Genomic DNA, 71,590 nt, shown 5'->3' on the forward strand with positions numbered 1-71,590 from the left:
ATTTGTCTGGAAAATAACATAACTGATTAAAATACATAATGTTTTAGGACAGAATGTTCCTGCTATGTCACCATTGTATCAATAACAGAAGCAAAGACTCCTGAGTGGAGTGGTCAACGAGACTAAACATGATAAAGGAACACTTGGAGGGAGAAGCAGCTGCTGGAATCCTTTTTCTCTGTCTTGCACATTTCTTGTTTTAGCCTACTGCCTTCTTGTCAGTTTTCAACAAAATGTGGCAAATTCTTGTTGTGTGTCCCACTCAGTGGGTCTTTTGATTCAATTCAGGGAACAATTTTATTTATATGGCGCCAATTCACAACAAACAGTCACCTCAAGGCGCTTTATTTTGTAAGGTAAAGAACCTTCATTAATTACAGAGAAAACCCAACAGTCAAAATGACCCCCTATGAGCAGGCACCTGGCGACAGTGGGAAGGAAAACCTCCCTTTTAATTGGAAGAAACCTCCAGCAGAACCAAACTAAAGGGAGCGGCAGCCATCTGCCGCAAACCGGTTGGGGCTGAGTTGAGAGATAGGACAAAAAACACGCTGTGGGAGAAAGCCAGAGATTAATAATAACTAATGATTAAAGGCAGAGTGGGGTATGAACAGAGTAAAAAGGGGTATTATTTGCAACAGTGTAAATTTAAAACTTGATTTAAAGTAGCTGCTGTGATAAATATACGCTGTAGCTATAGTAGCCCCAGTATCCTCCACCATAGCCTGACATGCAGACTGCAACACTTGTAGTTAAATTGTTAGTAGTGTATTACAGTTTATGGATTGGTACTAAGCTAATGACTTGTAAGATAAAATGTAATAAGCTGTGACTGTATTCATCTTTCTCAGACTGCTAATGCAATGCCTAATGTTCATCCACGCAGGTGCATGCTTCTTTCTCATTTTCATAGTTTGCCTGTCAACTCAGATGGTTTAGTAATGATTTTTCTTCCCACCACATTTCAGTAAAAATAACTTGTTCAAGATTAAATAGCTCCAAGTCCAATATGATTACCTCAGTTTTACTTGTGATGGCAGTACAACATAGACACACCAGGCACAAGTATCAGTACACACAATAATGTTGCCCTTTATGGTATGGGCTCTGCAGGGATTCAGTGCATGACTAAAAATCAAGCTTGAACTTCCAGAGGGAATGGAAGAGAAATTAATATTGCTCATCTCTTACTTCCAAGAGGTGTGCAAGTCTACTTTGCTGACTGTAGAGCTGATATTGCACATCAAAGGAGAAGCCATAAAATATAATTATCAGAATGAGCAACATTGTGTAAACAGTCTAATCAGACTGCATGACCTTTCTGAGGAATTCTACATATGATGTGTTTTGCAGAATAATAATATCTAAAAGCATTCACTGAGCACACATAATCCTGCTATCTGATTATAAGACTGATGACGTTTTGCCTTTTCCTGTGCAATTCTTTAAAAACATAGAGAAAATGATATATTTTTTTGCATTCAGTCGTGTGATTATTAGCAATACTGACATGGTAGTTTTGGGGAAAAATAATCAGTGTCAGAAATGTTCTTACATATTTTAACATGCCTTTGAGCTGGTCTTCATGTTAGGGGTCAGTGTACAAACATGTGGAAAGCTTTCAGCACTGTTTGTCTGTGTTCAGCCATCCTGAACAGCAGATAAACACACACAGACAGCAGCACTGATGACTTTTAAGGATCAGTGTCTCATTGTGATAGAAAGCTGGGCCTGTTGTTCCTTACAAAGCCTCTGACAATCATTTGTCAATAGCACTGAGACTACTTTTTGTATCCTCTCCCACCGTGTGTAGCCACTTGACAGGTATGAGTGCAGTTTAAACCTAAGAATGAATAAAAACACACAAGTGAACCAGCAGACAACTTCTCCTGTTATAATGGACATGAGAGATGCTGGAGGAGAAGAAACAGCTTTTCTTTTTTAGAACTGCAGTATATCCACTGTCCTGTTCACTTAAGGTGAAAGGACTGTCTTTGCATGTTCCTATTAGTTTTTATTACCCTCTAAATATTAGCTACTTGCTCAGCCTTGCTGTAGCCCAGGAGGCTTGACCAGCAGGATAAACACTAGGCTTTCATTTCCAGCTAAGGGCAGCTCTCTAATCTCACCCAGACCTCAGATTTACTGCTTCTCGTAACCAGTGAACATAGACAGAAAAGAGAACAATGTGAACCTGCTGTTCTCTCCTCACCCACGGATAGTATGCATAAGACCTTTAATCTGTGGCTTTTGCATGAGGGTGGACAGATGGGAAAATACTTTTACTGGTTACAGTGCTATCAGGGAATAGACAGCAATGAAGCAGAATCCATGCGTCTGTTGAAAATGCTGATTCTGTTGAGGACAACTGAACACAATTAGAAGTCCATTCCTTACTCTAACCCAGGTAGTTTTTTGTTTCCTTGTCAGCCATTCATTAACTGTATGTGTGGAGTTGTGTGCAAGCAAGTTATTAGATGTCCTATTGTCTGTCTTTGCTCATGTTGGACACAGGGTGTATCGATCTGCTTGTGGGAATCTTTCTTACAACACTGATAATGGAAAGAAACAAACTTTTTACATCAGGTCTAAATTAACTTTGTCTAACAGGCTTGTGTTGGGGGTGCCTCTCAATTAATGTCTCTGAACATTTCCTCCTGGCTGTAGCACTATAGATCAGTGTGTGGAAAAAGGATTTCAAACCAATTTCACAATCAAATCTCAGTGACATTTGTTTGAAAGAGAGAAAAAATACAATGATATGCATAATGACACGTTCTTCAAGGCTATTTATTCATGTCATACTTTGAACAAACATTTGAAATTTTTGAAACATTGCAGACAGATGAAGGTGGTGTGCATGCCAGGCAAAAGCGTTTGCTGTCCAAGAGGAAAATATGAACGAAACTAGTGCCTTCCAGGGAACATATGAGCAAAGGTCTTCAGTAAAAATGAATTCTGGACATTGGAACCATTGTATTGCTTGGTCATGGTAACAGTAGACATGCTTGACTAAAGACAGCTTTCCAAAAGAGTAAGCACACACCAAGTGTGAAATATTGTGGTTGAAGTTGTCACACTTTAGTCCATCTCCTTTGGTTGAGGTCACTCTGAGAACTTTGAGGAAAAAGCAAATTTATGTGGGCGCTTCCAGAGTGCTTCTTAACTATTACACGCTTGTCAACCTTATTTTTTACAATTTCAACTATTACAAGGGACTGGAAAATTTTGTGATTGACAATAATGTATATCAAAATTTTCAACAAGAGTTGTACCTTTCAGCAGGATGATGGCCCTAGTCCACCAAAAAATGGCTCTTGAGGAACAAATGCAGTGTTAGGAAAAGTCAAAGCCCGGATTTGAATTGCATTGAAATGTTGCCGGGACATTTGCTGATCCCAGCATACGCTAGAATGGTGTGCTATGGAACAAGTTTGACATAGCGAGGCTTTCTTTGTGTTAGCCAGCTCGACAGAACCTAAAAACAACCACTGGTGATAATAAGCATCATAACAGTAGTTATCAACTTTCTTTGCCAACCCAGACTTTCTGCTTCAGGCTAAAAGGGGAAATTTGCTGCTTCATTTGTCTCGTCTTCTGGTCAAAACTAATCAATAGTGTCACCTGCCTCTTTCAGAGACAATAAGAGGATCAGGTGTTAGAGACACATAAAGAATATTAAACAATATTAAACGCCAGAATTGTTGTTGCAGATAGGTCATGAGAACATTGCATTGCAAAGTCATCAATCTTTCATAAGTTAGAACTATTGATTTATGCACCCAGTGAGCTCTCAGTTCTGCTGTTTGTTTCGAACATGGCAGCTCAACATTACTTTAACGACATGTGGAAATCAATTTTTTTTTTTTGTCCAGATCAAAGTAAAGTCATTTTAACAATTTAAATTTTTAATTATTAATGGCCTACAAATGGACTGTTGACTACAGTTCTAGTGATTTAAAGCAGATCTGGCAGCAGATTTGTTTTACAAGCCAACATAAAATAATTTATACATTTTCAGGACAACTTATTGAATGCATTTGAATGCCAGTGACTCTGCACGTATTTTGTGTTGCCTTAACTTTACAGCAAGGCTTCCTCAACTCAAATGTGCTGGAGCAGCCTTTAACACTGGGAATATTACTGAATTGTGCATGGGAAATTAAAGTTCATAAAAACAACAAAAAATGATTGAATATGAATCCTGTAATATTAACCATAAATTACTACAAGAGAAAGGTATACATCTATTGATGAGTTAAACATTATAAACCCAACTTAAGTGTTTATTCAGTAGCTTAAATTTTCTACTGTAGCTCAGCTATCACATGTCTGCCCTTGAGCTGCTTTGGCTCTGCTGGTGTCAAAATATATGGAAGCACTGACATAAAGCCATTTGACATGTGTTTCATTCAGCTGTTCCACAGACAGCTTGCTAGATCTGTCTAGAGACGCAGTATGACTGACCTTGCAGCAGAGCTTAGAGCAAGCTGAAGAAAACTTTTGTCTTGTCTTCATTCTTCTATGTCAGAATAGGCATGGAGAGAAGAGTGGAAACCCACCAGAGACTAATAAAGGAGAGACTTTTTAATACAGGTAATATAGAAACTAACATAACAAAGCCTTTGCCAGTATATGATGGTATACTGTATGATTGTATATGACATTTACTTACAACTGAAATACTGACAAAGACAATCAGCTTAGATCATAGAAAAAAGCAAAAAGCAAATAAATGTTAAAGGTTGAGGGCTAAACCTTTAACATTTAGCCCTCAACCTTTAAACCCCCCCCCCCCCCCCCCCCCCCCCCCCCCCCGTGTAGAAAATTAAAACAAAATTTATGGAATCAAATATTACAAAGTTGTGCTCTGGTGCTTTCTGTAGCAACAGAAACAGGACTAAAAATGAGTGAAAATAAATGGCAGAAAACCCCTCCAAATATTCTTTAAGTTAAGTTAAGAAAGCTGCAACACCAAAAATGCAAACTCAACAACACTCGCTCAATGCACAGCACATTGCTGTACAGCAAGGAACACTTAGTCCTGGGGCTTGATATGCAGTTCCACTAATGACCACATGGGTATACTCCAAAGGAAGTAAAACAGCCAGGCTTTCTTTCTGTTAGATTTCTTTGTGTTAGCTGGATTTACAAAACCTAAAACCCCAGCTGGAGATAAGTGGTATCACATCAAGGTTAGCAGCCTTGGCTGTTAATTTCAGCTTACTGCCTCAGGCTCCATGTGCATTCACACATCATATGACTCTTTTTCAATACAAAGAGATTTGGGAATTTAGAGCACAGAAAGGTGAAATAAACATTTTAATTCAAGTTATTTATTCTATTGCTGAGTGGCTGCTCAGTGCTGCTGTTTATTTCTACCATGATAGCCCAACATTAGAGCTCTGAAAGTTTAATAATACTGTCTCATAGTGTAATAAAGGAGACAAGGAAATCAAAGTTCAATTAACTGTATTGATTGAACAGGTATTCTTGGTGTGTGCTCTAGTAACTACAATTCTAGTATTTTTTAAAACTGATGGTTTTACAGCTGGTGTTTATTTGCGATGTTAATAAGATAAAAATTGCACATGTAAAATGTATTCTCCCAACGAAAATCTATAAAAGAATCAGTAAATATGCGGTGCTTCCAGCCAATTTTAAGCCAGAACACTGAACATAACCAGGTTCAGTTTTAGCCATGTAAAAAGAGAGCCACCTTTGTGACACTCAGAACGCTGACTTTAAGCTCAACATAACTTGCTAACCCATTAATCTCGCTTTGTAGTATGCCCATCTGAGGAGGTGATCAGGCACTCTGGTGTGTGTCAGATCCAGAACACACTAGGAGTAAAGCACCCTTTCTCAGTCTTCCACCACTTTCACCACTTTCACCGTCTCTCATCTCTGTGTCAAGGTCCCCCTGTCCTCCTGGTCCCTGTCCTCTATCAGTGTGAGTGTTTACTTGTATGTTTTGAAGACACCTCCTATTGCGCACTTGTACGCTATATAAGAAGCTGGTTTTTCCTACTAGTTGACACCAGAGTGTGACACTGAATGTGATGCCCGCTGCTGCTGAGGAAGCTGTGGAATGTGAACAATTATGGGCGGAAAGGAGATTGAAGCTCGCTTGCCATTTTCAAGGACAATGCTCTGCATTTGTGTCCAGGTTTCCACAGCCAGCTTAACACTCTGCAAAATGTCCTAATAAGAGGAAGAGAGAGAATCTAATTACAAAGTGGAATGAGGCTTTCATTTTATTAGTAGCAAACTGTAATGTTTCTGCTTCTGAGCTACCTTTTCAGCAAAACAGAGAGATTTTCCTTTACTTTTGATTTGACTATACTCTGCTATTTGATTAAGTTAAAATGAACAACACCACATGTAAGCGCAAAATTAACAGAAAAGTTTTTATTTTGATCGAGACTTATTTCAGTTGTATTGTGATTGTTTTATATATTTTTCTGATGGAAATAAAATTAACAATTCATTATACCGGATATACCGGATCTCCTTGCAGGGCTTCTATAATAGCATGAATGTTAATGTATTTTTTGTGCAAAGCCTTTGAGGTTATAAACCAAAATCCAGTTAATAACCATTTATAAATATAAACAAAAGTATAGAGTGTCAACAAGTAGCCACTTTAGGCAAGAACAGTTCTCCACAGTTCCCACAAACTGTACTACATGAAATTTCCCCCTCTGTCCTGTGGTGTGCCAACATCTAGCCTGCCAGGGATCTAGAAAGCAGCTGACTAAGAACCAAAACAATGGTGTGTGACATCCCAGTGCTTTTGTGGGCCAGCCATTTGTGTTTTCTTTGTTGTTTTGCTTTGTCATCAACAGTATTGCTTTTCTAATTTCTGCCACAAAGGCAACAATAATCTCTGGAAAACCCCAGGCTCATAGCATGCATGGCAACAACCAGAGGGAGGTTTTGGGGGCTATTTCGCCACCAGCCAGTACTGTGCAGTGCTCAGTCTAGCATGAGACAGCCAAGGGTGAGCAACCAAGTTTTCACACATTAAAGGTGCTAAGGTGGACCAAGCACTCCGGGAATACCACCAGCCCAGGGGAGAGAAGCGTGCCATCATGTTTAAGACCAGCTACCTGCATGAGGTGCGCAAGGAAAAATATGAGCGCTCAGATTTCTTTGATGAAGATGCTGAAGAATCTGCAGGCATCTCAGCCATCCAGGGCTGGGAGAGCCTTCAGGAGCTCAACAGCCGTTTTGCCCGGTACATCAACAGGGCAAGAGTCTTAGAGCAGCGCAATGCTGTGTTCCGCAAGCAGCTGGAGACACTGCAGCGAATGGAAGAGGCAAGCGGCCTAGAGGAGGCCTTCACAGAGCAGATTGAAGTCAACAGGCAACGCATTCGAGAGCTGTTTTCCGACCATGCCAAGCTGGAGCGGGAGCTGAAGGATGCTTGCCGCATGCTGGATGAATATACCAGCAAGTAAGGGAATGGGCAGTGGCTAGTGTTGTAGTGTGTCAGCAGTCAAACTTCTTCCTCGGACAGGTAGTAATGAGAAAATCACAGAAATGTCATTAGAATTAAGGGAAAGTATCACAGAACCCAGCTCTAAAATATTGGTTCTAAAATGAACATTAACTGATGCTACTCAACAAATGCAGGAACCCATAAAAATTTGACAATCACTGTAAGAAGCATGGTATTTAAAAAAAAAAAGGCTTTGAAAAAGAATTGTATAATCAGGAAAACTGTTATAACATTAATTTGTTATAAATGGTGTACAACTTATATAGAATACTTTGTCACCAACAACTGTAACATAAAATGTGACATTAAATTGTAACAGTATGTGCTGCATATAGGAATTAGATTAAATACATTTTTATCCAAAGCTATTTCCTAATGCTTATCCACTCCAGGATCGTGAGGAAAAATCAGAGAAGTCTCAGATGTTTGTGCAGCAAATGTATATGCATGGCTCCAGTATACTATTAGGAAACATAGACAGAGAGAGAGAGAGAGAGCGCGTTGGGTGAGATTTTTGGTAATCAAGGAGAATCAATTCATTAATGGGAACCATCTAGAAAAGCCTTGTAATCAGCTATCTGCAGGCAGCCTTCCTGCATTATTGATTAGTTAAGAATAACATTGATCAACTTTGGCTGAATTAGCAGCTGAAGTGAGGAGGATTTCAGCATGTATAATTTGGATTTTTTACTCTGACACATCACAAACACAACAGTTTGTTAATCTGTCCCTTCTCACTGTGAGCTTACAATGCCAGCAAGGTATTATATATAAATAATGTGCTGGTATATAGTGTAATCACTGTAGCTTACTATGGCAATATGTTAATTGTACTGTCTGGGTTTGTAGGAACACATAATTGGGATCTTTTGTTTTTCAGATACAGAAATGAATGTGATTATCAGGAACAGCTAAGAGGCACACTGGAACAATTAAACAAGGTAATATATTTAAATATGATTAAAATTACATTTGTTTAAGCACACCCACAAAAGGACATTTATAACTGCATTTTAGTAAATCTGCATGGTTATTCTCGAACATTTAAGCATAGAACATGTGCATGTAAAGTTAGAGGCAGCTAAAATGATTTACGGCTGATGAAAAAATACATTTTTACTTTTTTTCCTCTATATTCCAATGTATTTTAGAAATCAAAGAAATGCAGTACCACAATGAGTATAAAAGATAAAAGAGGTACCGTGATGACAGTTAGTACGACACTAGAGAATTATCTTCATTGTTATTTGACTGCAGTCTCTCACTTCAGTGTTATTGTCAAAGAAAAAAAAAATCACATTGTGCCATTAACTTATTTTTTCTCTCTTGGGTCTCCTTACCTGCAGCAGGCTGATGGAGCTCTGCTGAGAAACCTGGAGTACCAGATCCAGTCACAGTTCCTGCAGGATGACATCAATTCCACCAGAGACAGACACAAGAAGGTCAGTACTTAATGGGAAATCCCTGACAGATTTTAAAGGAACATTATGATTGCTACTTGAAAAATGTGCATTTTTCTTGTGAGGCTAAATTAGAGGCTACAGAAGAACTTGGTTAATTTGTTACTAAAACAAACACATCTTGTTTGATTATTAGAATCACTTAGAACTTTTTTAAGTATTTAAATAAGACAATCTTTACCCAACTTATGTTTATGTCTATGTTCATAATCAGTAAAAGTCATTCTTCAGTTGCTATCATCTGATATACTGCAGAAAAAAAAGTCATTGTCATGCTTTGTGTATTACGGTTCCATCAAAGTCCATTTGTGGTAACAAATTATGCAAATTTATAGACACAAAGAGAGTGTTGTAGATTAGGTTGCAAATGCTTTAATTATATGGAATTAGTCTTTTCTCTAAACATGCTCTGCTTGTTTACATTATATGCCTTTAAAATGTTAATATAAATGGGGGAAATTCAATACAGCACATATTATTTTATCAACTATAAACAAATAGAGCCCCTATAATAGCCCTTTTCAGTGTTTAATTGCACTGTGACAGCTTGAAATTGTTTTTTGACAGTAAAAATGACCTCAGGGGAGGTTATGCTGCATAGATTTATTGCCTATTCACAGTCAGTCTAGAAACCTTTCTGCCACTTTTGACCAGGCAGCTGACCTCAGGCCACAACTCTTTCTTGTGACTCAAATCCTTGAAATTATTGCCAATGGAGATATCATGATGTTCCTGGGGATTTAAGAATTTACTGTCGGTGATGTGAGCACGGAAAGCATTGCTCATAATATTACTGGAAAGCGCAGAGAAAAAATATAGTCCTTTGAGGTGTGGTGATAGCTGCAAGGTCCAAAACAATGGCTGCAAAAATTCTGAGACAAAACAAGAAAATGCCACATAATGGATCAGGCATACTTTGCATAGACTTTCATACCTCCATATTTTCTTGCCTTTTTAGTGTTACCCAGTGGTGTTTTTGGTAATGAATTGATCCATGACTTTGCAATATTGAGATCACGAGCATATCAATTGGCGATGCTGTTACTGTATCATGTAGAGAAGAATAGAGAGTCCTCTCACATGCATATTGGGCTTGTGGTCCTGAGCTTTGAAGCATGCTTGTGGAAAGAGGAAATATAGCTTCTCCTTATTAGAGTCTGAGATCACCCTATTACAAAAGGATTTGAAAAGAAAGCCTCTTTGCTATAAGGAAATGTTGTGCCAATTTATAAATACATTTCAGCTAAATGAAAGCTTTTCATCCAAATCTTTATTTTCATGCAAAGAAAAGGAAGAGGTTTTCACCTATAATTTGTATCTAAAATGTTCCATATTGTCTTTCTCTCCATAGAACCTCGCAGAGATCCAAACCTATGTAAACATTTTGCAGCAAATCAACCAGACACTCCCCCTTGTTCCCAATGTGTCAGTTGGCATCTCCGAGGTGAGGTCACTAATGCTGTCATTGTGTGCGTGTCTGAGTGTGCACTGCCCTCCCTGGGGGGAAAAGATGATGTTTGCATGTGTGCCAGCCCGGCTACGTGTCTGGGGTTGATGAGGTTACTGGCTTTTCAGTCCAACTGGTCGCCTGTGCCCATGTTTGTGTTTTTGTATACGTGTGTGAGTGCATGTGCAGAAAGCACAACAGAGAGACGGTCAGACTGCCATCCAGACACATTGACAGGCCTGCAGTATGAGAGTGTCAGGGCAGATAATGAAGCAAATGCCGTGAAGAACGGCCGTGCATGCTAATTTTTTAGTAGCTGCACCATAGCGACAAGCATTTGTGTAGCAAATTGGAGACTTATTTATATAAACATTTCTCAGAGGCATGTCTGCTCTAAATGCAGAAATTGTTTAATTGCTTGAATTAAATCTCTGTGGGTGGTAACAAAGAGCCGCAGCGCTTCGTTGCTGTGCTGAACTGACATCCACTGGAAAAAAAAAAGTGTAGTGGTAGTTTTTATAGTCTCAGAAGGCCCGCTGTATATAAATACAGAGAGGGGTGACAAATTAAAAGAAAGATGGGAACTAATTCCTGGTGAAGTATGATAGTTCCAGATGTTCCCATAAAGGACACATGGAGACACTGAATGATGATCAATATGGAAATCACATGGCCTTTGTGTGCACTATTAAAAGTCCCTCCAAAATTAAGCTCTTTTCCACAAGAAAAGTTTGATAAAATGTATTGATAACACTAATTAGTTTAAATCTTTAAGTAGTTTTAAAATCTGCAACAGACCTTTGAACATGCAAAGTATTTTTTTGAGTACACTGAATGAAAAAAAACTAAACAAAAACAAATGAACTAATTTGTCTAGACTATTAAAGTCTTAATAATGAATGCCTTGTGAGGGGCAGAGAAGCACACAACCAGTGACTGATTTAGGATGGCCCACAATACAGCAGCCCTGTGTGTTAGAGCTTATCAGAGTATAGACTTTAAGTGCAGTAGCAGGGATGATGTGTTTCAAACCTGAATTAGAAAAAAATGTCCATAAGTTAATAATGTCACTTTAAATGACAACATCTAGGTTGCCAATAAATATTTGAAAATTACAAAATGTTAAGATCTACAAGGAATATGTGAATGTTACATGGCATTATTATGTATTTGAAATTAACACAAAAAGCTTCACAATTCTTAAACCTTTTAGATTAAAAAAACAAACATTTGTGAATCTTTGAATCCAGTCAAAGCTGGACCAACCTTACTGTTGGATAAGTGTGTGTGGTGTTACACACAACAATTCTCTGCATGTTTTCATTGATTTGTGTTCAATGTGTGAAGGAGCAGGAGAAGCTGCTGGCCCAAAGAAAAGTACCAGCGTTGCAGAGTCAGCTGGAGGAATATAAGAGTGCCCTCTGCCAGCTGCAGGCCCAGAAACAGCGACTACAGACTGAGGTGGGTCACCATGACAACTGGAGGTTTTGCCTTAAATACATCATTTTCTTTCTTTCTTTCTTTCTTTCTTTCTTTCTTTCTTTCTTTCTTTCTTTCTTTCTTTGTTTTTTTCTTTATTTATTTATTTATTTCTTTCTTTATTTCTTTCTTTCTTTCTTTCTTTCTTTCTTTCACCAAACTGATATTTATAGTAGATGCACACAAAAGGATTTCTCCATTAGAAGAAAGACAGATTCCATCAAGACCAGCCCGAACTCCCAGTGGCTGCTGTAAATACAGTTAATTGATGAATCATTTGGTCTAATTTTACAAATATTACTCGACTGCTTCTAATACACATGAAGACACACTTTCACATCTGAAAGACAAGAATATCCCACAGCTCATGATGTGATTTTGGTCAGACCAAAATTCCGATATCTGTATTTATTCTGACATCTTGGCACATTGGAGAAGTTGTAGTTTATGAACCTTTGTTAAAAATGATGCAAGCAGTGTATTTTTTTATTGGCAAAGCATATAATAGACTGTGCGGATGTCACCCTAACCCTGTCCAAGGCATGAAATGGACCCGCATGCAAGTTTCTTTTTTTTATGTTTTGTGTGATTTTAGGGCCAATGTGTTAAAGCAGCATGTCAAAATTAAAGAATAGTCACATATGTGAGGTTGTGCTGAAAAAAATTATACCAAACAAAGCGAAGTAAACAGTTTTTCAGGTGAACTTTAAATCAAAAGTAGTCAAAAATGGCCAATTATACCCCATACCCAAGAGGGCTAAACAATCATTTACTTCGTTTCAATCCATCTTGTCTTATTCAAGTAATAAGTCATGTTTCTTGGTTTAGGCTGTATAAAATTAGTTTTTTTTAAAGGTAATTTTTATTTTATTTATGTATTAAAACCGCTCAATAAATGGGACCTAATATATTTTTTCTTTTTTTCTGTCATAGATATTCTATAATAATTGTGGATGCTCATATTAAATGTGGTCAAATCGTCAAATAATCAAATAATCAGCAGATTTTCTAGTAATTCATATGAGACAAAAGAGTTCAGACTTACATGTATTCAGTTTTACAGTCTTTTTTTTCAGGTTTTGGATCTGTAAGGCATCAGTGTCAATGGATATCCTTAGATATAAATACAGCTCTCATGCTAAGCACAGAAGCCCCACCCCCCTGCTGTTAAAAACCTTCTTTTTGCTTGAGTGAACCAATCCCATGAAAACTGGCTTAAAGGTAGCGTGGGCTTACAGAAAGAGGTTTGTTTCAGAGAGTGGATGGACTAAGAAATAAGGTTCTTTTTGTACTACGAATCATGCAAAGCAAAATAAAACACAAAAATTAAAATATGGAGCTTGCAATGGACTTAACAGGGCCCCTTTAAACAGGTTTTCACCAAACTGCCTCCATCATGTCACACTAATAGATGCTGCAGAAATGCCACTAGGTGTCAGCAATGGTCATGCTATGAAAGAGTAATAAGCTAAAAGGTAGAGTTCAGCCAAGGTAGCGTTTCCTTTCATAGAAGGGAAACACAGAAGCGCTTTATTATAATGAAAAGATGATACGAGTAAATATACATTTCTTGATTTGGCTGCTTTGTTTTTGTCATAGTGTATATACGTGTGCTTTATACATAAATAATGATCTTCATTCAGCTTTTGTTATTATTAATAACAGGATTTTCTCTTCAAAAATTATGGGTCATTTATTTATATCATTATCTATTCATCCCTGCTTGCCTCTTCTGTCAGAATACAGTGTTGGAGCAAGCCATCAAAAACACCCAGGAGAGCTATGACGATGAGATCCAAATGTACAACGAGAAAATCGAATCTCTACGGAAGGAGATCGAGGAAGCTGAGAGGTCCTTGGAGAAGTACACCAGTGAATGTCGCCACCTGGCAATGTACCAGATATCCCTTGAGAATGAGCTGGAGAGGTACAAGAGGATCATTGAGAATGAAGATAATAGGTAGGCTAACACCACTTTGCTTCTAATACACATAAAGACACACTTACACAGACCTGAATGAAAAGATTAATTGCTCACTTCGGTTAGGGAGCATAAAGAAATGGCATGTGCTGTTGGCTGAAATAACTCCTGGCTCTCACTAAATCTGACACAAATGTAAAAGCAACAAATTTTAGCCCTGATCACAGGGCTAAAAGGTTTTAATGATACAATCAGCATGAACAAAGTCTAGCAGTAGCAAAAATAACAATTAAATTGAAAAAACCTTCAAAGTTTCTGAGATCAGTCTAGATTCAGACAGCGCAAGGAAACTGTAAAAAAAACCCCAACAGTCAGACACACCTCTATGACACTTGATGACAGTGAGACAGAGGAACTCCCTTTTAATAGGAAGAGACCTGTTGCACAACCAGGCTCAAAACGACAACTATCTGCTGTGACTGGTTGGGAGGTGATAGCAAAGAGAGAAAAAAAAATAGAGTGCATGTCCAAAATGAGACAATTTTGATGTACCGCTTTACAAAAGCCCTTTTAATTATGTGAAAAATTTTCGAGCATTAAAAATGTCATGGGTATTTTGTTATTGGAGAGGCATTTATATGACAGTGTCATGGTCTTTTTCACACTTTTTTCACACACTGCCACCATAACTCCTAGGATCACTGAAACACTCCACATTCTTGAAAGTCCCTTGATGACTTAGCCTAAGGCCGTGTCCACACCTTATGTCTAACAAAGTTAGATCTGCCTCTTGTGACATACAGTGGGTTAATGTATGGTGTGCACTCAGCCAGCAGATGGCACTGTGTGACAATAAGTGTGTTCTTCTGCGTTAGCACAAGGGTTTTTGCTTTAATGTAAGATTACCTTTATTTGTGTCATTTAACGTTATATGTTGTTTCATATTTTGAATAATGTAAATAATCAGTTTTCCCTGCACAGAAAAAGTGCCCAGAACATCACTGGGTGACATTTTACTGCTCTCTTTCTTGTAGGTTGAATTCAGCAATAATTGGCACTCCCATTACTCTGTTTACCACTAATTACCACTACACTCACACACCCACTGCATCAAGCAGAGGGAAAGGTAAGGCCACCAGAGGTTATGTCTTACAAAGCTAAGATGTTTCCTGATCATTCAAAGCAATGTCAAGTAGTTTTTTTTTAATTTACATTTGAATTCTTTTAGTTATTTCTAGTTGACCTGTAACCTCATTTGTGTCTAGATATCACCCAGGCTATTCAGGACATTACCAGTGTCAAGCCCCGACAGAAGATACTGGCTAAGAAGGTCCTGAAGAAGAAGGATCTGACCCCAAAAGATGTGATAGACAGTGGCCAGGAGGAAAAAAATAGAGCCAGTGGAGAAGCTCCAAATGAAGAAATGAAGGAGGTCCAGTCTGAGGAGGTGCAAGAGGAGGGGGTGAAGAGTGAAGAGTCGAGACCTGTTCTCAGTGGAGTGTCTCCACAGGATGTCCCAGATGGAGCTCAGATTAGCAAAGCCTTTGACACTCTCTGTAACATTGTCAGAGACAGAATGAGGAAGTACAAGAAGCCTGAGCCGATCGCTGATTTCTACACCAAGGGTCGTTATGTGCTTGTCACCGGTGACGGAAGCTACCTAGACCCCTGTTTCTACACCTCCACACCATCAGCTGGCCGCATTTTTGTTACTATCAGAGATGGCATGATGCCTCCTTATGAACCTTATGGACGTAGGACACCATCCCCTCCACCTCCTCAGCCCATGGTAGACCCTAGGCCTCTCAGTCCAACCCTGCCCTCCAATGCAGGAGAAGGAAAGAAGGATAATAAGGGCAGACTACCTAAGGATAACGGAGAAAAAGGTAAACACAGCAGTGGAGAGCCTCACCCTCACTCAAAGGATCCAAGCCCAGTCTCTCCACCCTCTGGGCCAAGTTCTGTCCCTAAAGATCCCACCCCTGCAAAACAACCCAAGCCAAAAAGAGATGACAGCAGCCCAAGTGGGCCCACTCCAAAGCCTGCACCTCGTGGTGCCAGCACCAGCTCCAGTTCAAGTTCCAGCACTAGCACCAGCACCAGCACCAGCTCGAGTAGCTTTACTCCAGATGCCATGACCTACGAGAAGCTGGAGGTTGTGGAGTCTGTGGAGAAGTTCTCCAATGGCCGCAAGATTAAAGGTTATGAGGAAACTTCCATGGTGGTGGAGACGATGATTGAGAAGTCCAGCAAGAAGAAACACTGAAACCATGTCACCTGACATGAAGGGTCAGGCAACCAGGATCCAACATGATGCAGGTCCTCTAACAGAAGATAATGCTGATAGATACGGACTTCATAAACACCAATGTTTCTTAAACTACTGTTTTAATGCTAATGTTCTTGTCTCTTAGGGAGACCACCCACACATAAAGAACAACTAGACATTCCTGCTTTGATATTCATTGCTCTTCCATTTGCTTGCAGTCTCTGGTCTTGCGTCCAGAATATGTTTTGCTGGTTCCATAAGTACTGCTGTTGTTGTTCAATATATACACCCAAACTCATGCTGAGTCCTTTACTGTCTGAAAACTTGGAACAATGGGAAACTAAGCTTTACACCACCTATAAAAAGACAAAGAAAAAAATAAACCTTGAAGACTAAGAAGCTGTGCCACCCTTTTTGAACTCTTTCTTAGAACTCCAACCCTCCCCTTTCAGCTCAATTGTTCAATTGGATGCCATTGCCTGCCCTCAGCACAATTTTGCTGTGTATTAATTTGCTTTGATATATTTAATAATAAAAAAAGACCCAAACATCAACTGATATATTGTTGTGTTTGCTTTCACATAACTGGTGTGTACCAAGCACCTTATATGTTGAATTAATATGTCATAAAAGACTTTTTTACTAGACACTGTGGGTGCATTTGACAATTTAGAGACTGGTTGTCACAGTGTCCTTCACACCCTCACTGTGGATCAGGAAGTTTTACTTTAAAGTCTGTAGTATCTGCAAAGAAAGAAAGAAAGAGAAAACAGATATCTGATATAAAATATGTAAAACACTTCAAAGAAGATTTCAAAGAAATATTTAAGCTGGTAAAAATCATTCTTTTAAAAAATGTATGTTGGATTACTGCTATTAATTGTGATAGCTTACTTTGACTAAAATTAAACAATGGCTAAGATAATTAGAAGTCCCCAGTAAGGCCAATAACGTTCTGTTTTCCTCTCTGCTCATAATTCAACACTGATTTTTAATTTCTGGCCATGGACGAAGTGGAAATAAGCTGTAAAAACTATTTACTGACATCAGAATTTAAGTGCACCAGTTGCTTACTGACACACCAAACCGCACACTGGAATTAGCACAAGCAATAGCATTCATTTGGATTGTGAAGGTGGTCTGATTAATTCAAATCCAGCATTCACACTACTTTTAGCTCAGCTTGTATCTGGCTAGCTAACTGCTAGGTTTCTTAAGCCAAATTGTTTAGCCAGTTGCTAACATTCTGCTGTTTGGTGCTACTCAGCAACAAAGCAAAAAATTAATTTTGAAAGAGTTCATTTTGTAGTAAAGTAACTGTTTTAGGTCTTCTATAAACAGTCCTTATCTACTTCAACATCTGTCCAGGACACATTTTATTTACAGAGTGATGCCTCTATATGTTTTGGAGATTTATAGCCTGCTAAATAATTAATCTGACAGTAATTCACTGGTGCTACCTTTTGCTTTTTTTTAATATATGAAATGTATCTGTAGTACCTAGGTAAGGAGCTTTTTCTTTTTTCTTTTTTTTTTGGGGGGGGGGGGGGGGGGGGGGGGGCCTTTATTGAACAGCACAGTACAAAATGAAAGAAGCCTGTGAAAGATTCAAACTTTTGCTTGTTTTACACTAGGTTAACCCCACATGTGCTCCAATTTTAGTGGAGCACGTGCGGGATGCAGGACTGGCTTGCTGCATGCATTCAGTTTCTTTGGCGGTTGTATTTCAAATCACTCAAGTGCTTTAATAAACAGCTGAATAGATTTATTATAGTCCATCAAAGATTATGAAATATGAACTGATGACCACAGGCTGCAAAATGAATTACACATTCTTTCCATGTTTATATAAACAGTGCATGTCACAAAAATATAAACAGAAAGAAATATCACTGCTCTGTTTGCAAGATTTTAAACTTTAAGTAGAATGGCACAGAAAATCATTTACAGTCACAAACTGTACAACATTTGGCAGAAGAGAGGTGTAGGGCAGTTAAAGCAAGAGCATGAAAGAGTGGCTTGCGTTTGCTTTATGTACAGTTCTGTAGAGTGTAAAAATCCAGGTGATATAATTTGCTTTCTCTTTATAGAATAGATTATTGAAGATTACACTTTCATCATAATTGGATTACTAGAAACATTCATTGAAGGGGCTAATTTTAACATGGATAACAAAAAGCAGAGACAGGAGAGGATGGAGGTAGACAAAAGGGAAGATAACAAGGGACTTAGAAGAACTTAAGAGATGCAGTGAAATTCTAGAGAAGGACAAAGCGAGACTGCAGAAGGAAGATACGTGAAAGAGTTGGCAACATGCAGATGGGATTTTAGTTATTTTTACTCAGCAAACTCTTCAGGCTTCTCTCTACAGCCTCATCCAGCTCCTCCTCAAGCTCCTCCTTTTTGGACATGGCAAGTTTGGACTGATAATCACGTACTATCTGGTCTATGTAAGGGGCACTTTGTGTTCCATGCAGCATGAGAGTCCACTCCTTCAGGACCCCCCGCTGTGGCTCATCACCTTGAAAGCCCACTTCGAGGACCCAGGTCCCACGGGGATCCTCTCCCCAGGTATGAGTGGTCATGAAGGGCCACTTGTCAAAGCCCACCTTGGAGTCATCATCACGGGGCCTTCGGCTCAACAGTATGGACTTTGTGCCCATTGGTGAGGTCATATTGATGTTGAGGTCACCGCGGCGGCTGGTGTTGACAGTGACTACTGCCTGAACATGCTCCAGGTAGCGGACAAAGTTGTCCTTTCCCTGACAGGCTTCAGTGGTTATGGCCAGCACCACCTTGTTACCAGACTGGATTTTACTGGAGAAAAAGAACCAGAACGGTGAAGTTAAAACTGCATATCAGGGATGCATAGAAAAGTCACATATCAGTTTTAAAAGAGAGCAAGATGAAATGAGACTTTGTCAGTATAATATGGTTAGAAGATGAAATTGGGGATCCCAGCACATAATGCTGAGAGAGTAGTTGAAAGTACCACTGCCTTCTCCCTGCTCTTCTTTCAAAGTCCCAGTAAATACAGCACCTGACCTATTTTTCAATAGAACCATCCAACCCTGACAAAGAATGAAGCACCTTTTTATGTTCCCTCATTGCACAAAAGCAGTCATGACTGTCATGTCTGCTTAATTTACTCAGTACGCTTTTGCTTGCGGAGAGAATAAAATGCTCTGGTCTTTGGTCAACATTAAAAGACCCCCTTCTGGGACACATATTTTAGCACTTAATATTCTAGAAATAACCAGTTTGCAATGAGTCTGCTTGTTGTTTAAATGTCTAGAGCTCAGATTTAAAAATTTCTTCTTACTCAATAATTATCACATAATTCCTGATGTGTTACTTGTTAAATGGATTGGGATTTATATAGCACCTTTTTTACTCATAGCACTTTCTAATACAAGTCTCATTCACTCAATCACCTGGATTCTTACTATGTTTTCATCTATACCTAAGCACTTTTATCTAACATTCACACATCCCCTCACAGTCCGATGGATACATTGGTTCAGTATTTTGTCTGAGGATACTTCAACACATGGACTGGAGGAGCCAGGTAAGTGATCCACCAACCTTCTGGATGGTAGATGAGCCACTCTAGAACCTGAGCCACAGCCCTTTAGTAAGTGAATTTTTGTTTTCCTTATTGTGTTGCCTTCAAATGATCTAATCTGAAGAACAGAAAATCTTCATATCGTATCATAAGTAAATCTTGGATTGGTAACAATGAAAAGTATTATAATCCAACATACTGTAGACAAGAAGTGCTCTGAAAGAAAAAAAAATCCATGACAACTAGTGAATGTAAATCTCCAAATTCAAACATAAAATGCATGATATTTCAATAAATATGTAAATATATGTTTATCATTACATATGATCTAATATTTTCTAATGATTTCCAGGTCTCTTTGTTTGCTATCATGAATTGTTTACAACAGAGTGCAAAAAGCAGGCTGGTTTCTGGAGTGCTGCTGTATTTTGCTTGGTAAGATATACTTTTAGATCTCCCTGGGGGATGGGGAGAAATTGGGGGAACACAGCAGGGCAGGGGTGGTGGCCAAAGGCTGTGAAGAGGCTTAATAACATTATTAGAGGCTAAGGGTGCATCACAGCAGTGGGAAATGGGCCTGGTTGAGGGGATGAGATGGGGAACACAGAGAAGACACAGAAACTGAGTGAGAGAGACGCGGAACAGCATTCATTTTGAAAAATGATTAATAGACCACTATGCAGAGCACAGCCAGTGCAGTGGTGAGCTGAGGAAGTAAATTACTATTCCCAGAAAAACAGAACAGTTCATAGTGTGGTATTGCACAATAAGTTACACCCTGTATTAAGAGGTTAGACATGGTTAAATACAAGACCTTCTTTCCCATTAACATCAGAAGTGTTATATGTAAAAAGCCTGTAAAAATAAAGAAGAAACACCTCTTGATAAACATGCAATTTATGTCTAGATGTTGGACAACAGCTTTTCTTGTCAGCATAATTTTTAAAGCATTATTATTTTTGGGTTTAACTCATGAGAATTTTTTTTAATACAACATGTGCATATAAACCTATAAAAGGGATCTTGTGTGCAGCAGCTGCACGGTGCCTATCAGTTAACATGCAAGAGTAATTACAGCAGTCAGCCGTAGAGCAGGGACACGGATGCCTCTGAAGGGCAGGACCAGTGGAGATTAAAAACAAACCTGCCACACAGCGTGCCACTGTGTGCCAGCACCACTGATAATGAGAAGTTCTCCTCCAGCAAAGTAAGCTGCAGCCAGCCCCGAGCAGCTATCAGATCAGTGCTGATAGTGTGTTTGCTAGCATGGCAACGTTAGTGTTTATTGCTTTTCTCTGCTGATACAATATCATCAGAGGTGGGCTTGTTGTAATTATAGCTCTACCACAATAGAGGCAGCAAAAGCCCTGCGGTGCTGCTTTGGAAACAGTGAACTGATGAAAAATGTGACACACCCAGCAATATAGCTTTACTCAAAAATAGTCCCCAAAAAGGAGACATTTCTTTTGGTGCTTTTCCCCTATGAGCACTACCTCCCTGCTCATTTACACCCCCAGATATTCAAACTTTCTTCATGTCTGTGCAAAGAACAGGTTGCATTGTTTTGTTTTTTTTTTGTTTTTTTTTTGTTTTTTTTGCAGTGGAACTCTGAATAACCAGATAATAATGACAACGTAAAATCACAACCACTCTGTAAGAAGGCAGGTCTTTCCACCATTTGCAAGGGGTCTCCCCAGGGATGCAATAAAAGCTGTGCGATGCTCCTTTTTCATCTGTCACAAAACTCAGGGGAGGGACACACGACACACAGAAGAACATTTTCACACCATGTTGTCGTGACTGCATCGTCTGTGGAGCTCTGATTACAGACCAAAATAAGGTGCTGTGGGTGTTGATGGTGGAAGAAAACACAAAGACGGACTCTATTCAGTCAGCTTTTTATCTTCACCCACACACTGGCACTTTCACAATACATGTTAAAGCATTACTTTAGGTCACACACATCTCCACAAACGTACACCTCCGCTGGGATAGATGGTATTTCCAGGGAACTCCAAGCCTATTTGTGCTGCTCTAATTAGAGGGAATAAGAGGGATAGCTACAGGAAACTACCAGGCTCACACACCCAAGCTCAAAGCCTCAGGATATAATAGATGAATGGATAGCAGAGCCCTTGTGACGGGTGCAGTGGTGGGGACAGGGGAATCAGAAGAGGAGATGTGAGTGGATACAAGAGGATGACAGGGGTGGAGACTGGAAGCACAGCAAAGATGCCTTAACTACAGCTGCATCTGTGCCACATTGCCTAGAACTCAGATAGATGTAGTCAACATTATTTCATGTGAGAAGTGTATTATTCTTACAATGATACAGTAATTGTAAGGGAATCACATCCAAACAGTGCTGTATATTACCTCTTTCCCACCAACTCCTGATGTACCCACAACTTGATTACACACTGAGACATATGACTCATAAAGGTCACTTGTAACAGACTTGCAGGTTTAAACATTACATATTCTTTGTGGTTTAGTAATTCTCTTGCTTAAGATGCCTGCCAGACATTTTTCAGTTGTGAGTTTGCTCTTTAATAACTCTGATAATGAGACCTGTGTACTTTAAGTGTATACTGAGCAACAACAGTTGGCTTCTGAAGCAGACAGATAACAAATTAAAGGAAAAGCAGCAAAATCCTGAAAGTTTCGTGCAATCTCCTTGAGACATGAGCCAAAAGGTGGTGGTGGCGAGCATTACCTTAGAGATCAGTCTAAAAATCTCACTTGAGTTGTGATCCAGCGCATATACAGTATAACTCACATTATTTTCACACTCAAACATTTAGTGACCACTTGTGTCCTATGACTGAGGTGTTGTTATCCTGGAAGAGCCCACTCCCAGAAGAATAGAGGTGTTTCATCACGGGCTAAATGCAATTATCACACATCGCAACTTTGTATTGATTTGTAGGAAAGTGTCCCACTTGGGACACAACTAAACTCAGATCATGCCAATAAAACCCCTACCCCCTTACCTCCACGGCTTCATAGAACCACCATTTCACCTCTCTGTATGAACAAGTGCATGCTTTTCCTTTAATTTGTCCCCTATCTGTAATCACACTCACACAACTCCTTCTACTAAGTGCACACTTTGTGATGTGCACACAGTCATCTCCCTTCGACAGAGTCTTCTGTCTTAGTCTTCTGATAAACTGTGTGCATACATCATTCTTCACAATGAAGGTCAAATATACAAGGGAAGGAAAATTAGCAGACCTGTCACTATCGATCAAAACAAGACAACGCTAGAAAATATGCTAAATTCTTAAGGACTCTTTTTCTTTTTTAGATGTTTGCTTTAATTTGCAATACAGAAATGTAATTTAGCCAATGCCTTGACTCATACTCTTCTGCTGGAGTATTCATTGTTGACCTTTTAAATTTTCAAGACCAGCAGAGAGACTGAGCGCCAAACCCAAACATGAAGTAGACACTCCCTTTCTGACGTTTTATTGAATTAGGCCACACTGGGATTACCCAGTAATTAGATGAGTGTGTCTTTTGCACTCAGCAGGGTTTCCCTTTCAAAATTTTGGAAAAGGCAGTTTAGGACTGTAAAATATGCAGTGCACATATGTAATATGCAGCATTTGTAGCACAAGAAACTACAAAATTAGTAGAAATGTGACTCACTGGGCCTCCTGAATGGATCCAGCTACACAGTGGAAACGCTCAGGCACAGTTTTCCATTCCTTTGCCATTTTCACCATGCCACCAGCATCCAGCACACCATAGCCAAAAAGGTGGTTGAACTCGAGTCCCACGCCATTCCTTCTCCACTGGTGAACTTCGTCATGGAGCTGGTTCCTCTTAGAAGTCAGGACTGACAGGTGCTGCATATCTCTCCATGTCAGGTTAGGGCTGCGATGTATAAACAGTCACGAATGCACACATGACAGGGACAAGGGGACAAAGACAAAGTGATGGAGAAGAGATAGCATTGTAGATTAACCGTGGTTGGGCCAACTGAAAAATTAAACAATTAAAGCTTAGTTACAAATAGTGAAAACAAAACCAAACAAAAAAATACAATTGTTAACATTTCTGATTTCTGGGTTTACTTAAATTAAAAGCTTTCAGTTATCTAAACATCATAGTGTCTGTACTTAGAGGCAGAGGGCTGCTTTTGTCTGTCTCCCTCCATTATATTGGCTATGTGTAGTGACAGCTTTGTTCTGGCTGACTCACTGACTCCTGCTGCTGCACGATTCAAGTGTGTTTGGGCAGTAAAAAGGCTTGTGAGTTATTTGCCACCGGACAGGGTGAGCATCCGCTCCTCCCAACAGCAACATCATTATTGTGTGTGCAAAGCAAACACTGTTTCTTTACTCAACTTCACTATCTGGTGTTAGTTAAAGGCAAGAGAATCTTGTCAGTCTTTAATGTGAGAAATGAAGCATCTGAGAAAAGGAACAGGCTCTCCTCAAGGATTATAGAAGCTGTAATTCTCCAGGTTTGATGATGATGTGTGGGTGGGTTTGCTTAAGTGGTACATGTTTTCAATTATTTTCTGGTCCGCACGGAACAATTTGAATTGATGAGACTTCTAAAGTAAACTCTATCTTGTAATGAAATGTAAATTACATCATTAGCAGGTTTTGTAAGACACATCACGGATGGAATCAGTAGATTCCAAAGATTAGGCAGTAATTTTTTCAGCAAGCTAGGAGCTAATAAGTGCTTTTTTGTATCATTTAGCACATATGGGTAAGTGCTAAGCCCTCTTAAAAGGAAATAAACTGAATTTCTTTCAGCCTTGTGCTAAGGTATAAAGAGCAGTGATCTAGTGTTATTTGTGTCCTTGGTGCAAACATACATTGAGTCTGTACTCTGTGGGCGTCAGAGTAAGTGCAGTTTTCCCTTTTCATTCGGCTCACAGTTGTGATAAATAAGCAGTTCTGTGAAAAGTGGGGACATTATTTGTGCTCTCAAGGAGTTTAGACGCACACAGAGAAAATGCGAATTAACGATCTAAGGCAAGATAATGACAGAGGAAGACATTATTGCAAAATTCTTCAAATCTCAAGCTTGTACTTAAAAATAAAGAGTAACTCAGAAATAAATAGCATAAAAACAATCTGAAGATTGTCCAGATCCAATGGTTAAAATTATACCTTGTGATTATCACTTTCTCCAGCAGTGAAGTTGAATGAGGAAACTTAATTATGTTTTTATACAGGCAGTCTGTCTAAATCAATAATCACAATTATTATAGGCCTTTGAAAAGGCCAGTAGAGTACATACTTAGCCTCAAGAGCCAGAGCAAAGACACCAGCTGCCTCCGGAGCTGCTGCTGAAGTTCCCGAGTGGCGCAGTGTGCAGTTCCCATACAGATCTGTAGTAGCCTAAAATAATCACAAAAAAAGGCAACTTTATATGCAGAAGCTATACATTTTTCATTTTTACTTTTGTTTTAAATTCAAATAAATTTTGTTTGCACAGAGAAAAAGGAAAAAGCTAGATTCAAATAACTTTGATCTTGTCTCAAATGGACACAGTTAGTGGAGTGGAGTGTGCAGTGGAAATCAATACATGCGCTTAGGAAGACTTCCAAAAGCCATAACTTCAGACCTGTTTCTCAGCTATTATGAAACAAAAAAATACAGCAAAGGTGGTGCAGAGCTCGACTGACACATCAAGCCAAAATAGATAAAATAGCTGGTATCCTAGGTTCCCAGCCACTTACAGAGTGATGCAAGCCAGTGGCAAGCATGTTGTTGTCATATATATATATATTATTTTCAATTAAATTATTTATTTAAAATGTTTGCATTATATTTGTATTTCCAGTTTTTTGGGGGGACAAAAGAGTATTTATTATTTTACTGTTATCATATTAGTGACATGTGCACAACACACAACATAACCAAGTGTCTGAACAAAGATAGAGAGACATAAATACGCCTGATTTTTTAATTCATGCTTAATTAGAAATGCTAGCAGATTGACAGTAATGAGAGAGGAAACCCTTGGGAAGATCCATGACTTTGTCAACAGCCAAAGGTGATTTGCATAATCACTTATGTTGCCTTTGCATGCTTCATTTATGAGCGTGTTATATAGGATGTCACTCGATATGTGTGGATACCAGGAGAGAAGAACAGTCATTATCCTGGGATTATCCTCCTAAAATAACCCATAAAGGTCAGGCGTTTGTCCTCAATTGATGACACAGTTCTTCATGTAAATATTCAAATAGCCTCGAGCCAGCTCTAGTTACACACATGTGCATACGCGCACGCATGCACACACACACACACACACACGCGCGCACACGCACACTCGCACAGTCTGTCATTGTGAAAAAATAGCATAAGAACTATAAAGGAAGAATGCAAAAAACCACATCCATTATGCTTTAAATGTTGGTATCTACAGCAGAATGGTGCATCTGGATGTCAAGAATGGTAATCAGGTAGGAGCGATTCTTCCATCAGAAACTCAGTTTTTCAGAGCCAACCCACAATTGCTAACAGCTTCCTAAGTTACATTTATGGTATCTTCCACACTGACTGCAGAGCAAATTGAAAAGCTATTTACAGTTCCATCTATGAATCAGAAAAGCCATCGTTTAAAGGCATGAAACATCATAAACAAGCCTTGAGTCATCTTTGAATGCTAAAAGATCAAGGACCATGGACTATCACAACATTTGATAGACATTACAGCAAACATTTGAGGTGGCTTCTGCTTTCACAATTGTGTAACACATTTGGTAAAATCAACCACAAGCACACTCACCACGCCAGCCTCCGGGTTCCTCTTGCGTCCATTGCTGAACGTAGATGCCAGGGTGGATGAGCAGCTCTCATCATACAGAGCAGTGCGCCCATCATTGATGGCAGAGTTGATGGAGATTGTCCACATACTTGAGGCATAACCATCGCAGTTACAGTCATCATAGCTACCACCGTCTCCTGATGCCCAGACATAGATGCTGCCTTTCCCTCCACGCCCCTAAAACAGCATTATCATCATGATCCCAGTGAAGTGAAAATATGTCACAGTTCTGCTTATTTCCTCTGGAATTCATATTGGCGAACTCAGAATTGGAAACATGAGAATTTATGGTACATGTCAGTGTGTGATACTTTACTTAGAACTTTAAATCATTCACTAACTGGACTCCTGTGTATATTTCTCAGATACTCACTGACAAAAAGCCAGTCACACCTCCTTTGACACAGGTGGTGGTTTTGTATTTGGAAAAATGTCTTTTTGTCACTTCGGGCGTGCTCTTCAGGAGAAACTGCTTAATCACACACTGGCCAGTGAAAGCTGTCAAAACTGTGATTCAAAAACAAGTTAAAAAAATAATACTCAGACTTGCAATGAGCTACTAGATCCATATGTGTCTTTTGAGTGAATACGGGCTCTGTTGTCTTTTGGCAGGTGGGAGGTTTTTTTTTTTTATTTAACTTCTTAACAATGTGGCAGGCAGTAAATGAACAATCTTACAGTATTACAGTAATGACACAAAGGATATCATTTAAGCAAAAGACAGCATAAACTTCACTGGCCCACGCTGTTCAGCCCACTGGTATTAAAATAAATTGCTTTCCAGAGCAAAATAGATGTTATTGTGCTATTCTGTATGTATTTTATGATGCAAAGCAGGCAAGTCTGATTAGAAAGGTATAATATTTAAAGAAGACATGATGCTATGATAATTTCTGTGATCATCCCAATGATAGCAAAAACCTTTAACCAGTGTACAGGAACACAGTAACACCCAAAAAATTCAGTGAAGTCTCTATTGTGTACTGGAACTGGCAACTCACACAGACACACAAGCCTGTTTTGTCCTGTCGCTTAGTTGTCCATTACAGCATGTAAATTGGCATTGCTACAGTCAAGGAAGGCAAAATAACAACATTTCATGCCTTTTTTCCCCTGCACCTCATTCTGCAAATTCAAACGCAGTGAAATGACATCTTTGTTACTGATAGAGTGCCTTGAAACATGAAACAACTGACAGTGGCTCCACGCAGAGAGCATCCTCCTCACCAAATGCTGCACCTGTTTTACAAAAGGCCGACCATTTCCCCACACAACAAAGGATCAAGTGGAGGAGGAGTGGTGTGTCCTACCTTTCATGATGCTTATTTATCTCTTTTCATTTGAAATGCAAAAAGAGGTTTGAGTATTGTTGAGCGCACCTATGTGCTTTAGTCCTTCTGCAATCTGTCTCCTGCACAATCCAAACAAAGTGCTTTCGTTTTGAACAGCACCCAGTGTATTAAATTCCATTTAAGCCACACTGCCTTACTCAGTTGTTAATATGAAATAATGTGCTTCTTAATTTTAAATGTTTCCCTTTGTGCGCAGTGCACCTCATGTTCAGCCTACACAATAGCTTATATAAGAGATCATTAGAATCTAAGTGGCAGATCTCAGTGTGGCTGCTTGATTAGTTGTGTTTACATGATCAGAGATTACAGTGAGCTTTGCTCCTGCTCACCTACCCTGCCTGAGACTGGGGAGTTTCAGACCAACCCACACCTGCCTGCATGATGATTAATCAGGCAAGTAACTGGCAGTGGCACTGTTAGCATGGTGACTGTGTGTGTGTTTAGTCCAGGCATCGCTCATGTTGTGTGGTCCTAAATCTGTTTACACACCTACAATGTAGTGATGTGTCCCCAAATCATTCATTTCTAAGGTCTGAGTAATGGTGAGGAATATGAAAGTAGCAGTTATGTTTTAGGTTAGCGTAAGTCTCTAGGAAAATAGTGGTGGAGTGGTTAGCAGAAACTCTTAGCATAAATTTCCAAACCTGCTGAAACATTTCTGTGTAGTGTTTTTTCATGTTCTCTCTGTGCTTGTGTGGATTTCCTCTGAGTGCGTTCGTGCATGTAAGAGTAATTGCTAATGCTAAATTGGCCGTGAATGTAAGGTAGATAAAGTGCTTGACATGTATAGAATAAACTGTAGCCTATAGGAACTTGTAGTCGTCTAAAGTGGTGAGTAAGACTAAGTAAGACATGAGTAAGACATGAATACATTACATTACATATAGTCCTCTGAAGTCATGAATGTGTGACTAGTGCATGCATAGGTGGTTGTGTAACTGTCCTTCAACCACAGATCTTGGATCAAACTCCGCCTTTGACAGGTTTTACAGAGTTTTCAGTGTGCTGAAGTGTCCTTGTGCAGGACATAGAACTGAATGCGTAATCAGCTTCAGAAACTCCCAAACTTCACTGTGACCTTCTTAGGGGCTTTGGTAATTAATAAGATAATATATTCTTGGAGTAGAGTGGAGTGAAAGAAAAGTCTCACATTAGGGATGCCATGATGGATTGACTGCCTAATTGCATTTTCTGCTTCTACACTGGCTGTATACTGTATCAACATCAACGTAGAGCACAGAGCACCCTGAGGGTGTCACCTTTTCATCTTTGTATTAGTATAGTACATGTGTTTCACTGTCCCCAAAGGGTAATTTGTTTATTAGCATCACTCAAACAAAAAGACTAAACAAGACAAAGAGTTCACAGCCATGCTAGAAACTCTGTGAGGGTGCATTTTAAGCCAAATGCTTTAAGCTATGCTAACATGCTCACAAGTACAATCCTGTCATATTAAAGTTGAGTGAATAACACACAATAAATTGTCCATATACCACATTTGCTTTGACTTTATCCAAGGTTGTGATAATTAAAACTAAATTAAAAACTGAAATTAAACATTTTAATCAATGGAAATAAAATAAACACTGGATAAAGATAACTGCATAAAATATATAAGTGCACACACAAATTTAGCTTTGGTTTATTTGTTTTGAGACTTTAGACAATGTGACAATGAGTCAACTCAGTTCAATTCATTGTGTTCGTATTTTAATGTCTGTTATGAACAACAAAACATGCACCTGACAAACATTTTCAAACAATAAAAACTAAGCTAGAATCAGAAAATCTACTCTAGAAACTAAACAAAACAATAAATCAAAATGAAATGAAAAGAAAAGAAAAGAAAATCTTGTTGTAGTCCCATCCCAATTACAGGTGGCTTTACATATTTCTCAACACCCTATAGCTCTTGGAATAAAAGACATTGTGTACCTTAAGAGTGAGTAAAAGCATCCCTTGGAGTGGCACTAAAAAAATTAACATTTCTTTCAAAAGATTTAAAGCTACATCAGTTATTTTTCAGTGCACATGGATGTTTTTATGAAACTCAGCAGGTGTGATGCACCTTTACCTTGTTTACGCCATCAGCCATAGCCTGCAATGTGAGCTCTCGGGGTCCATCCACTGTCTTGCCATCATCAGTTGGTCCCCAGCTGGCGCTGTAGATGTCAATAACCTGCGGCATGTGGCTGATGGATGATGCCTCAATGATGTCAGTCATAAAGGGCTGGTCCAACATCCTGATACCTGAAAGAGCCACAGTCTGACTCCAGCTGGTGTGATACAAATGGCTGCTGTCAAGTTGCTACCAAAAAAGTAAGTGGATAGGTTACTAATTTACCTGCATTCAACCCCTTAACAATCATTAAACCACAAATTTGTCAGCTTTGTAGCAGAATATGAATCAAGCTGTCAATACTGATTTTACTTAGTGAATCACCCTTACCAGCTTTTCATCACATCATGATACCATGATGCCCTGATATTTAACTCTGCTGTCTCCTCATTTTTATTCTTCTGTTTAATCTGCATGCCTATTATAACACACACCTGCCACCTTGGAGTTGTAGGCGACTCCCACACCACAGATGTTGTTATTGGCTGCTGCAGAAACCTCTCCGGCACATCTTGTGCCGTGACTGGTGACAGCAAAAAGCAAAGAAAACGCTTAAAATGATTTGCATGAATTTACATACATTTGCAAATGATATATTGTGGTTTAAGTCTGAGCTAAGATTCCACATATTAATTGAACCCCCCGTTTCATTGTGGACTTTGTGCCTGTCTCCAATGAGGATATTGATAATAGCATGGGTGATCTTAGCCCTAAATCTTGAATTTAACATGATCACACTAATTATGTGACATGAAGATCTTGAAGGGAAAGCGACATTTTCATCCATTTACAGAGCATTTATCTGAGTCTGAGTATGACTGCACATATCAGCTTTTTGTGTTCGCCATGTGATGTGTGTCTATCCCTCCATCCCTTTACTCCCCACAGGGACACTGCAGAGTCAACCCCTCTTTCCCAGCATGCTTTGCTACAGACAGGCAGCTATTTATAACAACCAGCTGATTAGCCAGCAAGTATTGCCCGGCAGTCAGCAGCTGCTACAGTACCATACCCAAATACCCGCTTCTCTATCTAACAGACACATACACATATGTAGATATATATGAACAGATGGAGATACAGAGGAGGAGAGGTAGAGAAAGAATATAGCTCCCTTTGCTCCTGTGCTCCACATGTGTTGTAGCGGTAGTGGATCCCCTGGTGTGATTGGGAGATGGGAGGCAGATAAGACATTATCAGACAGAAGGTCACCACTATGAACACTTGTCCCTGAGAGGAGACTAGGCTTGTGGTAGTCCTCCTTTATCTACCTTATCTCCTCCAAGCGAGAAGCTAAAAATAGCCATTGTGTTTTCTATTCTCTTGTGTTGGACAACAGCTCTGTTTATACCACACCATTATGTCTTAATGGAACTATGTGGAGAGAAAATCAATAGAGGAGAGCTGCCAGACTCTTGGGAGAGCACACACGTGCACACAAAAACAGACTGAGTGTGTGTATATAGAAACAGGGAATGTCTGGGCAAGCTTTACCTGTTAAACCAGTCATCTGTGTAGCGTGGAAATGGGAACGGGTCATTGCTGCTGAAGTCATAGCTGGCATCGGCATTCTGAAAGGACCAAATGGATGCATTTATGAAAACAACATCGAGACCGAAAAACAGCAGGAGAGACGACAGGGAGGAGCATTTCACAGTCAAATGCTGACCTTATCACAGTCTGTTCTGTTGTCTTGATGCACCCGTCAGAGGTGATTTTGAATTCTAAGGTTGCTAGTGTGGAAGTTAATTAGGTACATTCAGCTACCCACCCTTCAATTCATGGAAAAGTTAGACATTTTTGGAAATGTTTGTATTCACTTTTCTGGAAAAATTTTAATGTGAAGGAGCATTGAAGACAGGATACATCTAACCTGATATGTTAAAAAACAAAGCTGAATAAAGAGTACTGTGCAAAATCTTTGAGCTTCTCCTTATTCCTTTATATTTTGCTAAGAAAATGGGAAACAGGGGCAGCAATTTATTGAAGCATGTGCAATCATACATGAAAATAGAGGATATAAGACAAAAACTCAATTCTAACCAGCTTGATAGTCAATATTTGGTATGGCTATTTTTATTCTTCAACACAGTCTGAACTCTCTTAGGCAGCTTTTGTATAATTTCTTTAAGTCTTCAGGAATAGTTCCCCAGGCTTCTTGAAGGACATTCAAAGCTCTTCTTTGGCTGCCATCTGTTCCCTTCTCTGTTAAGAAGATCCCTCACTGCTTCAATAATGTTGAGGCTCTGGGCTCTGGGGAGGCCAATCCATGACTGATACTCGTCCATTGTGTGTTTTTCTATCCAGGTAATGATAGATTGATCAACATTGATCAGTGTGCTTTGGGATTATTGTCATGCTGAAAAATGAAGCAATCACCAATTAAATTAGACATTGTATGGTATGGTATGGTATGGTATGGTATGGTATGGTATGGTATGGTGAACTGATGGTTCTTTTCTGGTATTAATTACATCAATTATGACATGATCCCCAGCACCACTGGCTGAAATGAAGCCTGTAAAGCCTGAACCTAATTCTAATTTCTTGAAAATGGAATGTTTATTAAACCTTCTGAAAAACAAGAAATTATATGTTAATTTCCATACATCAAATATGATACACCTGGCATTAAAGGATTAAGACTGGCTCTTTGACAGTCACCCTTCCACTGAATCTATTTATGATGAGGTTTCAGTGAACAGTAGATGGATCAACTGAAGACCTGGATGCATCTCTCAGGTCCTGTGTCAGGTCTCCGCTGGATTTTTTTCCCCCTGTTTCTTAAGGACATGACTTCCAGATACTGTTTATTTGGTGGAGAAAGGCTTTTAGTTCCTCCACCTGTCTAGTTTCCAATTTTTTTTAACCTGGCCTATAACACCATGCTGAGATTTGCCAGGTTTTCAGCTAATAGTGCTTTGGGAATCACCTTGGAAAAAATACTGCTTTATTTTTAATGTGTTATCATTGGCATTTTTCATAGATTCAACTAAGGAAATGAGAACACATTGTGTGTCTTTGGAATAGGCTGTGTCTAAAGACACAATTTAAAATTGGTTCTTTGCTAAGTTGTCTGTTAGACAATGCTGGTTCATTCCCTTAGTTAGATACCTTTTTAATGCTTGAATGAATAATGGGTCTGTGTTAAGTAGCTTAACAAAAAAGCATTCCTCTGAAAATGGTCAGGTACGAGGACTGGAATCAAAGTGAGTGAAAAGGCAGCCAATGTCCAAAGAAAAACTTTGAAAGACCTTCAGAAAGCCTGGTGAATTGTTGCTCAAGATCACAAAAAAAAAAAAAGCAAGAACATCTGGCTCCTTGGAAGCAAAATTTCAAAAAATGAGGGTTGGCTATGAGGCTTTTGCACAGTACTTTAAGTTTTAAATCCATAGCCGCACCACTGGATACAGCATAAAATCAACTGACATTAGCACTGAACATTACAGCTTAAAACCTTCATGATGGCAGGATTTATTGCAGGTCAGCATTGTATGCAAAAACATTAGATTTAGCTAGCTGTTCCTAATGAACTTACAGCACAGCGCACACACGTATTAATACTCATCTTAACACCTTGATGCAATACTGAACTACCAATATTTAATCTGCGGCAATACTAAAGTAATGTGTGGTCACAGTGGGGATTTCAAACTGAGAAAATAATGGCCCACTGCCGACATTTAATTCCACATGGCCAAAAGTAATACGATCAGAGCAAACAGCAGCGGAAAAGCAAGAGAAAGAAAATGCAGGAGACACACGCCTGCTGGACAGACATTAACCCAATCAACATAATTATGACAATAACCATGTCTGGATGATATACACAGGCAGTAAGACATACATGGGTAAGCACCACACTTGTTCTTGCTGTAACACAATATGTAATATTCTTTGACCTATTGCAGCAGGAGTAGTCTCTCCTTCTCACTCTTGTCACTTGGAGTGCGTCCTGCTTTGCTCTGTGTATTCAGTTGCTGTAGAATGCGCTTTGTGTGGTCATGAGAATGAAGAATGTTCATTAGCTACAGACCCAAATACATCAGATCAGTTTTAGAGGATGTTTCCATGCTGCAGACTGTGAGCTGTGTAGGCTGGCATTTAGAGGAGATGACTCAGTCAGCAACAATGGAAGAAGAAAAAAATGACAATAGCTTACTGACCCAATGGAGAAACACTGCAATTATCACAATGTGGAGCAGGCAACTAGAGGAAAGTACAAATACTTAGAGCCACTAGGGTTACATGATGGAGATCGCTTCATAACTCTGTAATTGTTTAAAGAGAAGGGGAGATAAATAGAAAGGTGAAAGTCACCTAAACTATTTCTGACATTTGGGTGCCTTCGCTTCTTGTATTTTCTTTCTTTGTCCTTTTCTCTAAGGTATGATGCTGTACAAAAAATAAATAGAACAAATAAAAATGAAGGTTTTGTCTTTAAATATTTAAGTGCTGTCTTTAAATTCAGAGCAGAAACGTTTTAAACTAGGACATGTGGTTGCTCATGTTGAGTTCACATCAGATGTAGGAGTGTGTCCTTGTTCTCTTTTATTAAATGAAGTGAAAAGTCCTGAGCCCTAGTAATAAATGACACGAGGCCTGTCTATGAATCACTTTCTGTGCTTCTCAAGCTCTTCTTCTGTTATCAATCAGACTCTAGTCTTTCTCTGCAGTCCTGTGCAGAGCAACGGTCAGAATAATGAATTGTCCCAAGCATCAACCTCCTCACCTTTCCCCAGCAACCAGCAGCTGTTCACCATCACATGAGCCAGTGATACTTAAGTGAACAATGAAACAAACTTGCCAACCATCCATGCTTGCATGGTACTGAGGCAAGTGTTTTTTGTAGTGTCAGCGATAGTAACAATTAGACCACAAAGGTTAAAAGCTCATCAACTCCACTGAGAATGGCAAAGCAAAGCACATTTAAGATTTTTTTTTAGCAGTCCTGTCAAAGAGACAGTTCACCTTTCACAGGTGGTTTTATTTAAACTCATTTAAAATCAGATTTTTTTCTGGCTTAATTCGAGAGAAACTCAACCAGGTCACTACAATACTGTGTGTAAGTGAGAAGTCTGAAAAATTGCTCTCAATGGTTTAGATTTATTTCATTTCCTGAGATATTGCTGGTATGTTGCTGATGAAGCGGAAAAACAGACAAAACTTCCTTATGTATCTCTCCCAGTGCCATTCATCATGCTATCAGGACAGATTTCAACAGGCCACTATTGCTGATAAGCAAATTTATAATCTAGGAAAGTTAATGCATGATTTCTAATGTGACATTGCTTGGAAGTCCTTGTCAGAACGCTTTAACTATAGCATATTATCTTAAAATCTTTGTGAAGGCAGATTCTCTATTCAACCAAAAACAGTATGACATTCCTTTTCACTAACTTCTGTTTAAAAGAGAAAAGAAAAGTCATTTTCTGATCAGTTGTTGCTAAGAAATCCTCTAGCCAATAACACAATAACATTATTGATCAGGTTGCAGGGGCCTAGCACAGGACTCTGTATACTATATTATACTCTGTATAGGGATACATCAGCAGTCTCTGTGGGCCCCTTACTTTCTTGATCTATAGCTTTCATGCATCTTTTGATTATTTTAACAAATGACTGAGCTAACAACTGTACACAATAATCTGTGGTTGTCATTATGGTAGCCAGTAATGAACATTTCATATACCTAAAAACCTATGATATATTAGTAAATCTCCTCACATTTAGTTCACAACATACTGCAGTCTGTTTTCTACATTGCATCTTCTTGCTCACTCTCTGCTGCAGTATTGATATTAGCCTCTTAGCCTGCTTACAGTCTCATACTGTTTTCAACCTTTTTTGATGCACATCAGAAGTCAGAGATCAAGACATCAGTCACAGTTACACTATGAACTGTAAATAATATAACTATCTTAATAAGTGTGAAATGTTAAATAAATTAAATTATAACACTAAAATTACAGTACTTTGGTAGGAGTAGGCTGAACAACAGTATGTTAAAATGCATGACATTCAGTTAGGTTTATGATATGATATAACAGCCATTTTCGGTTAGCATTCTTTTAAAGTTAGAGATTCTATACACGACAGTCTGATGGTGCTGCAGATACTGGATGATTTAGTAATACACAAAAAAGTGTACATGGGTAAGTTGGTGCACTGCCTGAGGATGCTTGATTAGAAGTAGTGGTATTGTGTCATTGTGGCATTTTTTTAAATGCTATTTCATCAGCCCGAAACAAACGGATTCCTCAGAATTTCTTACTTATCTCATGGCACACTGAACCAGCGGTCCAACATATATAAAGCTCAACAGTGCAGCAGAAATTGTTCACAGGTGGATACAAGTACCCAAATTGGCACATATACTCTTCTGTGATTAGTTTCTTGAGAAAGCCCATTAGTAACCTAGATTGCCTTTTTGAATGGTCTTACTGTCGTACATGTTTGACCATTTAAAAGTTAATGTTAGAAGTCAGACTGTTTACATTATTACCCAGTTCTCACCTATGGCCCCCAGAAATCTTGTTTATGGTGACTCAGGATTTAGAGCAGCTTGTCTGCTATTCAAGAAGTTGGTGGTTCTACCCCCAGCTCTTGCATGTGTATGTTGAAGTGTCCTTGGGCAAGATACTGGATGCCTGAGGCATCCATGTAGTTTTGCATGTGTTCGTGAGTGTTGAAAATCTGTCTGTGGATGCAGCTTGAAGTGTATACATTGGTTTGAGTGCTAGATGAAAGTAAAAAAAGTCATAACATAAACTTCTGTCCATTTACCACGGACTACCATTGTGTAGTTAGATTAGTTACATCAATTAGTCTGCATAACAAACAGCACAGTAGTGATGGTCATCGTGGGACAGATAAGCTGAGGGTAAAGGAGTCTTCATGCATCAAATAGATGTATTTTACTGAATCACACGGGAATAAAATTGGCACCAGATAAATGTTAAATGTCTGAACCTAATTATATTCATCATAGTGTTAAAAAAGATAAAAGGGTAACCTGTTAACCGCACAGCACTGTGCAGCTGCAGTTGTCAACAGACCATTGGAGCAACATGTGTCATTGCAATTATTTGTTTTTATGTTATAAATTTAATTTACTTCTAGTCAAAAACATTTAAATCAAAAGTTAAACCAATGAATATGTATCCACTGGTTGAAAGTCTGCAGTAAAACAGTGTCTCCTAAGATGGAAATGATGGATGGCCCAGCTGGAATGAAATCTGGAAAATTCACATGGCTAATGGGATTTCTCAAACTAATGGCTGCAGAGGGACAAACATGCAAAGTCTTATGTTTGTATCCACTTTTGAAAGATTGTTTTTTGTTTTTTTTTTCATCTGCTTTACAATAATGCTGCCTCATGGTGTTTCATTAGAACTATGCTAAATAAATGTGTCCGTCACCATATAAATGACAACCTATACTTTTATATAGTTTTTTCTTTTAAATTAATAATAAGTGTCATTGTGGTATTTTAACATATTGTTTCATCAGCCTGAAATGTGCAGGCTTCCTCAAAATACCTTGCAGTTCAGAACCGCAGGTCCAAAGTACAGTATAGCTTAGGGCTAAGCTTTCAGGTGAAACTGCTCTTAGTTCCCACTATGGGACTTCACTTTGTGTCACATCTTGCAGAGAGACCTGCTACTGCGTCACTCTCTCTGGCTGTTAATAAACAATAAATAAAATAGTAGCTGTGGTGGAAAGGGCAGCTCTAGTATGGAGTGGACTAGATAATTTTCCTTCATTTGTAAGGGGCGAGAGTGGCATCAGAGAGGCTGCGCTGGGAATCAAGCTTCAGCCACCCAATTGATTTATTCAGACAATTATCACACTAACTGCTTAGAAATAAAAATTCAAATAAAAACAAACTTTTCATTCCAGGCTTGCAAGGGCCCCTTCCACCACTGGAGCTCACATTTCCCTAAGGCCCTGCAGGTTGCTGGCGTGCTGAGAGATAATAAAAAAAAAAAAAAAGCAAACAACAACAACAAAAAAAGCAACTCCATAGTCATCTCCAGGAATTAGGTCAGACTCAACATCCTCAGTGACTTAATTTCCCCCCTGTAATTTTAACCACTCACATTAAATGCTTTAATTTTTTTAAGGGTAGTAAAAACACTATTATATAAAAATTGTTATGATATTGCTTAGTGTAACACTAGAATCTGTAGAGATGTGTTTATTTATGCAAATAAATCCCCAAAACAAATAAATTTGCCATGAAGTAGAACTGCCACTGTTATTTTATTAATATTATTATTACTATTATTTTTATCTTGGGACACACACAGTCTCACATTTAATTTGCCATATCAAAACTAATCTTATAAGCTGTAGCACTATGATCATCACAACAAATGAGAAATATTGAAAAACACACAGCCCAATACCCTTGCATAAGCTGACATTTGGCTGCTCAGAGCAGAACTGGAGAATTGAGATCAACTCAAAATGGTTTTTAATTTTTTTTAAGCATACATAATGAGGTATCTGTAAGTCTACAAAAAAGGATGACCACAACAACATCACAGTATTACAAACACAGTGCCGTGCTCTTTCACAAACACACTAAGTCACACAGATACACACTTTGGATCTATGCACAGCTTGATCCATCAATCCAGCGGAGGATGCTCCTGCATCACCACAGCTGAGGCTGTGTTATTTTTGGGCTACGGCTCATCTCTGTTCACAGGCAAGACATGCAAAGGCTGGCAAAAATGGTTGTAAGTTTCCGGTTACAAGCATATGGGGGGGAAACACACACACACACACACACACACACACACACACACACACACACACACACACACACACACACACACACACACATTTAATGTGTAACAGTTAAAGCGGACAAGTACAAACAGAGAGCCCAGTGCATCAGGATAAGCACCTTGAAACAAAACATAAACAGCTGAGAAAAGAGCCGAAACTCTTGGCATTTTTGGATTAAAAAAACCTAAAAAATAACATAAAAGTAATTGTCAAGAAGAAGGATTTTGAAACCAACAAACCATTACAGTTTCTCTGGAAGAAAGTTTGCTTTCATACATCCCTGGATTACAATGCAGTCACACTGATGAAACTGCAAACGTTATAGTGTAATCAGACTGAACCTTCATGCCCGTGTTCCATTTAGCAATTTCTCTTGTCCTTTAAGGTTTTATCAGTATTCTGGAGCTGGAGCATCACATTATGCAGCACCAACTACCCTGGCATTATCTCTGCTTGTGACAGATCGGCCTGCCATTGTGCCTTCTACAGTGCAGTGTGCATTAACATTAAACAGCTTGGCTGGCCGTCTGCCTGCCTCTGTGTCCTCCGGGAACACAAGGAGACTCAGCAGCCATGAAGGCAACTTGGAAAGCACCTGTCACAGCCAATGACAAACCACAAGAGGCCCACGAAATCCTCTACCTAAACCCCTGCTTCATTTATTAATGACACTTCAAATAAATTAAAGAAAAAAATGACATTAAATAAAACTTATGTACTCACGTAATTTGATGCCAGGTCTGGGTGTAGATAGTCAATACCTGAAAGAGGATTTTGAAATTATTGTGTGATGTAATTAAAAGAATGTGAATAGCAGGGAATAGCAGAATGTCTTGCTATTATTATACCAAAGTTTCATTTTTGCTTTGTCATATTCTGAATACTTATGACAATGATGAATGATATTCCAACAAAACTCTTAATAAATTAACAACTGACTTCAATTCTGCTATTTAATGAACTAAGTCACAGAAAATTACACGTTAATAATCACTAAAATCAATTATTTCTGGGTCAGTTTTTTAAAATCTGATGATTTGTTATTTTAAAAAATAAAAGGTGGTTGTATGTTTGGATTTTAAACTGGAAAACTGTGTGTGTAGGTTCAGCTCAACTGGCATTAGAGAGGTCCTGTCACGGTTCTGGGTCAGTTGCCCAGCATTTACATTTTTTGGACTTTGAAGTTTTGTTATGTCATGTTTCATATGAGTTCTTATGGTTTCTTTGTGGGTCTGGCCTTTTGCATATTCCATGGTTTGTCGAGTCTTCAGTTCTTATTATTTTTCAGTTACTATTGTGTTTACTGTATTCCTTCTTTCAGTTTGCGCTGCCTCCCCTGTGTTCCCTGTGTATTGTCAAACCTACTTTAATAATGTTCCCTTGCTTAGTTCTTCCTCTTTTATTTTGGTAGTCTCCTGTCTCGTATGCATTGTATTTGGTTTTGCTTTCCCTGTCTAGTTTTCCCAGTTAGTTGCAGCTGTCTTCCTTGGTGTTTCCCATCTGTCTAATCACCTGGTGTGTTTATATATTGTCTGCATTTCCCCTTGCCCTTTGTCAAATTGTCCCCTCTAGGTAGCATGTTCCCTTGTTCATGTTTTCCCTGTTCTTTGGATTATTTGCCTCTGTTATTTTATTTATTTATTTATTTAGTTATTGTATTCTGACAGCCAGCAATAAAGCTGCCCTTTAAGTTTATGTCTGTCACCCGAGTCTTGCATTTGGGTCCACATCCTGCCTGCCACAGTGCCGTACCTTGACAGGCTCCACTAGTGTGATGAGGATTTTTCTTAATCTTTGATATATACAAAATAAATTAAATACTTCTTTGTGACTCAACATGCATACTAAAAGAGAAAGAGGTTTCTGTTTATCTTATTTATATGTTTTTTTTATTTTGCACAATGACATGTAGCTTTTGGAAAACGTGGTCAGTAAATAATAATTTCATGCTGTGAATCACCTCAAACAGGATGAAAAATTAATCTGAACAATATATATTCTTTATAACAAATTCATCAAATACTAATAAATCAGTTTGATGGATATATGCAGGTGTGATTAAATGCTTTCAGACAGTCCCCAGGGTATAAATCGGTGATTTTATACTCACCATCATCCATGATTGCAATGGTAACTCCTTTGCCTGTGTAGCCCAGTTGCCAAGCTTCAGCCACATTAAGATCCAGCCCAGGGGTCCCGTCTGCCTGGCCTGTGTTTATCTAATCACTCAGACAATATGGAGAACATCCATGACTCATGGCACCCAGGTGAGCCACCATTAGGAAATTAGTCAACATGGAGGATGTGTGTATGTGCAGGAACAGGATATTATGGATAAGGACTGCTTGTGGATGATGGTGAAAGGAAAGGGAAGTAAATGTCAGCAATACAGCACATTCATCTGACATGCCAGATGAATGAAAACAAGCTTGCTGCAGCATAAAATTCATGCTTGCCAGTTAGTGTAAACGAGGGAGGAGGAAACTAGGCAACATGAATGCAGAGATGAGATGGCATGATATTGGCGAGGCCAATTTAACAATGAATAACAATGCTGATACAGAAGATAGTGGGGAATAGGCCTGGCCTCTGAGTAATTAAGGTGGAAAAATGTGGGATGGTGCTAAAGGTCAGGCTTCACACAGACAGCTAGCTGGCTTATTACTCACCAGATACCACTGTTTGGTGAATAGAGGGTCACTCATGTTAACTTCAATATCGTTGATATTTCTGTACCCTCGCTTCTGACGACTAAAACCCTCTTGTTCAATGACATTCTTCACCTGCGGAGGAAAGTTAAAAAAAAAGAAATATGGCAGGTCAATGTCAGTTCAAAGTCAACAATGATCTCACACACATTTTGTAAAAGAATCACACAAAGAGCGAAATGAAACCCAGGTGTGTTTATGCTGGAGCACAGAAGCAACTCTAGAAATAGGATTCCGTTCGATATGACGTTTGAGATGTTGCCTGGGGTCGCTCTGTGCACAGGAAATCACAAAACCCAGCTGTGCTCTACTGTACCATGAAGGCAGAACATCACCTAAATGAAAGCGGCTATTCTTTTTCTTCTAATGAGGGACTGCAGCTGGAGCCAAGGCTCCCAAACTCACCTTGTCAGTATGCTCAAAAGCCACAGCAATTACACTCACAAACACGCTTGTGTTTCTCTGAATCATCAAAGAAACCTCAGTAGATGAAGAGCTCTGATTTGGATTACAAATGCGTGCTGAATGCTGCCACAATAACAATTATCGAGCACAAAAAGATAATATAGGACAGAACAAATAAATGATTGGGATGGAATGCAGTTGCTTGATTAGCTGGTGGTTGGCATCAAAATGACTGCTGTCTTTGATAGTGATGTTGTATTTAATTTCTGCTACACTTAGAAATCAAACCACAGAGATAACAAAATACTGCCATTATTCTACTGCCTTCATCTCTATCTGCAATTGTGAGGACAGCAGTAAAATTAACCTGTCAATTTAGTCATTCTAATTGGGACTTGCACCCCATCTCCTTTAAGAATTTTGCTTTTTTTTTTAAAAATTTCAAATACCCATATTCATGCACTTGGGAAAGTGGAATAGGTGAAGTAGAGGTAAAGGAACAACAAGCCTCTTAATCTTTTAGAGTGTGGCATTGGCTAAACCAAACCTGAAGTGAAGCTCTCAATTTGAAATTTATTGTCAACACACTGCTTGTCATGAAGGTCACACTGACAATGATTTCATTTGAAGGTTTTGGGTCAATTTCTGACTCTCTCGCTTTCTCTCTGTGATTGTATGTAATAAACTAAATGTGTTTTTGCACAGTTTTAAAGCTTCATTTGAAAATAGGTCCCTGGCTAAATGTTCCTCTTATGCTTACCCTGAGCAAATTCCCTCTGGTGTGTCACAAAGAAACAGGCATTTTCTGGTGTGTTTACCCCCCAAAGAAAAGTGGAGCGGTGCAGCACTTAAATGTGTCCTTCTAAAATGGTCAAAGCCTATTCATCAAGATCTCTCTTTATGGTATACTCTTAGCAATCATGAGACACACAAAAATAGTCCTCTTAGCTATCTTCTCTCTTGGATTCTTTTAAAATGGAAAAAAAAACAGTTGTATTAATTCAACACTGTTTTAGCCTTATATTACTTTCACAATCACAAAATTGCATTCACATTCATGGCAGCTAGCAGCAATTTCTACATAATCCTTCCTTCCATCCATCAGCACTTTATTCCATCACTTGGCAGGAGATGGTATTTCCCTTGAGACAGCATGTCATACTGCCCACTCACAACATCAAACAGTGCCCATGCACTGCCATCACTCGCCGCCTTTGCCACTGCCTGCTCACAATACTTCAGTTCACTCCAAATCAAAGAGCAGTGCAGTGCTCACTGCCCTCATTTCCCTCCTGGCTTTTCCATGCATGTATCTTTCAGGGTCAGGGGATGCTGCTCATTCACATTTTTTTTATGTTCTACTTTCCACCTTTGTTCCCACTTCTTAATATTCCTTAAATGGCTTTTTAATGTATATGCCTCATTAAAAAAAAAAAAAAAGTGTATTTCAGCAACTATGGATGGATGGATCAGTGGATAAACTGGGTAAAGGCAGGGATGTATGGACAAGTAAGCACAGAGAGAAAGCAAAAGGAGAAAGCCTCTGTGTCACGAGTGAGCATGTCAAGCAGGTGATTAAAACCTGGCATCCGGAATGTGGACCTGCCCATGTTCGTGCTGTCTCGCTTCCATTTGCAGAATTAGCTCGTCAGAGTGGCTCGCATTTATTTTCATTAGCACCTCTCACAACCGCAATTAGAGAGGCTAGTTGATTGTCTGCAGCAGGACCCCCACTTTCAATACATCCAACAGCGGACAGAGCTAAACACACGGCGCTCAGCACAGCGCAGCACTGTTGTATTTATTTCACAGCTTCAGGTAAACAGCAGATACATGTGCTTTATATAAGCAAAAACAGCTGAAACAATTTGTGAGTGAGTCCAGTGTCATGAGATTACCATAATTTGCAGTTATTTTATAAGTTATTTTTCAAGCCAAAAAAAAAAAAAAAAAAGAACCCACAAATTTACTGTTTCTATTGATTTAGTGTTGTTGTACTCAAGATTGGTCTTGGTCTCGAGACCGCTTTTTGATGGTCTCGGTCTTGTCATGGACTCGGACATTGCGGACTCGAGATTTTATTTCAAGACCAGTCAAGATCACAGCTCTGGAAATATCACTAAATTGCCAGAATATTGTCCAATTTATTTGTTAACATCTTTGCTTTTATTGGATGTAAAACGTACTGATTTAAATCCCACAAAGATTGCGCTCCTCTGCCTCTCAAAGGAGCGCACCTCGCAGACTCCGCCCCGGCTAGGTCGCTGCTATTCTCGCTGCTTAGCCTGTATCATTTCACCGCAGTTTGTAATCTACCACAGAGCACGGACAGTTTCATTCACAATGTGCACGTTTGATCTTACTATGGTCACGCGTGTGCTGCATAAATCGAAATAACAACCGGCATGAACACGAGGAGAAGTAAGAGGGGAAATGAATATCAAAGGAAAATTTCAGGCTTCCGATTCAACAAACAAATCCCAGCATGAAAGGTAAATACCAACCTTCATGTATTTTGATACACAAACTGAAAATTTAATGCAAACTTTAGGGCTGCAACGATTCTTGGAGTAACGCAATTCGATTATTAAAAATCCTGGACACAAATTTGTTGCTTTGATGTTTCGTTTCAACTCTGCAGCTCAGGTGTCTCCGTGTAAGCGGAGCATTTCCTCCCCATTCGTTCTCCATCGCTGTGACGGATTTCCGTCATTTGGAAAAAAAAAAAAAAAAACGCAAAAACGACCCTTTAACACGAGTGGATCGCTGAGATGTTTTTCCACGCCCCCACTTCTCTGTGCTGTGAGTGCGCATGTTTGAATGTGCGCGCGTGTTGTGCAGAGGATGTCAGCTGTTATTTTTTCTTTACGTCAGCTGTAGCCACCAGAACAGACCTATAACCACAGTGTACTGGGGAAAGGGGGGCTGCCATTAGCACTAGCAATCGTTCGGTGCCCCCCCTTCCCCTCCACCCTTCAGTACAGAGGGGATCCGTCAAAATGTTTTTTATCAACCACCTGATCAGCAACATGAAGAACAGAGAACTTTGTAGCTGCTCCATCCACCCTGTTTGTTTCACACAGAGAAACATCTGCAGTACGGAAGTTAAAATATGCTGATGAATTGTTAAAATGAAAAATTATTTCTTATCCAATTACTTGATTAATTGACGGAGTAATCAATTGAATACTTGATTACTAAAATAATTGATAGTTGCAGCCTTGTATTCAGAAAGCCATAGTCAAACATTAGTTTTCAGCACCAGTAGAGCTATGAGAGGCCTTCAAGAATAAAATAACTACAGTTCCCAGCAAGATGATGTCACTTCCTATTGTTGCATTAAAAACGTGATAGTCTATGCTCACAACATGGTGGCTGATATTCAAATGTAGGAAATGCTTTTAGCAGCTGAGGAATCTAGATTATGTTTTTGTTGTGTATGTTTTTTTATGTGATTTCTGCAAACACAGTGGAATGAAACAGCACTCTGGGACACATTAAATGCTTGATATATAAATGTAACTTTTCTGGATTATATGCAAAAATTATCATTCTATCAATCTAATAAGGCCTGATTTAGAGTTCTGCATTGATCCTTTGTGCATAACTGAAAATCCTCTCTGAAGCAAACCTGACATGCACCTCGAGAAATGTAACTACACGTCCAAAAAAACTGATTACTGCGTTCCAGTTACATCTTAGACCCCATTACTCAATTAACAAGCAGGAGCGGCCACTACCAATGGTAACGGCAGAGAAGTAAGTAAGCTGTTTCTCCACCATTAGTACACTGAGCTAGTGGTGGGCAGATCAATCCTAATATCGATAATATGGATACCAACATTGGTATTGGTATTGATCAATATCAGTGTAATGAGATCGATACTTTGGCTTCAGTTTCTTTCCTGTATGCAGTGCTGCGGTTTCATCAAAAATGCAGGCTGACTGTCTAAGTGTCGCTCCTGTCCCAGCACAGAGCAGGCACACTTTGCTCCTCCCCTCCCCACAGTGTTTTGTTATGCTGTCATGTGAGGCATAACATATTTTATTTGGGAAAAAAAAGGATTTTGCTATGAAACATTTAAAGCAAATTTAAATTTAAATTTGTAGAAAATTAGTGAATGAAAGGACATTTCTTATTAAATTTTTTATTATACTTTCTGAACGATCTACCTGGAAAAAAGTTTGCATTTGTTCTTGAGTGATGATTTTGTACACTTAATTTATGAAAAAAAAAAATTCCACACATCAATGTGTGGGGAAAATTGTTTTGTTAATGTTCCATTGTTTCAGAACAAGAACTTTTATTTTGATAAAGTATTTTCTACTTACATATAAACTTTGCCCAATTCTATCCTGGGTTTTAACTAATTAATGATCCAAAGGAAAAAAATCTCAAACCAGTTAAACTTCATGGAAATTCTTTATAATTATTAAAAAGTATTGGTATCAGTATCGGTGATAATGGCCCTGTGATCAATACCAAATCTTGAAGTATCGCACACAACTACATTGAGCAGCATACACGAGGAGTGATTGACAGTGCTAAGACCCTCCTCCTGGCTCTGATTGGTTGTTTTTGACTGGGAGAAGTTCACGGAGGAGGTGGAGGAGCTCCATTTTTTTCGCAGATTATCGGTCTCATACTGTCGTGACATGGTGACAGTTTTAAAAAATATGTAAAAAACAGATTTTTTATAAAAGTTACATACTGCAGCTTTAATCTGTGTAAGATTAAAAGCTTTAGTTCTTACTGTTGATGAGTGTTTGCCATTTTTTCAGTTTTACACATTTAGCTATGTGGTTTTGAAAAAGCACCCATTTTTACAAAGATTGTTGGTTTAAAAAAACACAACTTTATGCATTGTTTATGAAAGGCAGAGAAAAGTTAAGACTATTGTGATGAACTATGAATAATTGTTTTACATTCTGTGATAAATGATGGAAGTCACCCAGGAGTATTAAATAAAGATGGTTATATTTATTTGAGCTGTGAGTGTTTAATATCAGGATGATTTTATGGGAATGTGGAACTTTCAGATCAATTTGAGAAGTGATTTTGATCATGTTTCACATTTTATTGGATCATGTAGCGTCAGACACTGGTCTTGGTCTTGTCTCGGTCTGGCCCTCCCTCGGTCTTGGTCTCAACTGGTCTTGGACCCTAAAAGTTTTGGTCTTGTCTCGGTCTCGATACCCTCTGGTCTTGGTCTTGTCTCGGTCTCGGGTTAGGTGGTCTTGTCTACAAAACATTACTGTAGTCTGTATATCTTTGGGATTTCAAGGTATTGGACTGTTGGTCAGACAAAAAATTAATATGCTTGTGTGGCAGTGACCTAAATGACAACTAGTCGTTACTGGTGATTATGGAATATCAGTGAAAATGGGTGACTTGTAGCAGTGACAGGGGAAATAACCATCAGCAACCCAAATAGGTTAGGTACTGATTTAAACTAATCTGAACTTTGAGGTGAGTGATTAAAGCAACTACTAATGGGCGCAAAGGACTATGACGGCCTGTTAAATATTAGGGGGTTAATGTGAGCAGCCAGCTGTTAGGTACAAAACAAAGGGCAACAAAGAAATCACTTTATATGTAGTTGGGGCCTTACACTCTCAAAAAGTCTGCTTAGCAGAGGAAAGGATTTAATATTAATAAAAAAAAAAGATTACTTGATAATGAAAATAATGTATACAGCTTTTTCATGTCAAAAGGTAACCAGTTGTTTGTGGAAATCAATCACCGTACCACTTATTACTCCAACCAAACATTTAAGCTGACAAATAAATGATTATAATACTTTATAAGGTATAAATTAAATGTCATCAAACTTGGCAAATAAATATATTTTTATTAGAAAAGCCCATGTCAGAAAAGCTTTCCTTATAATAATTAATATAGCTTAGCTTTGCTACTGCAGAACCGCTGTAGCACCTAATGTTACAAGAAATGGACTTTTTTATTTATCTGTGTTACCAAAATGCTTCATAGGAAGACACAAATCATCCATCCATCCATCCATCCATCCATCCATCCATCCATCCATCCATCCACTTATCACATTCACAGCAACATTATGAATATAAATCTAAAATAATGTCTAAAACTTAAGTATATTAAGTTTTAGCGTGTGATTTAGTGCTGGGTTTTTGCCAGCACTAAATCAATTGCTGGCATTCCATTTTATTCTGTTACCTCGATGGCAAAAACACATTTTTTTTAAACTAAACAGAAAGGAAGTCAGGGATGACCAGTTGATGCTAGGCTGAGCCTCAGCTTATAATAGTGTTACTATCCTGTAGTTACGTAAGGACAGTAATTTCTTGTTGAGAATTGGTGGTAATTCTGCTATGACTATACACAAAATAAAGCTCCAAACTAGATGTGGAAGCAAATGATTTGCCATTGTATTAGCTTCAGTAATTAATTTGACATTTCAGTTTGAATAAATAAGGGATTTTATGTACTAGTTTATTTCCCCATTGTGGGACTAATAAAGGTAAAAGGTATATATTTGAATTTGTTTTGCCTTCTATTTATCAAGAGGTTTGTTATGAGAGCTTATGTCTTGTATCTGTTTTTCGTGTGTGTATTTAGGATTTTTTTTTTTAAGCTGTACAAAACATCTTGACTTTTTGTGACTAGAGCTGTCTAAGTTGAAACCCTTATTTATGACTTCATTCTACCTGGATACATGTAGAGGAAAGTGTCAGAGTATGGGCTGGCTGTGGTGGATGAGTGGGCATGCTGAGCTTCCTCTCTGCCTCTAGGGTGGAGCTGTGCCTTCCTCGTACACCTGGGTGCCATCTCTTCTAAAAGCTGTGTTTTTAGGCTCAGCTGAGGCTGTTGGTTCTCCCTCAGATCGTCCCATCTCGTTCAGCGGGAAGTCATCTCTCCTTGTTGTTCCTTCTTGCACTTACCTGTAAAGTAATCTCGCCTCTTGTTTTCCTCTCAGTGTTGTGACAAAGGATTCCTTTCCACACCTGCAAATCTCTGTTACTCACCTGTGAAACTCTCCGGCCTCACCTTGTGGATTACCCAGCTCACAGCCAAGGTTCCCCATCATTCAGCCTCACTATCTGTTTCCAGCAGCTCTTCTTCTGCCTGCCCACTCTCCACCACTCCTGCATGCCAGCCTTGGACCACTGGCCAGCTCTCCAACTAACCTCCTCCAGCCTCAAGTAATGCCTCCATTCACTCTTTCTAGTGTATGCTTTGCTGGTCCAAATTTGCCGACACTAACTCTAATTCACCTTACTTACAGATTCTCCCTGATTGGCAGCCATACTTTCATCCCAGCCATGGTTCAGTTCCACCATATCACTCATTCTTTGTAAATAAACACTTTTTCATTACAAATGTAATTCTGCTCCTTCAGTCTGGCCAAGTCAGTAACCATGACAGAAAGACTGTCATGTGAAGTGAAAAGAGAAGCCATACTGGTATACGTAGTAGTACATGTATACATAGTATATTGTTTTCTAGAGCTGTTATATGTATTCTTACCCTTTTGTCTTTTTGGAGCCGTTGTCTCCTGCGGGCACTGCGTTTGCTCCTCCTCTTTGAAGTATCTTGAGGATAGAAGTGAAAGAGCCCTTCTCCGAAGGGAAGCTGGAGAGAAAAGAAAAGAAAAGAAAAAACAAGACAGGAAAATGGATCAGGGGCAGAAATATAGATAGGAGCGAAGGTTAAGGCAGCAATCATAAAGTGTGAATGGCAAATCAAAATACAATAGATCATAAAGGAAGGAGGAGAGCAGGTTATCATCCAGATGGGAACAAGGGTGCTGATTCCCTGGCTTTCACAGAGGGTCTATTTTAAGAGTCTGGAGAACAGTGTTGGAATCAGCCATAATAAATCACATGGGAAGGAAAATGAGATGCATTCAGAGCTTTCCCTCCAGCACTATGCACAGATTAAAGACCCCCTTATGCTTTAGTAACAGTCAGGGTGCAGGTCAAGCCTCAAAATAAATGGTTACAGATGCGCCTGTCAGATCTAATGTGAAAATGTAACACTTATCAAAGGATGAAGATTATTCTTATCTCCCACTATATTGCTAATAAAAGTATTGTTATTGCTATTGTTATTGTTATTATTATTATTATCAGCAGTAGCAGTAGAAGTATTAGTATTATCATTGCTTTACACTGGCTGATCACAGATCTGTTTTTCTGTCTTTTTTTGCTCCTCTTTAGGCTCACATTTATATGCGTGTCCCCTGCCTGTGTCCCAATCTAGTTAATTAAGCAACAAAAGAAGAGAATTCAAACAACACAGACATTGTTTAATGGCGCATATCCCATTAAGACAAATATAGCTGCAGATTACATAACCTGGGAGGCAGTAGACGGCGGGGATGATCTATTGCCTACAAGAAAGCGAACAAGCCATAGCAGAAACAGGAATACTGCACAACCACCACAGGTATCATTATCAAATTATGATGAGATACAAATCAAACACTTTTCTTTATTATTATTATTATTATTATTATTATTATTATTCCTGTGGAGGTGAAAGGAGAAAAAAAGGGAAAAACATCCTCATTCAGAGCTGTGCAGACACCTCTCTGTTCACTGCTACGCCTCACTGACTAAGGCTCCAGCCAATTTCACCCACACATTTATTTTGACATGTGACAAGGAACACACACTGTTAGGGAATTATTTCTATCAGACTGCCATAAACGCCTTGTTGAGTCTTCTGACATGTTGAAAGGCATCCTAAATTTTTCGAGCTATCTGATTTGTCTCAGGTGAGTTAAATCCCATATCTGCAAGGAGGGCCGTGTATGTGTATGCACGATGTGCTCTGCAAGAGAAAGATAAAGGCATGTTTTTAATTTTATTGGAAATTTTGTTTATAAAAATGTTATTTGTTTGTAATTTTGTTTTTAAAAAGGGCATCCAACATATCCAAGTGAACTTACTGTCTTTTGCTGTAATTTAGAGACTAAACAGAAAATGGAGAAATGCTCCAAAATTGAAAGGATTACATCAAACCCCAACTTCGTATGAGGTGAACCCCTACTCATGTGATGTTTTTTCTTTCCATCAAGAGCATCTTTCACAGACGGCTCCAAGTGCATCTTCCATTGTAGGACTCTGAAATTGGATGCGTTTTAAAATATAATTTGGCCCACGGGCGGGTAGCAAACCTAATAAACAAGGCCTGCATTTCAGTGAGAATGACGTCATCAAGTTAAGAAAAAGTGCAATGAAGTCAAACCACAAGAAAACCAGAAGAAGCTTCTTAGTGCCTTCTCAATTGGATAGTTTTACTACATGCAGTATGTCCGATTGCTCTGAGAGCGAGACCGCCCGGAAACGTTACCAAACAGAAACATTTCACGCTGACATTTTCATTTAGAATATTTATTCATTTATTCATGGTCTGTTTACTACAGAAAGAAAAAAAAAGCATGTATTGTCAGGATTCCGTGGTGATTATCAGAGCATCCCTACCTTTCGGGCACTCTGGAACCCATGTTGTGTTGCAACTTGGTGCGCTTCATCCTGTGCGTCCTCATGCAACTGAACCAGAAAATGGTCCGTTAAGACTCCTTCTGCAGCCTGCGTCGCAAGCAGCAGCGCGTTCAACAGCACTATAAATCCCACGGCTGTCCCATATCGGGGCGATCCAAGCATCGTGTCTGGCTTGTGTCAGTATGCCTGTCTGCGTGCCCGTCAGAGTAAAATCAGTGTATGGGATGCTCCTCGTCAGAGAAGGGAAGAGGAGGAACAGGAGGAAGAACAACAGGATGCAAAGGTGTCGAATCAACGCTTTTGCAAACGCATCTCCTCGTCGTCAGCTGATGGTAGCACTGGAAGTTGTATTTCACCGACGTGTAGCCGCTCTTGCCGTGTGCTTCGAGTTGGGGCGGTTGTGTGTTGTGGACCAAACCTGCATCCTCAGCTTTCTAGCTCTCCTCCTCCTCTTCCTCCTCTCATCTGTTATTCATCTACCTTCCTAGCTCGGGTAGTTTCTGCGCGTGACGTTGTACCAATGGCCTCGGCGGGTGTGTCCCGTCTTTTCATCCCCCGGATGCGCTCGAAGACACTTTTCAGCACCTTGGAGAATTCCTCCTATCAGCCTCAGAGTTGATGGGAATTCTATTGATGGGTAGGCTATCTAGTGCTGGCCATCCAAGTGGAAAAACTGTTGAAGACTCCTGTGGCATATGTGACCTTTAAATATACCTTTTTATAGACGTTCTACAGAAAGATTTGTATAACATGATTCTTCAATATACTTCTAAGCCTGAAGTTCTCTTGCCTTACCCTATATATGTGTTATGATCAGCCTGACCCTTTCTGTGCGGTGGAATGAAAGAACAGTTCCACTGGACTATAATTGGTCATTTGGAGGTAAGTAGCATGTAGCAGCAAAAGGAGTGCTGGTACAAAGGTACCTCATTAAAGGTTTTCCTGTCCTCCTGCTTCCTTGCTCCTGTAAACTAGAAGGTGGAATACAGGGCTGCTGTGATATAAGGGTGATCTGCATGAGTGAGAAAGTCAAGCAAGAGGGAAAAATGGTTGGCTGCTGTGATGCTACTAATTTCCCTTACACAGACAAGATTCGGTGAAGAGCATCATGAGTGCTTATATTGCTGTGCAGTTATCGGTTGTTACCACTATAGCCTTTTCAGTTCAGCCACAAGGACTCAACAGTGGGAAGCGGTCATTGCAGTTGCTGAATAAAGATGCCCCCAGAGCCCCCTTCATTCATGAGCCTATTAAAGATTCAGTAGATTATCCAGTTAACATAACTTTTTATGTATTTGATCAGTGGACTGAGAGCAGTAGGATTTTTGTGTTTCTTAGTATCCTGTAAATCTAACTAGAAAAGATCATGAGCAAAATACCATATTTACAAAAATAATCTTGCTCATGTCACTTCCCCCCCAGTAAATGTCAGTAAATGTCAAGTGACAGCATCATAAAACCAAATATTTGTGGAACACAATTAGAAAAGCCATAAAAAATGTGCATAATCACGTTTTGTATTCAAAGTGTTCCTCTCTGTATGCACCTGTTTAAAAGATACAAATGTACTGGTGTAATGGCATACTGTCTTGTATAATGTTCATTTTAAACAAATCTGAAAGGTGTGACAAGGGGGAACAATAGCACAGGGATCAGTTAGATGTCTAGAAAATAATGATGGTGGATTTTCTATAAGTGGATCTGCTTTACTAATCACTGTTTCCATGCGCCATGCAGACATCCTCCCACACTCCTGCCATTCTGCAGCCCAGTGATTATTTATTTAGCTTGGGCAAGTCGTTCTCTTCTCCATCACTAAAATTCTTCCCTGCTGGGGCCACACGACTGATCCACATGTCTGTTTTGACTGCTGACTCACATGGACTGTATCGTGTCCCTCATGTCTGCCTATATGTCTGACACGTGCTGTAGCAGCTTATGCTTTTAGAGAGCAAGGTAGCTGGCATTTTTTGGCAATTCACTAACAGAGAAATGGACACTAAAACCCTGTCACTGTATGAAGTTATGCTGACATTACACCTCTGTTATAAAAAGAAATAGACAAACTTTCTTTTGAAAAAATTTGAAATGCAAGTTGGGCCGTATTGCTCCCCCTTTATAATGAATAGAAAGTATGATAAGTGATTACACGATAAACTACAATAGAATCAATTTTATAAAGTTAAAATTAAAAAATAAAATGAGATTATTTTGATACTTTCCTAAATTTTCTGGATTAAATACAATTCCTTTAACACTGTTCTCTTTATCTGTGATTGCTTGCAGTGCTCACCATGAAGCCCTGCATCTCCCAAATGATTCTTTTGAATTGCCCTTGAGTTTTATAACAGTTTGTAGATAAAAGATCTGTTTTCAGCTTGTGGGTGGATAAATAAAGTCTGATTTTTAGATATTCCACGTAAGTGCAAGAAATCCTGAGGAAATGTAAAATAAATTCTTGAAGCTTTGGAAGAAACATGGGGTTTAGTCCATATTTACAAAGGCCTCCTTTGCGCTCACATTTGTTTGGTAATTCATGAAGCAGAAGGTTGTTATTCATTTTCATTGATCAAATTCACCAGATCTCACTGAAATGCTTCATGATGTTTTACCACGAGTGAATAGAAATTTGAAAGCGGCTGTTCTTTGAAACATATCGTGATAAAATGATTTTAAAGTTGAAACTGGCTGAAGGTTTTGTTTCTGTAAACATGCAATATCATAGGTTAATTGCTGATCTCAACATCTGGCAACTTTTGGATATGTTACAATTTCAAATTTCATGTATGACTGGATAACCCTCCATTAAAGACTGGCTTTGTGGAGATGAAATTACATAAATGGAGTTCATGTGTATTTGCAGTAGTGTTGGAGGAGGTGCTGAAAATCACGGATCTTTAATTTTTCATATTTGCCCAAGGCTGTAGTGGATTCAGGCTGCCTGTCAGAGATTCAGCAAGAGGTACTGTAGAGAGATTAGACAGACAGCTACAAGCAGGTACACCGCAGATAATTAAGCATGCACACACACACACACACACACTGAAAACCCACTAATGACAAAACCACAACAAAGCCTTTGCAGCCTTTATCAACCTTTCAACCAGACAAGAGACAAAAGACTATAGATATTTCACATTGAAGTTTATATTGTGTTTTCAATGATAAAATCAAATAAATACTGAAACAACCAAGGTATTTACATCAATTTCCAGTTTTTTAACATAGTTTATGTGCGGAAATTATAAATATTTTATGACTATAGAGAAAAGGCATTCCTCGGGACTCATTTAAATGTTGGGCCCACACTCTCAAAATTAACCATTCAGTGAGAGAGCAAGAGTGTCTCCTCTTCTTGGGAAACCTGCAAAGGAAAACATTAATATATTGCAGTTCTCTCTGTTGGGAGCCACACAGAGAGAGGCAAAGATAGAATGACAAAAGCTTGTCTTATCTCTCCCTGTAGTTAAGCTGTCATTTCAGAGGCAATCCTCTAATGCTTTAGCAGTGCCAACTAGTGTCGTGGGATGGGATGTCTCTGAGCGAGCTGGGGGTTGTGGTTAATGTAACCACAATGACTGCAGATAGTGTCAGCAGCTTCACTTTTGATAGTTTCAGTCGCTCTCTTTTTGTATGTCTCTCTGCTCCAGTCCATGATATAAGCAGCTGCTGCATGTCACTCTGCTTCTGTGAGATAAGACGATGGCCTTTGCAGGTAGATGGATATCGAAATGCAGACAACACTGGTCTTATACTTTCACAGAGGACACAAGTGTTGATTACTTCAGTCTCTTGTTTTAGATCATTCGGTTTGGCTTCAACTGCAGTTCAGTCATATCCATCATGTAAGCCAAAGTGTAAACAGTGCATAAGTATATAAAATGCAATATCTGGTATGTCTCCTGGCTCTAAAATTTGGAGTTATTCACTTTGGAAGCAAAGTAACAGACTCTACAAGAAGACTTGGATATAAAACTGTGTTGTGCAGATCTATTATTATCCATCAGGGCAGCTGGAGAAGAGTTTAACAGTGAGCTGGAAGGAGAGGGACTGCATGATGTTATGTTGGGCTTAATGTTCTGTGAGGCATGGCAGACAGCACATGGCCAGTTCAGGTGCAAACACCAGCTTGATTTGTCATGGACCACCCAACTCAGTACAGAGGAAGATTAAACTGAAGTCATCATTCTCTTTCTCTCTCTCTCTCTCTCTCTCTCTCTCCTGCAAAAAAGTGCAGCATTTAACATTTCCTCTTCCCATGAAAGCTACTGAACTTGTCATGTTTCATTGTAAGTGCTGTTTACATCCCTCCAGCAGGTCTGAGGGAGTCTCAGGAAAGACTGTTCTATCCTTTGGGAAACAGGTAATTCAAGTTACCACAGCCCACAGCTTTCATATGAAAAGTCCAATGCTACACTGCTGTGATGTTTTGATTTTTCCCTCTGTGGGGTTCTGGCTAATATGGTGCTATTGATATTCCTGCCTGTGCTTCTGTTTAGCCTTGAGCTAATAATATAAACCATGAAGTACTGTAATACATCTGTCAATATAAGTGTAGGTGAGTTTAATATGCAGACCAATATGACATGAACTGACTGGCGTAAAAACTCACTGCATGCTTTTTGGTTGCAGTGAAAATGGTGCATTCATGAAGGCACATTTTCCAGTATATGATGATGATGATGATGATACTTTATTGATCCCACAATGGGGAAATTACAGTTAACAGAACACCCATCCAAGAAGACAAACAGAACAAACATGGGGAGATAGGTGAACTGTGGCCATGCTGCCCCTCTTCTGGAGGCGCTGCCATTAAAAAGACAGAAACAATAGTGAAAACATATAGGGATGACTGAGGAAAAAAATCATCTCATACTTTGTATACATACGCACATACACAGTATAAGGTTACAAAAACCTCTGCGACAGAGCAGAAACATATAGCATGGGAGCACTAGGGTGGGGGGTCGGGCTACTGTGGGGCTGACTCAAACTCCCTCCTCAGCAAACAGTTCTAATAATATGTAGAGTTCTTCAGCAGCTAGGTCAGGGAGATCAGTCCAACACAGGTCAGAAGAAGACAGGACAGCGGGGGTGTAGAGCATCTGTTTACAAACATCCCGGAGACAATTTGATAAGCGGCAGTCCAAGGCCGCCACGGAGCCAAATTCCTGATTCTACGACTTGTTTTGGTACAGACTGTACTGATTAATTTGTTGACAGCCTTCAGTCTTTCTGGCACCTCTCTGTGGTGAAAAATCCAATTCATCCGAATCTTTTTGGTTTGTTCCTTCACCGTGCAGAAACAGATATGTACATCTCCAAGATCTTATCCCTCAGAATCGGCTCCAGATATACAGAGTCTGAGTTTGAGTCTGTACCCTTCCCGCGTTCCCGTCATAAGCAGCCTTACCAAGGCCAGACAGCTGCCTAGACTTCCTGAATTGCAACGACAAACCAGGTATCTCCCGGTCCAATTCAGAGAAACCCCAGTGTCAATAAGCTGAATATGTGTGTATTCCATTGACAATACGGCCAGGCACGTCATCTTTCACACCACACAGGAATCCATAACGTAGCCAGCTGGAATGTCAGGGAATAGGGTTCTCCTTCCCCCAAACTCCTCATGGTGAAAATTTGATCAAAACAATGGTGTTGATAGACCAGCTGACTAGATCCATAATTATAAATTCCAGTTTGGAAGTTGTGTGGAGAGAGGCTCTAAAGCAGCAAAGCAGGGGAAAAAGGAAGGGCTGGGGAGAGAAGAAAAGTGCGACCGTCTCCGCTGAGAGCTGAAGAGAAAAAATATGAGGCAAAAACAGAGTTTGTACAATTTTAATGAGCTTGAAAGTCAGTATTTGGTATGATTGCCTTTATGTTTCAACACAACCTGAACTCTCTTAGGCAGCTTTCTTGTCATTTCCTTAATGAATAGTACCTCCAAGCTTCTTGAAGGACATTTCTCTTCTTTGGGTGTCGGCTGCCTTTTGTTGCATTCTCTGTTAAGATGATCCCACACCTCTTCAGTAATATTGAAGTCTGGGCCCCAGGGGAGCCAATCCATGAGTGATAGTGTTCCATTGTGTGTTTTTCCACCAAGGTATGTTCTTACTGCATTGACAGTGTGTTTGGAATCATTGTCATGCTGACATGACAGTGATTGAGATGCTTTCCAGATGGTATTGTATGGTGACTCAAATCTGGCTGCTCTGTGTTCATAATTTCATCTATTTCGACTAGATCCTAAACACCACTGGCTCAAATGCAGGCCCAAACCATGACAGGGCCTTCACCATGTTTTACAAATAGCTGTAGAGTAAAAGAAACAAACAAACAAACAAAAAAAACTCTACATTATTGTATGATTTGAAGACACAAATCCCTTTGGGATTTGTCAGGAAGTGCATAGGGTGTAAAAAACCCGCCAAATCAAATGTGCAAAGCTACCTGCTGTGGCAACCTCTTGTGAATTAGGGAGCAGCTAAACTTAGCCTTAATATCTAGGTAATGCTTTTCTGCACTGCTACTCCTGCTCTTAGTGTTCCCCCACCTGCCAAATCCCACTTTAACCCCTCAAGAGATAGAATTTAAAATTTTTGCGATGTTGTCTGTGTAAAGAAAACGCTGGTTCATCCCTTGAGTTCGGTACCTTTTTTGTGCTTGAGTAATTATAACATTTATTAATAAATTCCTCTGAAAATGGTCAAGTAGTTGTTACAGAAAGAAACAACTACCTAATTTTTTTTTTTTTTGAGCTGTCAAAAAGTCAGTGCTGAACAACCATTATAGAGGGCTGTGGGACATTCTTGTTCACCCCCTTTTTCAAAAACAACCAAACAGAAGAGGTTGAGATTAATATCGTCAATTATACAGCAAATCATTGTTAATATTTAATTTTGAGACATACATTTGAACTGAATGTCTTTACTTAAAATAATTATTTAAACATCACACAATTTGGTTTTAGTGTCAGGCATCAGTGTAGATTGAATCCACACTGATGGCTGACATCTGAGAGCTCTTTGTGTTTTTCACTACAGGTTAGTTTATTCACCAATTTAAAAAGTGCTGTCATAAAGTACAATGCATCATGATTAACAGTCCATTAACAAGCATACCACGAGGCTAAAACTTTCACTTAACAATGAAAATGATAGAGTGTATAAATATACTAGTAATTCATCACCTTTAAGTGACATTAATCTATTTAATTTGATTTGTGGCTTTTTTCAGTGAGTGTGTGGTTGTCTAACTTTATGTTAGTCCAGGATTCTTTTTTTGCCAACCACATGTTTTATTCACCAGCTGGAAATACAGACCCTGTGATTGTTTTTCCTGCCCAGAAATGAAAAAGAATCAATGATTTCTTCTCTTGCTGGACTTTTCTATAAATCCAGAAATAACATGAAGTCACTGGGTTTACACAAAACCATGGTATCAATCGGGGGGGATGCCCTATATTATCAAAGATGTATTGCTTTCTCAGAGACTGGAAAACAATACACCAATGCAGCCTGTAGCAGTGTGGTTCTCACACAGCTTTCCTCACAAACAGCAGTGGAGGTGAGGCAAGAGCTGCCACCTGCTATGATATTCAGAGTGTGTTCTGAATATAAATTTAGTTTAATTGGAAAAGAAAAACAACTGTGCGCGCAAAGATTATGCATAATCACAATAATTATTTCCCTCTGTGTATTACTTATTTTGAGGTGAGCATTCTGTGCTTCCTAATGAAGGCACCACCTAGGAGGGAATAAAGGACATGCAAATTAGTGTTAGGGATGAATCACTTTGAGAGAAGGCTGATGAAGAAAAAAAACATTAAATCTGATTTGATTAATTAACAAACTCACTTTTACTCTGAAGGAAATGGCATCTTTTACAGTTTGCCAGAAAATATTAAGAGAACACTGTTTTAGGACCTTAGATTGCATCAATATTACATAAAGACTTTGTCCTGTTTTTCTTCTTTTTCAAAAACTGTTGGTGACTGTGACACATCCGTTACTGGGACATCTAAATCGAGTCCTATCACTATTTTTTGATCTGCTCACACACGCCTTCCAAAGGTCTGGGTTTGTGCTTTGCTGCTATTTTGACTAACAGCACTACTATTAAACTGCAATTATCTGGTTGTTGCTTCTGTAGAAATGCCAAATCAGCAGTGTGTAACTCTGAGTTTTAGGTAAAAATGTATACTACATTGTTGAGGTTATATTTCAAGCCAGTCTCATTTGCCAGCAACTGTTCTGTGTCACATAATGAGATGATTTGTCAAAAGCACAACAGCAATCAGCTAAATGATACCAGTGGGTGCTTTATAGTTTACAGTAAGTTTGTGGATAAGTCATTCTCATCACTGTGACAAGCATTCAGGCTCAGCATGTACTCAGAAATTATGTTGATGTTATGACTACAGTGGTTTAATTGCCATTGCTAGTGTATCATGCTGAGCACCCCCAACATGCCAGAATCAAACACCTCAACGCATTTGTTGATGATGATTTTGATTGGACACTGTGGAAAAAATTACCTCAAAGTTAATTTTTCTTAATCAAGCCTCCTGAGCTGGACCTAGTCCTCACCTATTCATAGCACTGCCAACTTTCCCATTTCCTTTTATACGCTCATTAATTTGTCAGAGAAGTCAGCCACCTCCAGTTGAAGGTGTGAGCAATTATTAGCGCTAGCTGAGCCGTGACGTTTGACAGTGACATTGCATGCTCTTTTTTAGAAAGTTAAACACTTTGACCTTTGAACCCACAAAAAAATTGATGCCCCAAGTATGCACACATCTCCAAAAAAAAAATGGGACCCACTGGAAAATGGTAATAATACAGAGAGAGGTCAAACTTCCCATCTGTTTCTCTTAGGTTACGGACATTACAGTATACCTGAATCCATCAAACAAACACTCCAGCTAAAAATAGCTAAATAAACCCAACAATAATTGGAAATGGAGTGTAAAATGCTCAACATCAACCCATCAGCTTCTGCAATACGTCAGTAGTCTAAGAGGCTAATTTCTAATGTGTCTGTGACTACAGGAAGGGGACAGGCCAAGCGACCTTTGCATGATATCATGACAAAGAGTTGCATTTCTCAAACAGCATAAACAGCAGTCTCAGCAGTGGCTCTGATGCTCTTTCCATTTTAAAAGGACATTAGGGCTAATGGTAATGGTATCTCAGAGGTTTCCAAGCCCCTTTCCAGTACTGTCCTACACTCACAGCCAAAGAGCATAGTCCATTAAGAGAGCAAACAATGTGGATATTTTTCATAGTCCACACAGGGTGCAGAGTAAACATACATGTAGCTACACCACAAGCAATTAAAGGCTAATCATGTGTTTTAGTGTTTTAGCAATTCTCAAAATTCTGAATTATTCTTCTTCGTGTTAGGGTAAACACTTCCAGGAATTTGGACATAAAGTTACTGACAACATCCCTTTTAGGCATCAGCCACTGAGAAAAAAGCTTATGTGTATAAAAAAAAAGGAAAAGAAAAAAAAAACACAGATTGTATGCTCATGAGCATTATGCATGTGAATACAAATTTTTTTCCATGTCGCCAAGCTGCAAAGGCTCATTCCAAATATGTACTTTATGTGTAAACAGTGCACATGCAAGCTGCATGCAGCCACCACTCTAATGGAAACATGGAGTTTGACACCTCACAACAGACTCTTAGCACAGATGTGAGAAGCTGCATTGTTTGATCCAGCCTGGGATTAGCGATTGCCACAGCATCTTTGTAGTCCAGTAAGTGCACGGCGTGCCCAGTGGCTAACCGATAAGGCTGCCATTCTGTCTCCCGGCTGTGAAGTCAGCACAGCTAATTATCAGTCCTGCTCTTGGCTGATTCATTTATTCCCTGTAGACTAATTTATTTAATCAGGTAAAGGTAATTCATTTGAATATAGTTTTATTTTCACATTTTCACTTCACTGCTTAAATAACCATAGCCACTTAATATTCTTTATATTATCTAAAGCTGCTTACTTCATTGAAGCCAGTCAACTGTGGATGATGAGCATTGCTTCCTTGAAGACCTTCTTCACATATCCATCACGTCATTCTAAAAACAGTCTTTGAGCGTGTGTAAATAAACATTGCACTGGCTGCTCCGGGAGGGTCAATAAAACTACAAGCAAATGCATTTAGAGATCCTCGATGAGAATCTCATTGTTCATTCCACCCCTGCAATTTGTGAGGATTGCCCAGCAAATCAATACAAGGACCATTAAGCTTAACAAACCTTGTTTGTCTATAAACTGCCTGCATGCTCTCTAGGACAGCCTGCCTACCTGTAAAGGCTTAGAGGCAGGTGGTTTATACAAGGCAGGGGGAAATTTGCTTCTGACACACTGTATCCTGACATTTACTTGTCACTTAATGACAAGAACCTTTCAGGTGTCATGTAGTGACGTAGACAACCCCTCAAATAAGACCACAAATGTGTGCACTTGCATGCACTCACTTTCCACCACACTGCTTGCTATGATTTGACATCATGAAATGGAGCAGTGCATAACTGTTTCCTCATTATGCAAAGTTAGATTACAGCTTTTTTTTTTTTTTCTTTTTTTTTGTAATCTCTGTCAGTCATGTCATTCTGTTGCAACAACCTCTGGGTGGCTGTAACACTGAGATAGGAAATTTGAAATAAACAGGATGAAACCTAATAGATGAACCACAGCCTAATGCAGCATGCAGACAGAATGACACATCAAGATTCAACCCTGGAAATGAGAGCTGCCATTAAAAGTCTAACTCTAAATGTTTACTCTGAGCTGATAGCAAAGCTTTTAGCATGAAAGGATAATATATGCTTTACTGTATGTCTGTTTATTGTTATTCATTTCAATTTATTAGAACTATTTATTTTAATCACTTTAAGTTTGTCACTAATGTTTTGTTAACCGTCCCTATTAAAAGCACTAAGCCATTTAAGGCCATTCTTTCCACTTCTTCATAACAAATATTCCCAGTAACATATGACTGTCCAATTAAAATGACGTTCCTTATTGTTTAATGAAACAATATTACTGTGGGATTGATACTGCACAGCTAAAATGAAAAAAGCATTGCATAACAAAATATTTAGACTCTGTAAAACTCCACACAAGACTATTTTGCTGCCTTCAGACACATTTGCAAGCAGAAATGCATGCAACAAACAATTTTGTTTCACCACTTAATTGCCTTACTTAGCCTTGCTGCTTTTGTAATGGGTAATTGGTTGTCATGGCAGTCTATTCATAGCTCAGAAGCCTGAGCAAAAAAACCCTTACCAAATATATTTGAAGACAGCATGTACAAGATCACTGATGGAAGCTTTCCTCAACTAATAAAGGAAATTGCTAATATCATGCAAACACACTGAACTGGGTTTATCTCATTCTTTGTGTGGTGCAGACAATATCATGAAAGGTAAGCATCAAACACAGCAGACAGGAGTCTCCAAGACCTGTGGTCATGTGCCACTTAAACGCCTGCATTATTTATGCATGAGGTGTCTGTGAGCTCCACGTCACAATCATTTAAGAAAACGAATCAGGATGTCTTGTCAGACAGCTTCTTTGCTTTTACCTTGAACATTTAAAGCTTTATAAAAATCCGTGTTTGCCGGTAGCATGTTCATACTCATGTGCTGGTTAGATTTCATCAAATAATAATATCAAAAAATAATACTAATATTTCTGTGTTCAAACACAACTAGACCTGAACCTAAACCAAGATGTCGCGGAAAAACATGCAGAGCCAGTGTTCACACAGGTCTGTGCAGAAAAGAAACCACTGTTAATGAGAATGGCTGATGAGATAAATACATTATACTTAACTGCATTGCCTTAAACAGATTTCTATATGTTTCATTCACTTATGGAGATTATTCATCTGTTAGCACCATTCACAAGAGTTAAATTAAGTGTTTTTGATATCATTGTGGCCAGTGAAATACTGCAGTGAAATACTGCAAAATGCTAATTACAGGAGCTGATGTTTGGATGATGTACAGTATTTCCACCTTTTGAAACGCTACACATGCTGGTCTTCAGTTACGTACTGTATGTATCATCTATCACATCAGCAACTAATTTGTCAGAGTTGTCTCATAATAATATCTCTTGATTTGTTAAAATAAAATACAGGTTAATACTGCTAACTTTCTCATGGCAACATTCATTTCCTGTCTTGACCTTTTGACCTGCAAGAACTTCACTAGCCAAACAGGTAAGGTTAACTACTTTATATAAAGCATCTCTTGAAGTGTGAAGGTCCTGCTATGCACTGCTAACCTGCCAAATACCCACTGTCATGCACATACACACAGTAACCTTTCCCTGTCACTGTGGTAACCTTTCTGGTAACCACAGTGACAGGCAAAACAGAGGGGGGAAGTAATGGAAGGAAGTCAGCCCTCTGGGTTGGAGTAGGTTGTCTGGTGGAGTTGGGTTTGTTCAGGTGTGACAGAAATGTAGGTGACCAATAAGGTGAGGAAGAAAACTGACATAACATAAACTCCTCTTTACCCCAATTAAGTCTTTCCCTAAACCACAAACTCACACTTTCTATGAGATATTAACCAAGTTCACTGAGGGGATACACGTACTAGTGTAACTGGGTAAATGTGTTATTTCACTCTGTATTATTTGCTGCCCCACTTTTATCCCTAAACACAGGTTCACAGATGCCTTCCTTTTTTCTACCAGAATATAACAGTAAGCAGTAGATACAACAGACTCCTGAGTTATTTGGAGGGTTGAACAAGAAATGAAATCACTGGGTTCTTTGTGTCATTGCTTGACAGAGAATGGGGGGGAATTACACTCGCTGGTGCAATTATATGAGTCAGACATAACACAGACACACACACACTCTGAGAGAACAAGAGTGTAAGATAGATAAATACAATAAGGGAAAAATAATATTGTTGAAACTGCACTTCTCAATGAATCACTTCTATTATGATTTATCCTTGAAATATGGCAGCAATACACATGGCATGGCCCGCTGGTGCGCACAAATTTCTTTTACACAAAACATGACTGACAAATGCATTTTAAAATCTAGAGTATATAAAAGTAAGAAGGCCACCATGCATCCTCAGGCTTTAGCAGTGATTGATTCGTGGTGACTGATTGATTGATTGGTTGAAACAAGCAGTGAGCTGGCATTTTCTGACATCCTTGAAGGAAATTAGTGCAGACAAATCCTCTTTTTCAAGCACCTTGAAGACACTACTGATTAAGTCAAATGTTGCCTCTAGTCATGCATACATACATGAGCAGAGAATCTTCCATCACACTAAAGCAGAGGTTATCAAAGTTTTGATGACATAGTGGCATTTTTTTTATGACTGAGGGCTGCACAGGAATAATGAACACATCAAACTCTAACCCCTAACCTCTAACCCTAACCCTAACCCTAGTCTTTGTATGTGTGTGTGTGTGTGTGTATGTGTGTGTGGTATCTGTCCTTTTTTGTGCGGATTTGTAACCATAAGTGAGATTGCTGCTACATCTCTTAACACTGGCAATGTTTGTCACTTACTAGTTACTAGTTATACAAGACTAGTTATTCTATCAGTGCACTGTACTTTTTTGTTTTTCCAGAAATTTCTTCCACATAAACATTTGCAGAATAACTTTTTTTGCTTTTCTTTATCTTTTTCTTTTCTTTTTAATTTTTTATTTAAAAAATTGTACCACCACCCACTGGATCACATAGACAGGCAAGGTAGGAGTTTTTGGAATGGTTAAAAAAAAAAAAAGATATGTATTAGGTCTAAAATGTCACACTCCAGAGCCAGTCAGGTCTGAAGCTGTTGATTTCCAAGCTCTGCAGGGTGCTATGCCGCTGACCACAGAGGTGTGGGTGTGACACAAGGTGGAAGAGAAAAAAAAAATGTTTCCTGCATTTGCCAGCTGCTCCTTTAGCTCACGCAGAATAAGCACACAAACATGCACATATATCAATCTCTTCTGTCACAGTTTCTCTGCCTGTCACCATGGTAACACCCTAAAGCAACAGCTGTCTGACAGAAGAGTGACTGAACTTGCTGTGATTTGTGTATTTTGTGGATTTGCATAGGCCTACACAAATTCACTCATGCAACTTCAATTGGTAATCAGCTGAAAAGATGCGGAGCTTTGGGACAATTGTTAGTAACAATCACAGAATTCAGCAGCCACTTCCTCTATGGATGCTGTTCAATGATTAATATTTCACTCAAATATAAACATGTATTAAAACAGATGCTGTTTTTCTAACATAAAATTATTTTCAGAACTGCTTCAAGAAATATTTCTCTCTTCTCTTCTCTTCTCTTCTCTTCTCTTCTCTTCTCTTCTCTTCTCTTCTCTTCTCTTCTCTTCTCTTCTCTTCTCTTCTCTTCTCTTCTCTTCTCTTCTCTTCTCTTCTCTTCTCTTCTCTTCTCTTCTCTAAAAATGCTCCTGCTCTATCAGACCCTTGCCCCAGGTATGCTTTTGCTGAGTGACATTTTCTGGTGGCACATTTGAAGCAGGTTACTATTGATCTGGGTTGAGAAGGTGATGGACGAGATCAATTATATATGTGACAGCCCTATTTCCTAAACTTGTAAGGTGTACTAAAGAATGCCTCCGGTCAAATAGAAATAAATGAATGAAAATGTACTATTTGCAGTACTGTAGCATAAAAAAAATAAATAAATCTGTGCACTCTATAGTGATGTAAGAGACTTTCTGAGATGGCAGAGACATCAAATGGCAGCACTGAAATGTATGAACTAAATCACTGAGTCTTCCTCCATCAAAATGAAATGTCTGAGTTTGATAATCCGCAGTTGGAAACGTCAAAGGAAGATCTGATTGAGATGTTATATTCAGCACTTTATCTGGGTGGGTACTGTGACGCAGAAAGAAAAAAGAGACAGATGATTCAAAACCAATCAAAAGGAGATTTAAATTATCCTTTGGAAAGACTCTTAACAGCAAAAATATGCCAAGCCATGTTTAATCATGACAGATCTTTAGACACTGTGTGGGTGTGCAGGAGGGTGGGTGAGACAGACTGGAAGACAACGTGTAATCATTTCATATATCATATCATTCTGGCATTTTAGCACTTTTGTGTTGTATGTCCAAAAAAAAAAAAAAAAATGTGGCACTATTCTTTTTGGAAAGCGACAACAGTCATAAAATGTGAAAGGGCAAAAAGCAGCCTTTGTAAGCTTTTAAGGAGGTCTGACCTGGGTATTTTTCAAATCACCATGGAACATCTAACAGAGCTTTTAGTAAAACAGGTGCATTTTTAGATAATGCATTGCATCTGTTTTAAAATTACCACAATGTTTCTGCTGTTCCATCAAAACATGCTGTCATGTCTCAATAGCCAGCAAAACAAGAATACCCTGACTAAAAACTTTACAATGGTCTTTTATGTATTTTTATCAAATATATCAGCTTTTGAGACTTTTTTTTCTATGTAGCTGAGATAATGTTGGGAAATAAGCCACCTGGACTTGAATAGCCTAAAAATGATATCACTAATTACAGATATCCTGTGTAATAGGTAATAAGTAAAGTAAACGCTGGTTCTAATTATAATTTAGTATGGAAGGGAATAAAATCTGAATTTAGGCCTTCTGTAGTGAGCTCTTTACACCAGTTATGACCCTTTTTTTAACAATTCATTCTCCTAGATAACATTTCTTTTGAGAACATAGTGAACCAGAACATAGTAGAATGAAAGATAAGTCAGGATTTTATAGCATGTCTCTGATAACACCATCAAGAAACCTTGATTCCAATAAATAAAGACACTATCAGCATTAAAAACTGAATTTAATAATCTTCGCAGCAGCTACTTCTAAGTTTTAGTTTACAGATGTGTTACAAAGGAATGTACAATAAAACTTGCAATTACCAATCATGAAAAATCAAAGAAGTCTGGAAAACTCTTTAATTCTTAGAATTATTTTTATATAATCAAAATATTTGAAAATCGTGGGAAAAAAGATTTACTGAGTAACATGTTTGCATATTGTGTCTTTAATAAATGCTGAAGTTACTAATAGAAAGACTTGAGAAGAAGGAGGAGGTTTCGGTCCCTTAATCGCAGTAGAAGTCCATGTCCTGAAAGAAAAGACAAACATAATGCTGACTACCACCTTCTACTCTTTGAAATGAATGGAAAAAAAATAATCTTAAAAAATATTGTATTAAAGAGCTAAAAAATACTAACAGTTGTTTGCATCTTAACTGTGTTTTCTGTAAACTTCTGGGTCTCCTTCAGGACGGTTGCTGGGAAGTATCCAATGATGCCCATCTGGTCCACATACCGCTCACTGTAAATCTGCCAGTGAAAATAATATAACTCAAGCAAATTAGCATGCACCGCACTGTATATGTATTATGCATATAACCTTCCTTACAAAACTTGACATAATGAAATGCCTGCTCACTTCAGATATTATTCAGGAATTCAATATGTATTTCAAGGCATTTTGTTCTTGTCAGAAAGGCCAGGAAGTTCATGTCTGTTTACCACAGCTGTTGCAAATCCTCTGTACGTTTGATAACTCAAGTGTGCAGTGCCATTGAATAAAGTGTAACAAAAAAAAATCTGCACATACACTTCCAGACCAGAAGACTCCGGCGCCCTCTGCTGCTATGAGTTTGGAGTACACATAAACCATCTGACCCTTCTTGAGGCTGATGAATCTGCAGTCAGGCGCTATGAAGTCATCCAAGGCTGTGGCCATGGACAGAACGTCTAATAAAGCACAGAAAACAAAAGAACAATGTGAAACAAGCATCCACCGTTTTAAAATATGTTACCAAGGACATCCAGTTTATTATATGAGTTTAAAACAAAGTGCATCCTGCACACTCTGTTGTGCTTCTTTTAAATGCTCTGACTTACATGAGCACTCTGCATCTCCGCAAATCTTCTGGTCTGCTAGTTTATCCATGAGGACAGCCCTCGTGGTCTGGTGTAGCAGTCCCACGCAGAAGAGAATCACCAGTGGATAACTCATGCTCACCAAAAGAGCAGAACCGAGGAAGTATTGTGAGTGTGTGTAAGCCCAGATGTGAATGCAGATGTTTGATGGAACTTATGACTATAAAAGTCACAAACACTTCTCTCAGCCAGGACAGAATGGGCTGAGGCCCCGCATCACACTTCGCCTAACCAATCAGTGTTGAGTTTCAGAAATTCCAAACTCTGGAGCTATTCATTTCCATCAGGGGAGTTGGCCAGCATTTCTCAAATCTCAGCCTCTTTGCAGAAACAAACAGTCATAGCTGTGAAAGTGCTGCACTCCTGTAAACATGCAACTGAAGTACTGTTCATAAGTCTTCCAAGGAGCCAGACTTTCTTAAATTTTTTTTAAAGTGATCTTGAAAGATTGTTCATGCTTTCTGAAGGACTTTCAGAAATTTTCTTTGTGAATTGGCTGCTGACTTATTTACAGTCCAATTGTTGCACCTGACCATTTTCAGAGGAATATTTTTGTTTGTTGAACCACGTAACACTGACCTGTGAATCATTTGAGCATAAAAAGGCACATAACTTAAGTAATGAACCAGTGTTGTGTCTACACATAACAGACAACTTGAGGTATGCCAAATTAATAAAGAACTGGATTGAAGATAAGTGGCAACAGGTCTTATGTGAATCCAAATTTGAAAACTTTGGTTCAAATCATCATCAATGTGTATGGAGGAGGTCAGGAGAGAGGCACAACAGTGAGTGCATGCAGCCATCTGTAAAATATGGTGGAGGCTCTGTCGTAGTTTGGGGCTGCATTTCAGCCAGTGGTGTTGGTGAGCTTTTCAAATTATTGCAAATATGAACACAGAAAACTACTGTCAGATGTGGATACACCATGCCACCATGTTCAGGCTGTGTTGAAGACTAAAAGTAGCCTCACAAAACACTGACTTTCAAGCTCATTAGAATTGTACAAACCTTCTGCCAAGCAAACTGGATTTGCATTTATTTTTTTGCACAAATTTCAGTTCTTTTCATTTTCCTAGCAAGAAAAAAACTTTTGCAGTGTGTCGTAATTCATGAGGTTCTAAAATGTTTCACATTACACATTACATCCTTTGAGTGGCTTTAAAGCAGCTACAGCAAAAATCCATTAGGTCAAACGAAATTAGGTTGTTCCATGAACTGTATACAAAAGAGGTTTGAACCAGACCTAGAGAACTGAAACACCTTGTGTGTAAGAATGCCAGAACTACTAATTTAATGTAAGTACCTGAATGAATTACAACAACGGGAGCAAATTTGCTTGATTGCCAAACCAAACACAGTAAAATTTACATTTTCAAATAGTATACCGCATGTTACATGTGTTCAGGGGATCCTGTGGCTTTCAGACACAAGAACGGTATTTTCAATACATCTTGTCCAATGTGTGGTATAATTCCCTCGGTTTCTTGCTGTTTGCTCGGTAGCAATTAGACAAACCATCTTCCTATTAGCTGCCTAGATGGTAATTGTTAAGAATTATGAAGTGTATGTTACAAAATAGGTTGTCTTAAATCTGACTGGTAACGAAACAGAACCTTCACCGAAATAATCCATACACTTTTGAATACAAATAAAGAAAAGTTTTAGGTATTAAAGCCTCAAAGTGCTAATATGTAAGGTCAGATTCCTGTGTGTAGACTGGTGACATATTTTCAACTTTTTGTCATCAACTTTGTAAACAAGCTGGACAAGTACGTACTTATTTCCTTCATCTGATGCAAACTATGCAAAACAGAATATGTACGCTGTTTACACTTAGATAGGTAGGCGGGGGGAGTTTAAAAATACTTACAATATAAGTAAATAGGAAAACAAACTGAACCGCACCATCGCGTCACGCAGGTATATAAAACAAGCGCACACTCCATATTTACGGCCGTGACGCAAAATTACTGTAAACTTAAAGCCACAGTCTGGGCCGGCGTTGTTATTGTTCGGTTTGAAGGGCTTAGGGGGGAGGGTAATGCTTTAGTTTTATTTTGAGGGCTGCACACTACCATTATCAGGGTAAATACAAGCACCCCAATGCTTGTCCGGAGGTATATATTAATCGTATAGCGTCAGAATTTGTCTAAGTGGTGGTAAGCTAACAAGTTAGGTGCCAAAGTAGCCGATGGATGCGCGGGTATCGGAGTTTTTTGGGTCAGGAAATGGACACAGTTCTGGCTCTCAAGGTGGTGTGTCCAGCGGCAAGTCTGGAAATGGCTATGGGGTAGCTCCCAAAAAAGCTTCTGCAAAGAGCAAGAAAGCCAAAGCTCGGTTATCTCGTAACTTCAAACCAAGCAATAACACCCCGTATCTACCTCCAGAGGTAAGGCTAAAAAATAGGCGCACAATTAGCTCAATCGAGCTAATTTTTCGGACGCATGGGAAATCTGGTCAATAAGAGTAAACAAAGAAGTGTGTATATATTGCAACCCTACTCTTAGGTTTGTCATTGTATTTCCTGCTACGGGGGTTAGCTTCCCTACTCTGACTTGTCTTTGAACCCTCAGTGACACGTAGCTAGTCGGTACAAGGAAAATGAATGATACTGTTTTAAGCTTAGAGGTCTTATATTTGCTTTCAACTTACAATTTGCCGTTCACAATGGTTTTGCTGAAATAAGCCAAACGCGTGTTAACTGAAGGTCGATTGATTTTAAAAAATAGGGACTGTTATTCGCTAGCTATAACAGAAGAGGAACAGCTGTGTTTGTAAATAGGGGGCGGGTGCACAGCCCAGCCGGCCGAGCTGAAGGTAATGCTGCTGTTAGAGTCTGTGACTCAGCCAAGGACTGTGTTACTACTACAGTAACGACCCCCACTTTGTCATAATCATAAATTGTCAGCTTATTCCACGGTGTAAAACTGCTGTGCCAGTTGATCCCTGAATGTAACTGGGTCCGCTGTCATAAGTGTTTGCATTTTTGTTATTTTTGCCATCTTGACTAGTTAACCTCAAATGTATTGATTTTGACTTTAACGCATGCTTATGCATTGTCTAGTAACATATTAAGTAGTAGTGTATTAAGGCTAAGTAAGCAGTCTGTTTGTATAGCTTTCAGTGACTGCCTATTCATAAAGCAACACTGACTGCTCATTCAGTTAGACTACTTTTCTTTTTCTCTTTAAACAACTCAATTGTCTGTTGTCTGTCTCCCTTCTCTACAGTCTGACAGCTGTTGTTCCTTTTCTGTCTTTCTTTGTTTTACTCTCTGTCTCTTAGGCTGAAGAGGGAAATATAGAGTACAAGGTAAGCAA

General features: G+C 39.0%; 4 protein-coding genes across 7 annotated transcripts in view; 2 read left to right on the forward strand and 2 right to left on the reverse strand.

Moving 5' to 3' along the window:
- Positions 1-6,935: 6,935 nt before the first annotated feature.
- bfsp1 (beaded filament structural protein 1) lies at positions 6,936-16,620 on the forward strand. Of its 2 annotated transcripts, none has more exons than XM_030748353.1 (8): positions 6,936-7,459; positions 8,385-8,445; positions 8,851-8,946; positions 10,316-10,408; positions 11,759-11,872; positions 13,630-13,850; positions 14,846-14,937; positions 15,077-16,620. In XM_030748353.1, the coding sequence occupies exons 1-8, from the start codon at positions 7,095-7,097 to the stop codon at positions 16,075-16,077; spliced, it is 2,043 nt and encodes a 680-aa protein (XP_030604213.1). In that variant the 5' UTR covers positions 6,936-7,094; the 3' UTR covers positions 16,078-16,620. The 2 variants fall into 2 exon arrangements, with proteins under 2 accessions (XP_030604213.1, XP_030604214.1); XM_030748354.1 differs by having other exon boundaries at positions 11,765-11,872.
- Positions 16,621-17,823: 1,203 nt separating this feature from the next.
- pcsk2 (proprotein convertase subtilisin/kexin type 2) lies at positions 17,824-51,784 on the reverse strand. Of its 2 annotated transcripts, XM_030748561.1 has the most exons (12): positions 51,298-51,784; positions 49,337-49,441; positions 41,386-41,499; positions 40,827-40,935; positions 39,440-39,477; positions 31,412-31,488; positions 30,352-30,440; positions 29,873-30,048; positions 26,408-26,623; positions 24,911-25,011; positions 23,300-23,527; positions 17,824-18,897 (listed from the first exon to the last, which is right to left on the reverse strand). In XM_030748561.1, exons 1-12 carry the CDS (start codon positions 51,478-51,480, stop codon positions 18,408-18,410), a joined length of 1,926 nt encoding a protein of 641 aa, XP_030604421.1. In that variant the 5' UTR covers positions 51,481-51,784; the 3' UTR covers positions 17,824-18,407. The 2 variants fall into 2 exon arrangements, with proteins under 2 accessions (XP_030604421.1, XP_030604422.1); XM_030748562.1 differs by lacking the exon at positions 26,408-26,623.
- Positions 51,785-67,161: 15,377 nt separating this feature from the next.
- Positions 67,162-71,048, reverse strand: LOC115793472 (otoraplin). 2 transcript variants are annotated; one of them, XM_030748492.1, is made up of 5 exons: positions 70,923-71,048; positions 68,229-68,344; positions 67,939-68,078; positions 67,548-67,658; positions 67,162-67,438 (listed from the first exon to the last, which is right to left on the reverse strand). In XM_030748492.1, exons 2-5 carry the CDS (start codon positions 68,341-68,343, stop codon positions 67,415-67,417), a joined length of 390 nt encoding a protein of 129 aa, XP_030604352.1. In that variant the 5' UTR covers position 68,344; positions 70,923-71,048; the 3' UTR covers positions 67,162-67,414. The 2 variants fall into 2 exon arrangements, with proteins under 2 accessions (XP_030604352.1, XP_030604351.1); XM_030748491.1 differs by lacking the exon at positions 70,923-71,048 and having other exon boundaries at positions 68,229-68,539.
- gtpbp2a (GTP binding protein 2a) overlaps positions 70,219-71,590 on the forward strand; it is a 9,562-nt gene continuing 8,190 nt past the window's right edge. The window contains exons 1-2 of the mRNA XM_030748490.1: positions 70,219-70,659; positions 71,556-71,582. Coding sequence (XP_030604350.1) covers positions 70,462-70,659; positions 71,556-71,582 — 225 coding nt within the window. The 5' untranslated portion in view covers positions 70,219-70,461. The remainder of the gene's footprint in view (positions 70,660-71,555; positions 71,583-71,590) is intronic.

This window comes from Archocentrus centrarchus, chromosome 15 (genome assembly GCF_007364275.1).
Source record: "Archocentrus centrarchus isolate MPI-CPG fArcCen1 chromosome 15, fArcCen1, whole genome shotgun sequence".
Classification (NCBI taxonomy): domain Eukaryota; kingdom Metazoa; phylum Chordata; class Actinopteri; order Cichliformes; family Cichlidae; genus Archocentrus; species Archocentrus centrarchus.

Excerpts from the sequence above, each read along its gene's own strand:
- LOC115793472 (XM_030748492.1), bottom strand. The coding sequence starts at position 68,343 with ATGAGTTATCCACTGGTGATTCTCTTCTGCGTGGGACTGCTACACCAG. Across the intron at positions 67,659-67,938 it reads GAGTCTTCTGGTCTGGAAGT|ATTTACAGTGAGCGGTATGT; the intron begins GTATGTGCAGAT and ends TTTCACTGGCAG. Across the intron at positions 67,439-67,547 it reads CAGTTAAGATGCAAACAACT|GACATGGACTTCTACTGCGA; the intron begins GTTAGTATTTTT and ends CTTTTCTTTCAG.
- bfsp1 (XM_030748353.1), top strand. The coding sequence starts at position 7,095 with ATGTTTAAGACCAGCTACCTGCATGAGGTGCGCAAGGAAAAATATGAG. Across the intron at positions 8,446-8,850 it reads CACTGGAACAATTAAACAAG|CAGGCTGATGGAGCTCTGCT; the intron begins GTAATATATTTA and ends CCTTACCTGCAG. Across the intron at positions 8,947-10,315 it reads CCAGAGACAGACACAAGAAG|AACCTCGCAGAGATCCAAAC; the intron begins GTCAGTACTTAA and ends TTCTCTCCATAG.
- pcsk2 (XM_030748561.1), bottom strand. The coding sequence starts at position 51,480 with ATGCTTGGATCGCCCCGATATGGGACAGCCGTGGGATTTATAGTGCTG. Across the intron at positions 25,012-26,407 it reads GGAACCCGGAGGCTGGCGTG|GCTACTACAGATCTGTATGG; the intron begins GTGAGTGTGCTT and ends TGATTATTTTAG. Across the intron at positions 18,898-23,299 it reads GGATCCATTCAGGAGGCCCA|TAAAATCCAGTCTGGTAACA; the intron begins GTGAGTCACATT and ends CTTTTTCTCCAG.